Raw genomic sequence first — 71,508 nt, 5'->3', positions numbered from 1 at the left:
TCCAAACTTTTTGAGCATGCTCAAAGTCTTGTTGTGTGATGTGTTCATCGTTGAGTTTTGAATAAAATTTTTCTTTTGGGGGAAGATTTGTTTCTTGAAATTTGTTGATGTTGTCCATGAAGTCATAAGGATAAACTCCTTTTTTTGAAAGAAGATCAAGTTTTTCTCCCAGTTCTTTTTTTTCTTCTTCAGAAAGTTTTTCTTCTTCCAGGGTTTTTCCTCTTTCTTTCAATTTTTCTCTCAAAAGACTTTTTTTTGTTTCAATCTTTTTGTCTCTTTCCAGATTCTTGACCAATGCATCAAGAGAAGATGCCATGAATTTGAAAGAATCAATGAATCTGATGTCATGTCGGATCAAATGTTCTTTTCCTTCTTTGTCAATCCAGCTTCCCACAATAATTTTTTTTGTGAATGAAATGTATTTTTCCTCGTTGTTTGGAATACATCTGATGTCTCCTTCAGTTTTTCCGAGATTCTTGACGAAAAGATGAGCGTCATAATTTTGAAGATTGTGAAAAATCACTGGTGTAAACCATGGCTTTCTGTATTTTAGATTGCATGAGTTGTGAGCTGCTCCTCGGAATTTCCCAGTGAAGTGACAGTGATCTCTGACTTTTTTTTCGTCTTCTTCAAATTCTTCTTGGCAAATCCAACATTTTGTTGATTCGTTGAAATCTTTCCAGTCATTTTGTGTCATAATCAAGGGTTTTGGTGGAATATTTTGAATCCTTGTGATATCATCTTCAATCATTTCAACAAAGATTTGAGAAATGTCTGCGTTTTCACTTTTCATTCGATATGTCACAGTTTTTGAAAGATTTTCGTTAAAAGAGCATTTGATGTGATAACAAAACCCACAAGGTTTGTGTTTTTGAAACTGGTTGGTGAAACAATTTTTTGGATTTGGTTCACATCCGCTGATTGATTCAACAAGACTCTCGAAATCAGCATAAATGACAAATGGCATTTTTTGTGAGCGAATGTGATTTTCGAATTGGATAAAAGTTCCCTCTTCTGGCATTTCGATGAATTCATTGCTTTGACAAATCTCTTTGTGAATTTCAAGTTTTTCATTTGTTTGAAAAGCATTCAAGCATCTTAAACAAATATGAATTGATCCATTGTGTTTTGTGATTTGACTTGACAACAGTTTGCTCATGTCTTTGATGAGACAATAATGCTTTTTTTCACAATCTGCAATCAAAAGAAGATTGATTTGGTGTTGCCTTTCTGGAGCTTTGAATATTTTAAGAGGATAAACAACTTCTTGAAATCCAAAAACATTGATTGAAATGTTTTGATTTGATTTTTCAAAATGTGTTATTTGTTTCACATCAATTGGAAATTTCAGTCCATTCCAATTGAGTCTTTTTGAATTTTCCCTGAGATTTTTGTCAATTCTTTCAGGATGTTTATCTCCAGGAAAAAGTGCTCTGGTGACACACCATTTGAAACATTCATTATCATCATTTTTCATGTTGATAATTGCTTTTTTGTTTGCTAGAATTTTTGGCAGTGGGATGTATGATCTCCCTCTGAGTGGGATGTATTGTGTCATTTGAACGTCAAGTGACAGAACTCTTTCAAGAACCCAGTTTGATCCTCTGTTAGTGAAATTTTGAAATCTTTCTTTGATTGTTTCAATCATAGAGTCAATGATTTCTGATTCATTCGTCCCTTCATGATTTTCAATTGTTTGAGAATGAAAATATGGATAAGCAGTTATAATATTTCCGTTGGTCAAATCAGTTCTTGTCATATAGCAATTGAGAATGAGTCTAATTCTTGTTTGTCGATTTTCTCTCATCAATCGCAAAACATCTGGTTTGACAAATTGCATAAATTCACTTTCATCAAAATTTCCTTCTGATTCAATTCGAAATTGTCTTGCAAAACCACTCAATGCAGTTGCTGTTTCTGTGATTTTTGCTCTTATTCTATTGATTTCTTTCAATTTTGAGATTTTTTTGTCTTTCTCGATTTCTTCGGGTGTTGATATTTTGATTTTTGGAAGATAAGGGCTTGTTGGTTTTCTCAAACCAAGCATTTCCTCAAGTTCTCTGATTTCTTGGCGATTTTTTTCTTCAACTTTTCTTCTTTGAATTTGATCTTGATTTTTTTTCACTGCCCTTGTTGGTTGGATAATTTGTGAATTTATTTCTGGAACTGGTTCATCAAAAATGGGTGAGAGGTTTCGAGCTCTTTCACGTTCTCGTTCAAGAGCTTGATTTATCGCATCAACGAGTTCTGCTTTTCTCAATCGACTGAATCTTCTCAGTCCAAGCCTTTTTGCTTCAGCTTTTAATTCTGGAACTTTCAATCTGTCCATTTTATATATTTTTTTTTTTTAAATTTTTTTTTAAAATTTTTTTTGAATTTTTTTTATTTTTTTAAAAATATATAAAATGGAAAAAGAACAAATTGAATTAAAAATTTTAGTGAGTGGAAAAGATATTTTTGAAATTTTTTTCAATGGTTCATCATTGGATTATTTGAACCAAATTATTTCAAAAAGTGACGAAATCAAAGTTTATCCAACTCATGCAAGTCTTTTGAAAATGGCAAATAAAAAAAAAATTCAGAACAAAATGGCATACACAAACGATGAACTCAGAAAAGCTTTTGGTTTTCCTTCAAAACAAAAAAAATTGAGAAAATTTGTTTTTGAGTCACCAAATGAAAGACTTGAATTTGACACAAGAAAACAAGCATTGGAAAAACTTCAAATATCAGCAAACCGAATTGCTGATGCTGTGAAAAATGGAAAAATTGAGATTGGAAATGTTAAGTATGATTTCAAAAGAGAATAATTTCCAGAGAATTTCTGTGGAAATCAAAATTTCATTTAATTTTTTATCCCATAATTTTCCCGAGATTTTTTTCCCAATAATTTGTTGGTTCTCTTTGAATTTCTTTTTCAATTTGTTCAATCCATTTTTCCCAATATTGTTTGTCTTTTTCAGGATTGTTTTCTCTCCAGCTTTCTGCTAGTTCTTTCTCTTGTTGAATTTTTTCGTTTTCAATGTGCGCCATCCATTGAAGCCAATATTCTCTCGCTTTCTCAGGGTTGTTTTTTCTCCAACGACGTGAACATTCTCTTGCTTTTTCTCGTTGTTCTTCATTGTCTCGATAGTTATTAGTGTAATCTGTTGTTCTTTTTTTAGCTTCTGAGTGGATTATTTTTGAAGGATCTTGATCATTCTGTGAGAGAATTTCAATCTTCTCTTGTTTTCTCATCTTTGCTGCATATTTTATCTGTCGTTCTTTACAAATTTGTGTTAATTGTTTTGAGGAAAGTTGTGAGTAATCCATTTTATTTGAAAATTTTTTTGAATTTTTTTGGAATTTTTTTTGTTTTTTTGGTTTCACCATAATTTTTACGCAAATCAAGGGAGACTTGATTTGGGACACTTTTTTTTGAAAAAGTGGTCGGATTTTTTATTTTTTTCTGATTTTTATATACTACTTAATTGCTTTCTGGTGTTAATTTTGGCTGTTGCTTGATTTTTTTTGGTTTTTATGCTGAAAGGGGGGAGAATTGAGATTGGTTGAAAAATGTCCCAGGTCTCTCCTTTCTGGGCTACTAGGATAAACCATAGAAGTTAATGGTACTGAATGAAGAAGAAAAAAAAAAAAGAAAAAAAGAAAAAGGTGTGTAGCTCAACAAAGAGTCAATTTAACTTAGAAAGAAGGAATTTTCTAAGTCTTTTGCCAAACTGATACTTTCACTGTTTTGAATTTCACGACTAAGCGAGTTGAAAAGCGTAGGACCTTGAAACCGAATTGAGAATTTTCGAAGATTAGTTCGACAATAAGGTATATAGAAGGTATGAGGTATATGTGGGAGCAGGGATGGCGCAGTGGTGAGAGCACTTGCCTCCCACCAATGTGGCCCGGGTTCGATTCCCGGTCTCGGCGTCATGTGTGGGTTGAGTTTGTTGTTGGTTCTTGTCCCTACTCCGAGGGTTTTTCTCCGGGTACTCCGGTTTTCCTCCCTCCACAAAAACCATCATTTCCAAATTCCAATTCGACCTGGAAACAGTGGATGGAAGAGCCACCCCGTGGATTCCACTGAAATTCTTATTCTATCCTATTTATAGAAAAAGTTGGAATTTCTTGTATTATAAGAATGTATCTGGCTTGCAAGAGTAAACATATCGCGAAAATAATTTGGAAGTAAGCTTCTTTTAAAAAGATACATAAATTTACCAATTTGGTATAAATAAATGTCAGAGAATTTTAAAATCTCCTGTTCTTTAGAAAGAACACCAGTATGAGCATCAAAAGAAACTTTAGATATTATTCTGATTATCTTCTTTTGCAGAACAATAATCCGATTTAAATTAGACTGATATGTCGATCCCCACACAGAAACACAATAAATTAAGTTAGGGTAAACTAGACTATAGTACAAGGAGCGTAAGGAAGTTTTGGGAAGGCAAAAACTAAACTTTTAAATAATACCTATTGATTTTGATATTTTTCTAGAAACACTAAGAATGTGAGGCTTCCATGACAGATGCTCATTGAGGATAACACCTAAAAATACTGTCTCTTTCACACGTTCAATTGCATTGTTGTCAATTTGAATAGATATATCAAGTGTTTACCTCCTTTGGGGTGGTCTAAAAACCATAAAATTTGATTTTTTAAAGTTAATGGACAGCTTGTTTGCTCGACACCATTGAGTTAATTTAAGCATTTCTGAATTCAAGATTCCAGGAAGCAAGTTAAAATCTTTGTGGGAGAAAAATATGTTTGTATCATCTGCAAAAAGAATAAAATCCACGACCTTTGACACGTTACACAGATCATTTATATAGAGTAGAAAGAGTAGGGGACCTAGTATAGAACCCTGAGGCACCCCGCACTTAATTTCGCAAGACTCCGAACTGACACCATTAAATTCCACATATTGTTGTCTATTGCTTAGATAGCTCTAAGTGAAGTGCCACGAACACCATAATGCTCTAATTTTGAAATCAAAATGTTATGATCAACGGTGTCAAAGACCTCGGACAAGTCTATAAAAATACCAACTGTGCATTCCTTATTGTCAATGGCGGAAGAGATTTTGTCATATAAACAAGTAAGAGCATAAGCGCTAGCCCTGGAGTGATGCTTGCGAAAACCATACTGATTGTCAGAGAGAATGTTATGATTATTAAGAAACCTTAAAAGACGATTGTACATTACTCTCTCATTGCTTACTACAGTACATTAACAATATTGCTTTTATTTTATTTCTTTTCAGAATGCAATACTTAAACTGCACAGACCGCTGAAGAAACAGCTACTTCAAAGACACCTATGACTCCTTAATTCCACAAAAGACATTGTGTACTCAATTCATACGCATAGAAGCTTACTCTTCAGCAGGGAAACTTGGGATCATAAGGAGCTTTTTTATCATTGACTTGAATTTCATTTTATTTTTACCAAGTGATAACAATTCCACCTGCGTATACAGGAGGTAAACATCTACCTGAGGGAAGTCATGATGTTTATAGCACCATGCAAGTATGTATTATAATAGGGAAGAATTGACTTGAAGAAAGCTTATGAATTTTAAGGGGCTTTTGCACTTCATGCACAAGGCCCTCAAATTTGGAATGACAACCCTCTTGATTTAGGTAATTCGCTTACTATCTCGAATTGTAGGCAAAAACTTAGAGATTACTTCCAATCAAATTGTGAATTCATGTTCTTTTGAACTCTCGTATACACGGCTTAGCTTAATTTAATATTTTATTTGTTATTTATTAAATTTTTTTTCATTTAAGTTATTATTATTATTATTATTATTATTATTATTATTATTATTATTATTATCACCACTATTATTAACATTAATATTTATCTATTTATTTATTTATTTATTTGTAAACTGTAAAGTAATTGCACCATTTTGACCAATCTCCTGTATGAATTGTGCCATATAAGCCCCCGGTTTCGGCATCTCAATATCGATTTACAGGTATTACTTATTACCATGCACTCTCTTGTACTATCATTATGAATAAAGAGCATTATATATTATATTGTCTCAGTTGTTCAATAATTATTGTATTCAAACAGAAGAAAAAAAAAAGAGAAAAGTCCAAATTCTCCAATGCCAAAGGCACAGTGTAAATTCAGTTCAATTTCTCTACCCCAGCCAAATTCAATTCCCTTCTTCCCAGGCATGGTACATGGTCAAATGCCATGTGGGAGCATGGGGGGGGGGGGGGGGGACAAGGCATTTATTTTTTGTTCAAATTTGACTTGTTCTCCAACTCATGACAAAGTTCCACCCATATTTAGAAGCATAGAGCTTACTTGATAACAAATGACATGTCATGAGCTTAAAACATTTAGGGGTGGTCATTTGGATCTTTTGAAAAGCACACTCAAAGGTTCATGGCATGGCTCAATTTCATTTTGACCTTTACTTGAGGTACAGATTTGTTGACTTACAAAATAATAGCTCTTTATGTCATATCTTTTTGACTCAATAGCCATAAAGGTTAGCAACCATACTGTAATTGAATATGGATATTTAAAAGATACATTTCAATGTCAGGTGAAAGATTAAGTAGAAGAAAGACCCTCAGTTATTTTTTTTGGATTTCTTTTCACAACTGCTTAAGGACGGTGCCTACTAATAGCGAAGTATTTTTGCACGGTTTATCACTATGCGGGAAAAGCAGATCTTGGTAGCGGGTATTGAAAGCCAAATTTAAGGAAATTGGGGGTAACCACGCATTTTTTAGAGATAACCAAGCAACAATATTATTCTAAAAAGCAGCAAAATACAAAGCAATGTATGGCACTTTTTTCCAAATTGAAGCTTTATTATCTCTGAAAAATGCATGATTTCCCCCCAATTTTCTTTTTGGATACCAAAATCACTTGCTAAGTTCTGCTTTCTCTGCATAGTTTTAAAGTGCGCAAAGATATCCCTGTAATAGTAGGCACCACCCATAGGAAACCTGAGTATCTCCAGATGCACAGAACGTATGCGCAGTAACAATAGTAGGCACCGTCCTTAAGTTCTAGAAAGGACTAAGAATCTTTCTTCCAATTAAACATTACTTAAAAATGTTGGTCATTTTGTATCTTTGCACTCTAAGTGGTACATATATACCAATCTACACAATTTCCTGCCAGAGAGGAACAAAATTATGACCATTTGCATCCAATCCATCATTATATGGGAGATCCTCCGTCAATAATTATTAACCCTACAAACTTGAATATCAAATTTTACATAATTTTGCCACATGACGAGAGGTCAAGCTTGACAATAACAGTTCAACAACATCTGTTGTACACAATGTCTTTTGAGGAATTGATGAGTCATAGGTGTCTTTGAAGTAGCAGTTTCTTCAGCGGTCTGCACAGTTTAAGTATTGCATTCTGAAAAGAAATAAAATAAAACCAATATTGTTAATGTACTGTAGTAAGCAGTCAAACAGTCAAACCTCTTGTAAGTGATCACAAATTAAATTAAAATAAATTCTGACATATTAAGGGTTATATTTTTAAAAATGATCTATCATTTCAACAGTCATAAACAGTCACTTCTAGCAACATTTAATGTGGAAATTACAGGTTGATGGGCTCAACCAAGAAAAAACAACAACAAGAAAACAATTGCCTTTAATCATCATAACAGCTATTATGCTATTTTAATGCACCTGCATTTTTTCTATTTAAACCCATAACATCTCTCACAGCAAATCTTTATGGCTGTAAAATTGTTTCATTAGATGAATATAAATGGCCCAGTATAGGTCAGTGTGTTACCAAAAAATAATATTGATAATAATATATTATATTCCATGTTATGAGTGTAAATAAAAAAATGAGAAAACTCTCATTAATCTAATTCTAGTGAGATTAAAAGGCTTTTCAAATAATAATAATAATAATAATAATAATAATAATAATAATAATAATAATAATAATAATAATAATAACTCTTTATAAATAAATTTATTCTAAAACGGCATGTACACGAAATGCAAAAGCCCCTTAAGATTCGTAAGCTTTCCTCAAGTCCATCCTTCCTTATTATAATACCATAACCTCCTTTAGGTAGATGTTTACCTCCTATAGGTGGATGTTATGAGTTGGTAAAAATGAAAATATTTATGAAATTCAAGTCAATGATAGAAAAGCTCCTTAGCTTCTATGCCTATGAATTGACTTTTATGATACATAACTTATAAAATATACACTGCAAGCCACTGTACCTCCCTTAGGTAGATGTTAACCTCCTGTAGGTGGATGTTATGAGTTGGTAATAAAATTAATGAAATCACACTCGGGTCAATAATAAGAAAAGCTCCTGCAAGATTGTAAGTTTTAATGCTTGCAAATAAGCTTTCCATGTGTACGATTGTGCCAGTATAACACATACGATACAAACGTGGTGCTATAAAACGTACCTCCCTTAGGTCGATGTTAACCTCCCGGAGGCCGATGTTAACCTCCCTTAGGTCGATGTTAACCTCCCGTAGGCCGATGTTATCTGAGCAAATCTTGACTGTTTTCATAGTTCCACGTTTCTTCCACAAATCGAACGTAAAATCCTTGAGGTCAGTGTTCAGACGCCGAGAAACGAAAGTAGAAAGAACTCTGTATTCTACCATAACGAATCCTAACAAACGTTCGAAGTCTTTATTTCCCCGACGTCGTCCGCCATTAGTACTGAAAGTGAGTGAATGCAGGTCAATTTCCGGTATAATCGGATCTCGGTTCGTGGCTGCTCCGAAGAATAACCCGATGACGTCACCTCCCTTAGGCCGATGTTATCTTTTCTCAACGCTCCAGGGGGCGGGAAGATGAGAGACCCTGGGAACGAGGTTGGCATTTGGTTTTACGTTTTATACAATATTGCTGATCCTGATGCACACAATGGTACGGCTTCACTTTGATACTTTTTGTCCATTATTCAAGAATTAAATGGAATTCTGATACAAGCGTATAGCATCATTATATTCTCTTAGCATATGGATCTTACACATCATGTGTCCTCCTTAGTTAGTTTCCGCATACGACTTAACAGCTTGTGTACGGCCTACTAAGGGACTCTCCACCGAGGACTTGAAGAGGAGAGGCCCTGGGAACGAAGTTAGTCTAGTCATGAAGGGTCCGTACTTACGCTTATAATTTCTTATTACATTTGCCATTCTCGGCTAAACAAACAACGTGAATTCACCAAATTTAGAGTTTCATGAAAAACAGGAGCACACAAGGATGATATTTTTCTTTCTGCAAAGAAGCTGAACTTGAAAAAATGAAAAGGAACGAAAAAGAAAACAAATCATCCTTGAACGAGTCCCTGGGACTTCCCAGGATTCACAAGTCTCTTACCTTCTCCTCCTACCACCCCCCTACCCCCACCCGCAGGATTCACAGGTCATACCACGCTTTCGCCCTTTTCCGAGGATAGCGTTATCGCCGCACAAAGTCTACGCGTGAATTTAAAAATGCCCGAGGCCTTCAGAGGGTGAAAACGACTGTTTTACAGCATTGGGGTGGACTCCAGAAGGACGAGGGGAGAGGGAGACCAAAGACCACTTGTAGAAGGACTATTGAGAGGGAGAGAAACAAGGCGGAGTGGAAGAGTTGGAATGTAGCCAAGGACAGCCGGAGAGTTGGTCAGAGAATGAGTCGGCGGGCCCCGGGGGGGGGGGGGGGGTACTCCCTTATAAGAGGCTAATGGGGATGTGCCGCTGGATGGGGTCGCATTTTCACGACTGGATTGACTAGAATGGGGTTGCATTTTCAGTAGAGTTACTAGAATGGGGTCGCACATTTTCGGATTTTTGGGGTAAGAAAAAAAAATAAATAGAAAGTGACTTAGTTGGGATCGCAACAATTACATTTTCCCAAAAAGTGACTAAGATGGGGTCTATAACTGGCCACAAAAAAGACTATAATGGGGCAGGGGCTCTGAGAGGCCAGCGGCACATACCCAGCAAAACTGAACCCAAGTGCCCCCCCCCCCCCCCCGGGCGGCGGGCCTTATGCACCGACACTGGCGCGCGGAGAATTGATGATGACTAGAGGCCTTCTACGGCCATACTCGTCTGCGTAGGTGGACCGGAAGATTTGACAGAAAGTGAAAACCTTTTGATAAAAATAAGACGTCTTATCTTACTCTTTGTTTTTCACTTTTTATATAACAATAGGCACCCCATTCAAAAAGGAAAATATGACAACAATTTTCGGTGCAGTTTTCAATAACCGCCGATACACAACTGAACTGGGATCAATAGTATAGGAAAACAATTTCAGTGCCGGATCTGGTGGGGGTCCAATCCGGCGCAGTGGGGGTCCAATCGTACAATCCAACCCCACTCTTACAAGAAGTTCTGGCCAGTCCGTCTGAATGAAATGAATTTTAAAGCACTAAAACGACACGCCGTTGCTAATACTATCAATTAATTAAAGGAAACACAAACGATTTTAACTCAGCGTTGATTTCAAAACAGCCCATTATAAAAATAACAAATGACATGCAATGTACACTATACGGTCAGGGGCCTGCAAAGATATTTTGAAACAATAGTGTAAGCGTCGCAATCATACACTGTATGTATTGCATTTGTTATTTTTTAATAATAAAATATTGAAATTACCTTTGTTAGATAACTAGTTTCAGCGACCCTTGAACGATTCTTCAGTTTTTTAATTAAAAATGTCTAAAATTAGTTCTTAAGTCTGCCTTCTATCTATCTGTATTTTTCTATCAGTGTGTCCCTAAGGAGTCATTTTGCATATCACTTGGGTCGGACTAGACGACGACTGCGATTTTGACGGGATTGTATCTACGTCGAACTGAAATGTTTTAAGTTTCGGTTTTGCGTTTTTGCCGTTCAATTCAGCTTAATCTCTAAGTTTTCGCAATTTAGCTTGATTAACTGATCAGCTGAAAATACCGAGCGAGAAAACTTTAACCCTCGGTCCATCTTTTTATTGTGGGCTTAAACATATACAGTCGGTACACAGCACATTTTATTTGGTCATTAAACCCAGTTAAACCACAGGGATTAGCCGTTACATTCGTTTGCGGATTATTCCGTGTTACTAGCGCTGTTTTTCGCCTTGACGAGAAAAATTATTAAGTTTTGTTTGCTCGCCAAATCCTGAGATGTCTAAAATCATTAAAAATAGTAGGTTTTTCCTCTTCAGTTCTTCGTGACCTCCGCTCGCATAATAAAACCACAGGTCACTGATTGGGAAGTCAGACGATCGATAGAGTTTAACGGCTAAAGGAACGTTTTGTTAGTCACTGTCGGGTCAGGGAACAGATTGAATTTATTTCTATTCCTTTCAGAATTTCTCAGCAGTGGATTAAAATAAGGTCTTAATTATTTCGCTCAGTTTCGAGAGAATAATTGAAAATTGTTCGTTAGTACGCTTGTTGCTGGGAACCGATCACGGCTTGCAAGAATTTTAACGGATTCAGAAGAAGGTTGACGTGCAGGTCTTTTAAATTAAAATTTGGTTTTACGGGCTTTGAACTTCAACGCTTCTGGGATGACAACGCGACCCGTATAATCCTAATTCTCTTAAGAAAGCAAAAGAAGCCAGAAAACAAACAATTAACAAAGTGAAAAGGAAATTTTTGTACCAATTGTAATAATTTTACCCATATATGTAACACGATGTAAACAAGTATTATTTCCCGCCATGGCTAACAACCAATCATATTACTCATGTTCCGTACAGTATCACGTGACTTATCTCATTCCTTCACTCAAGACGCTTGCGATTGAGGCTTGCGGCAGTTGTTTGTGAAATTATTTTTGTTGATGGCAGATCGGTGGGGTTGAGGTTCTGTGTTGGTTTGGCTGTGATATGTTTTGAAGTATGACCAAGCCTGTTACAGCAGATTTACGGCGAGAAAGCATTGATATGCTCGGAGTTGGTGGATCATTCAACGAGAAACACGCTGCGGCGAACTTTGTTGACGAGGCTGGAGAAGAAACACTTCCAATGCGAAAACTTGATCAGGATTCGAGGAAGACGGGAGAGTTTATACTACAGAATGGCCACAGAAACAAAGACGATAAACACAGGGAATGGCTTGCGGAGAAAAGATGGGGACTGTGCCCCGAAAATTATCGAAAAATACAGAACTATTGTTTTAGATTCCTGGAAATGCCACGAGGTTTTATGTCGTTCTCTTACCATGCTCTTTTGTAAGTATACAGATCTCTCTTCTGGTATTTGATTCCAGCTAGACTCTAGCAAATTAATATTTTATTATGTGAAAGCGAAGAGATTATAACCTATCGCGTATTTTAACAGGTCTTAAATTCGAGAGTTCTTGCGGGAATTAACACTTTGTGTCGGTATAGCAAAACTTGCATCCTAACTTTTATTTTTACGTACGCAATTATCTTTCTCTTCTGTTTTCATTTTAGAGCCATCAATTTTTCCCCGGGGTATTGCAGTATAATATTTTAATGTTTTGATTTTATCTTTCTTCACCGTACCGAGTTTTACAGATGTTGCACTGACTTAAATAACAGTTTTCGAAATGGATTGGTAATTTATTTTTCATTTGTGACTATTTCGATTCATCTGCTGAGAGCATAGGAGTTGTAAATACGTGCGTGCTGTCAAAATTTTCGAGATAATGTTAGTTAATCAATTTGAAATTAAACAACAATTAGATCACTTCGGACTTTTATTTTCCTCAATACACGTTCTTTCCTTTCTCTTATTGGTATTGCGTGAGAAATGATATAACCCTGAAATTTTAAATTTTATTTTGCGTTGGTCGAAATTATTTATCATAATCGAGAGGCGATATCGTGTTTACTTAGCTTTAGCAATATTCTCGCGAAAAATTTTAAAAGTAGCAAACTAGCCACAACATATCTCGACGTTTATCTGCGGCCAAGAAGTTGTTTCCGTCCTCCTTTTCAAATATTTCAGTTCAAATATTTCAGTTTACAGGTTGTCCTGTCGTATATTTTGCTCTTATGGGAAACCTTGTCAATTCTTGGATCGCTTTGACAAGATTCAATCCCGGGGTTCGATCACTTTACTAAAGATCATTCGAGACGTTTTATTTACGCCGATCTCTGTATTTCTGAGTGTTTCAGTTGATAAACAAATTTCCTGTTTGATTCCTAATTGGCCTCAATACTACGCCATAGTGCTAAGTGAAGGCGATTGAGAAAAATTTCTTCTTTCGATCAAGTTTTTCGTTATGTGAATAAGAGAATGATTTCTGGTCCCCATTTTTTATTAATCTTTTTTGCCAAGCTATCAAAAAGTTGGTTAAACGTGGGTGAGTTATCTATCAATCACTGTCGGATGAAAACCAAGCTAATCATGTTTGTTTTGACATATTTTTGCATATTGTAGCATTGTCATACAAAATGCAAGTTTTTAATGCACTGTTTCACTATTTCATTCCTTCTGTTCTTGGTTTTGCATTGAAAAGAGGTTTGTTAAATGATTAATAGCTGTTTCAGTATCACAGATTAACAGAGTGAAAATTGCTCAAATTTTTTTTCCTGTCCCTTGCTGTGCATGTTTAGCAACTCACAAAATAAACAAGATTGTTTGAAGTTGTAGTCCGATTATTTACAATAAATACAGCAATTTGAAGTTTTAAACAAAGCCAATGTTTACTTCAATCCATAAAACATGTTTAAACCTTCCAGTCTGAATGTTAATGTTTTTGGATTATAAATTTCTTTATCTATAAACTGAAAGGATTCATTCCAAATACTCTATACAATGATGTGTCAAAATATTTTTATAGTCAGCATGGGGGTCTTAATTGACCATAAAATTAAACGTTAGAACTGTTTATTATGATTTCATAAAACGTGCTTGTTTTCTTGAAATCGGAAATGCGTGTAGATGATATTAGCACAGTGTTTGAACAGAAGAGTCGAGAATCTGATAAAAATCCTGAGATCATCAAAGTAGGTCATCTATTCTACTGCCAAAAATACAGTTGATCAACACTTGGTGAACCCTTTGCCATGCACAGTTGCCAAATTTTGTCCAGTTACGTATGGAAAAGATTGGAAAACAGCCAACATCACAAAGAAATTCTGCTCAGTAGGTTTAATCTGTCATGAATGGTATCACTTTAGAATTAAAAGCTTGAGCCATTTTGCATGGCATAATACACAGTACCACAGAAAAGGACTACTCAGTAGCTTTTTTAACCCATTTGAATCGTCACACTTTAGGATTTCATCCACAGACTCAAAAGTTAGGATCACCTTGTACAGCATAATAAACTGCACCTCATGAAAGTACTGCTCAGTAGCTTTCATTTGAATGGTCCTACTTTGGGATTTCATCCACAGACTCAAAAGTTAGAATCACGTTGTACATCATAATAAACTGCACCTCATGAAAGTACTGCCCAGTAGCTTTCATTTGAATGGTCACACTTTAGGATTTTATCCACAGACTCAAACAATGGAATCGCCTTTTACAGCATAATAAACTGCACCTCATGAAAGTACCTCCCAGTAGCTTTCATTTGAATGGTCACACTCTAGGATTTTATCCACAGACTCAAAAGTTAGGATCACCTTGTACAGCATAATAAACTGCACCTCATGAAAGTACTGCTCAGTAGCTTTCATTTGAATGGTCCTACTTTGGGATTTCATCCACAGACTCAAAAGTTAGAATCACGTTGTACAGCATAATAAACTGCACCTCATGAAAGTACTGCCCAGTAGCTTTTATTTGAATGGTCACACTTTAGGATTTCATTCACAGTCTCAAAAGCTAGATCCACCTTGTACAGCATAATAAACAGCACCACAGGAAAGTACTGCTCAGTAGCTTTCATTTGGATTTCACCCACAGACTCAAAAGTTAGAAAAGTAAGCTGTCACTCAAGTCATGTGACCTATTTTTAAGACACTTTGTGGTGCTAAATAAATAGTACCAATGTAAGTCATTTTTGGATGGCACCGGTTAAGGGTTTCATCATCAACAGAGATTAGAATACTGTCGCACCTAAGTGATTCTCTTATTGAATTCAAAATGTCCATTAGTGTCAATTGCGCTGTTCTGTTAATTAGTGGGTTCCTTTAATTTACATTGTATCCCTGCTGGGTCTGTTGTTATACACGCAAATATTGACATAACCATGCTTACAAAATGTATCCAATGTGTCACCCCTCCAATCACTGAAAGCCTGTAATTTCTGAGATTGTAATAGCCCTTGGGGGGGGGGGGGGGAGATTGGGGAAGTGATGGGGGAGGTACTCCCCTATAATAATTATAGGGGAGTAAGCTACATGTATAAAGTAGGTATGTGGAGCACCAAATGGTACGGTTTTTGAGTCGTTTTCAATCTGAAATAGAGTATGAATTTTACCCATTTTGAATTTTATAGAAACAGGCATGGATTCTGGAGACCAGGTCTGAAAATGGGTTTGAATTTTAGAAGCCACTGGTCTCAAAAAAGTTACCAGAAAATTACATATTATGTTGGTCTGAAATAGGGCCTGGGTTTGGAGAGCCAAGCTGCACACTCCCACCAAAATCTCTCAGTAAGGGTGGCTTTCTGTTGTATTGTTTTTCATATACAAGGTGTGATATTATTACACATATTTTGAAGGTCATTATCAGCCTATTATCGCACTAGCATTATGGCAAAAGAATCATATTGTCCCACAAAGCTTTCTAGTTGTATTATACATGTACTTTTGCATGCATGTTCATGCAAAATGTATACTAGACTTGGGTATTCTGGTACATTGAACTTCCTTATGGTTGCAGCTAGTTATGTAGTCAGAGATAATAGTTTGGGTGCTGTAATACACATATACTGGAGGAATACAAAGTGAGTCACTGTTCAAAATGCATAATTTATGCTGCTGTGAAATAGTGTTTGGTCAGCCTATTTATTAAGGCAAACCAGAACTAACATAATCAGAGCACATATAGCTGTACTGTTAGTGATTTGTTTTTTCATGACTGAGTACATCTTATTCTAGCCTTTTGATCAGCAAGTTTAAGAATATTGCATTATTCTTTCAGACTCCTTGAAATACAGTGTATTTACATGTAACAGCTCATCTTGTATTCAAAACATATTACTGGAGATTACTAATTAAGCCAATTTTCATGATAATCATAATTTATGGACTTCTGTGATGGAAAACAGCTTAATTTAATAATTTTTAATAAATATGAAATTGAAGGGACTGACTCCAAATTTTCGCAAATGAGAAGATTTTTGGAAACTTTCTTCCACTTAAAGTTACTTGTAATATGTTTCTTCTTGACATCAAATTTTTTATGATTAAAAAAAATATTTAAAATGTGCAAAAATTTGATGTCCCAAAATTCCCTTCTGCAAAGTACATTGTACTTAATAATTACATTTCTTTTTGTTTGCAGGTTTATACTGGTAATTGGAAGTTTGGTTTTAACTGTTTTAAGCACAGTTCATACAAAAGATAAAAACTTTGAAATTATTTTACGTACACCTATACTAGCTGTGGTAAGTCTGACTCAGGAGTTGTACAAACTTTAATATTTATTGGTTAATAATATACGGTGGCATTAAGCCGTCTCTGTCCAAGCCTTAAATGGAGATGTCTTTTCTGTTTGCCGTCAAGTGCACAGCAGTCAAATGCAAATTAGTGGTACCATTTTGTGGTTATACAGCTGTCATTAAGGTTTTAGACACATTACATTAAACATGTTGCTTCTCACCCATATCAGTCTCTTTGGTTTCTGAGTAAAATGACCCTTCTGCGGTCAATATCACGTCAAAATTCATTCAAAGGCATTCAGCCATAGCAGGTGGTACAGGTTATGGTCCTTAATGATAACTCAGGGTCAAAAGCTACTGTGCTTACACGGGCGATTTTGTGCTTTCCATTAAATAGTTTGTAAGTACAAATAATATTGGTGACATCCCACAAAGTCTGCCAAGAAGCCAAGAAAATGTGATGTTTCCTCAAACTTTCTTCTGGCCAAAGCTGACAAACTTGGTCAAGATAGTATTAGTTTTTGAAATACAGTTTGAAATGTGTAGTTCCAGAAGATATCATTATCTCCACCCCCCCCCCCCCCCTCCTTTCCCCATCCCCAACAGACATAATTGGAAATCCCAAATCCCAAAAGGTGGGGTCTCAAAGGCCCCAAAATTTAAAGTACAAAACTAAAATAGAATTCCAGAGGGATAGGGTAAGGTAGAAAAGATCCCTTTTGTAGGGGGGTGGGGGACATTTTCAGGAAGTAGTGAGAGACTTGTTAAATTAGTAATTAATAAAAGTTAATATTTATTTTTTCTTTGCATCCGCAGGAGGTTATTTTAATTATTATATTTGTAGTAGAGTATATTACACGTATATGGGCAGCAGGTTGCCGCAGTGCTTATGTAGGATTAAGAGGAAGATTACGTTTCGCTGTGAAACTCTATTCTATTATAGGTAGGAGGCAAATTTTTATTGCTATTTATGTTAATAGTAATATTTGCATCTATATGGTTTGTGTATTGAATTTGTAAATAAATATAAAAAGGTAAAGTGAAGTGAAGTAAAGTAAAGTAAAACTTTATTTATCCAGGGCGGCCCATTCAGCAACATGGCTCGTATCCAGAGGGGCCCTGGTAAACAACTGGAGTTTAGTCTTTCATTTGAATATGGAGTAAGGGGATTGCTTAGGGAGACTGTTGCTTGCAATAGTTCCAATCAAAAATACCTGCAGTTTTACTGAACACCATTTCACCCATAATTTCATGAAGTGATAACTTATTTAAAACTAACAGGCACGCCTTTATCATTCAACTGAACATTGTTGATGTTTCAGTGCTCAGTCTTCACTTTTTCATTATCTATTCCTTGGACTAGTATGATGTAAAATTTACTAGGCAAAAGGCATCACCTGGTAGTCAAGCCCTGAATCACGTATGAATAATAATGATGGTTATTTGTTGTAAAGTGCGATAAAACCCGCCTTCTTTCTTTCATTTTGCTTCCTCTTTTGTGATCAATAGAATCTGTTTAATATTTTTTTCTTCACTTATCTTTCCAAAACCTCTTCTTGTGGGACAAGCCCTCCCCAGTGGCTAGTAAACCTCGTCTTTTAGTTTTTTGAGCACTGCTTTTAATCAATAATTCTAGTGAACATTTACAGTGCGAGGCGCCTTACCGTGGCCACCGAACAAACCTTTTTTTACAAGTTAGCCAATCAGGATATGCAAATTTGATTAACGGTCACATCTCCTTGCAAAGTCCAACAGGCAAGTGATGCAACAACGAATTAGTGAAAACGCGTCGTTTTTTATTTTATGGCTTTCTTGTAAAAAAAGTCTGTTGGGTGGCCATGGTAAGGCTCGTCGCATGGTAAAAATGAAAATGAGCCCTAGTACATGTAAACCCACACAATATTTGTTTGGACATTTTCAATGGCATCATAAAGATGTTGATTCATTGTTCATTTTTATCCTCATTCATTTTCATTTTAAATTGTTGGGTTCATGTTTTTTCATTTTTCTCAACAGACATGGTAGTCATTATTTCTTCGATTGTGGCAGTATCGTTGGCAAGCAATGTGTCTACTTCTCCAATTAGGTAAGATAAAATGTAAGCAAACATAGGGAAACAAAAATTTAATGAATTGTATTCTTTTTGTTGACTAAGATGCAGCATTTAATAATTTTATTGCCTTTGTTAAAAAATGTTCACCTCTCTCTTCCAGGTTATTAAGGTTTCTTCCTCTGCTTCGAGTTTTAAGATTTGATCGCCAGGGTGGAACATGGAAACTCCTTGGTTCTGTGATCTTTGTTCACCGTCAGGTGTGAAAATAAGCAAATTATCATAAGACTAATTTGTTAATCATACAATTTCAAAAACAGTGAATGCTGCAACTATATAGAATGTATGAGAATGATGTATTATTCAGTGAGTGACAGGCAAACTTGTAAAAAGGAAATCTGAGCACTTGCTCCTATCAGGAGTGGAATCTAAGACCTTCCGATAACTAGTTGTTGAATTGTGCAGGGGAACAAATTGGATGCAACATAAATAAGCCATAAGCTTGAGGATTGGTCTTTTGCCTTGTTGGATGATGAGCATCAAAAATGCCAAAAGCAAATCACGTTGTTGGTGCTTCTCAGATTCTCACTGCATGCATCCTTATTTTGTAGATATCATCTGCCAGGCAAGCCAGTGTTACGGGTTTTCCATTGATTAAGCAAACATTAAAAAAAAAATATTACAAAATTGCCCTCCATCAGCAAGCAGCCACTACTGTTACAGTCAATCTGCATCATGTATGACCAGTATTTTTGAAATATTTTAAACAGAGTTTTGAAATTGACATGGCAGTCTTGAACATTGCCAGTGAAATTTCGGAGTTTCCTTAGAAATTTCTCTAGTTTATTGATCGTATCAAGCTATGAAGTTTTCTTTACACCACAACATTAAGTATGAAAAAACCCCAATTGTTTCATTCTTTGAATTATTTGTATTTTCAGGAACTTCTCACAACATTTTACCTTGGTTTTATCAGTTTAATATTTGCCTCATTTGTCCTCTATATGGCTGAAAAAGACAGCAATAAAGAGTTTGAAAGCTGGCCAAGCTCCTTCTGGTGGGGAATTGTAAGTAACTAAAGTACTTTCACTCTGAAAATATAAATTTGAAAGCAAATTTGAGCAGGATTTTAATGCTGTATAAGGTGGCTGTATAAATTTGTTTGATCCAGTTTACACTTTATAGAGTGTGACCTGATTCACTTGAGAGCCACAGAGCAATACTTTTTTGTTGTACTGTTTATAATGTTGTACAGGTGCCCATACAGCTGTACATTCTGGTCTGGATGAAATACTCATTACAACCATATAAATATAATGTCAGGCACTTTCCTGTCAACTTAACATTCTGATTTGAAGATTTGAAAAACATTTTAGTGGATGTCAGTTTCTTGTTAACTGCAAACCAACCTGTTCCATTCACAATAACCATACAACTTACGCAAGAGAAACTAAACGCAACTAGAAATGGACAAATTGAGCAAAATTTTCCAGTCATTCTGGAATATTTTAGAACATTAGGACAACTTGGCGAGGTGCACCCAAAATTCCAAACCTTTGTTCCGGAAAATTTTTGTTGTATTTGATTCCATTCTGTATGTCACCATGGTCACATTATAGGTTACCTTGACTACCGTGGGCTATGGCGATGCTGTGCCTGAGACATGGTATGGCAAGATGTGTGCATCTGTTTTTGCACTTTGTGGAATTTCATTCTTTGCCCTGCCTGCGGTAGGTCTTAATTTGTCAATGTTTGTTTTGGATCAGTGATCATGCATAAAATTCCCTTGTTATAAATATATTTTTGTGAAACTAGGAAACATGTGATTAGTCATCAGTTTTTTAGTCCCACTTAGTGATATCCAATTCAAGTTCCATCTGTGTACAGAGGACATGTCTGAAAAGTACTTTCCAGAGTGTTACATTCATGATTGTTTCCTTTTAAAATAATACGTCTCTATTTAATCTCATTAATGAGCTCACAAGGATAGTACAGTTTTAACTGAAATAAACATCTACTGCAAATAGAGTGTTTTCATTCACATGCCTACTGGCCATACTGGTTTACTGAAACAAAAGAAAGTATTACATCAAAGTAGTGTTCAATTCCCAGAGGTTTAGTTTGGGACACAAACATGGCCGTTTGTGACGTCATGTGAAAACAGTCTATAGCAAGCCTCAATCTCGTCTAGCAGTTCCCTGTCCATCCAGCTATTTATATTTTACTGAGCAGAGGAGTTGAACTTAAGACTGTATAAAAATGGGCATAACTTAGAGTTCCAAGTCTGTAGCCATGAGCACTTGATCATGATGCACACACAATGAAGCCCCTTTGGAACTTTGCAACGATAGTTTAGAGTCGATAGATGTGTTTTATCAGTCAGTGACACAGGCGTACTCGAAAAAAGAAATCCGAGTGCCCCTATCAGGAGTTGAACCTAAAACCTTCCGATTACTAGTTTGGTCTGCTCTACCACTGAGCTACAGGAGACTCGTGGGAGCTAAGGCCATTAAACTAGGTTCATGGGACAAACATCCTGCATACTGCTAGGATTGGAATGTCATGTGTGGCATATGTGCAATGGAATATTTTAAGCCTAGTGGATAAGTGAGAATGATGTATCATTCAGGAAGTGACACAGGCATACTTGGAAAAAGGAAATCCGAGTTCTCCTAAGTGGTGTTGAACCGAAGACCTTCGGATGACTAGTTTGGATGCTCTACCACTGAGCTACAGGGGACTTACAAAGTGGGAGCTAAGGCCATTAAACTAGGTTCATGGGACAAATATCCTGCATACTGCTAGGATTTGAAAGTCAATGTAAAAGAAATGTGATGTTTTGGATTAGGTTAGTTCAGAATTGTCAATTAATATTGTCAAGTAACACATTTTTGTGCTGATTTTCCTTTAATCAGGGTATTTTAGGTTCAGGATTTGCGTTGAAGGTGACTCAACAACAGCGTCAGAAACATTTTCACAGGAGAAGAAGACCTGCAGCAATTCTCCTCCAGGTAACAATACCTTCTCTGTTTCAATTCATTTTAGTCTTGTACCAGCATATCCTTACACAATAAAAGTCAAAGTAAGAATACACTGTTTTATAATGCCTTTTAATTAGCACATCATTTCCATTAACTTTCATCAGTTTACAGGATGTTTGTTCAAATGACAGTGAAGAGTACCCAGTTACAACAGCTTTTTGTGGAACACTGTATTAATCTAAGTTTTTCCCGTCTATTTCTCTTAAGTCTTACTGGCGCCTGTTCTGTGCTGATCTTAACTCCAAGTCGGTAGCAACATGGCTTCCGTCAATCTACTATAATCGTCAGCAGCACCTCTTAAGAAGTGTTATGGAGAGAACTGGCACTACAGGTACGACACTTGGAGACAACAGTGACGAACTTGAATCACATAGACGGAAACGTTCCATTTGGAGCAAGCCACAGAAAGGCTTGAGGCGGGGCTCATTTGATGTGCTCTCCAATAGATCAGATTCAAAAATTGTACCCAATATGAACAGACGATCTAGTGCCTCAAGTGTTTTAGACAGTGATTTCTTTGGTGAGGTTTCTTTTACTTTCATCTACACTTGCACGTCGGCACAAAAACATGTTAGAATTTGTTGTGAAAAGTAATATCATTGGCCACCAAGCTTATAAAATGTGATGGCCTTTCAGTCAGATATCTTCATCCAAAAAGTAACTTCACTTGCTTCTTTCTTGATTACTGTCAAAATTGAAGGTTGCTGAATGTGCAATAGCTGGCACATAACTGATTCCTTGTATCAGGAAATCTCCAGCTACAATCTTGGACAGAATAAAAGGAAAATTAACGCCCCTCTCACCAAAATCAATGATGAATTTGTGCGCGAAGCAATACGCTCCATTTTCCATCATTGAAATGGGGGAAGGGGTGGCCTTAATGTTTAATTTGAATTGTCCAAGATTGTGGCACTGCTACTTCAGAAGCTAAAGCTCAGCATTTAAAATTCAGGTTCAAGAAGAATCACACTGTCAAATTTTGAGTTTAGTGGCCATCCATATTCCCTTTGATGTCAAATTTAGCCATGTTCTTGTGTCACACATTTTCAGTGCACTTAACATTAACATTTAATACCTTCTGGCACTATAACCATATATGTTGATCAGGAATAGTATCAGCATTATGCATGTTGAAGAATTATTTTATTTTATTATTTATCTCACTGTTTTGTTTATTTTTCTTCAGTATTGTTGCTTCTCTGTGAATGTCACTTGCACATGTGTGGCACCAGCAAGAAGAGATATTTAAATAAGTTTGTTATACACCTGCAATTGCACAGAAAAAGCTAAATTAATAACGTACAGTAATTGTAAAAAAAACAAGTTAACAAAGCAAATGAACAAGACTGCAGGGGAGAGCTTAAGAGTGGGTTGTCTTGTGCTAATGTTGGTGGCTTGGGCAATCCATTTGTCTCTGCGCGTGTGTTGTCTTAGTTTGCTCCACAATATACAATCTTGTCTTCCTATGCCAAATTGCTGGTAAATTGTTGTTAGTCCTGTTTGTATTAAAATGCTGGATGGTAATCCTGTGATATTCTAGCATCTTAGTTGTGTCGAGTGTATAACTTGGCTTTCGTGTTATAAAATGTGAATGTTTTTCATTTTGTGTGTGTGTTTGCTAGAACAGACAACAGTACAAATTAATACTGCCTAGTATCACTTGAATATCTTTCAATGGTTCTTAGAAACCAGTAATGTGTCAATTCTTTGAAGTTTAGAATTTTGGGCCAGCAGAAAATTTTATATGGAATTACAGTATGTTCCTTCTATGGTATTCAGACTGTATATCAAAATAGATCTGATTAGGAGAAATTTAGATTTCAATACCAAAAATGTATGCCTTTCTTACAGTATTAGTTTGAGAAATAGGCATTCTTTTATATTCTATGTTATATGTACAATGCACATGTTTCATTTTTGGAAGGATTTTTTTTGTTTTCTGACAGTCAACTATTTTAGTTCAGTACGGTGTAGTATTATTAACCAGTATACATAACAAATGCATAGGGACTTGAGACACATGTTGAAATCCTAATAACTTCAATCTACTCCTAACTTAAATACAGCTAACAATTGAAGGGTTAGTCTCAAAATAAACTTAAAACACTTATAACACAACTAACAAACAAATACAATAAAAGTAAACTTAAATCATCGGCAGTGATACAATGAGATGCAAAAGTGTTGCCACTTTAAAATTAATCAATTCTCATACATGTACCATACAATTCCAAATAATTATATTCTAATCCTTGGACTTTTATTTGTGTAAGGGACCTTTTAAAAGGGGGCTTACTTTTGGGGAGGGCTGATTTTCAGAAGGGGGGGGGGGGGGGTAATTATGGGATGGAATTTTGCTTTTCAAGATAAGGAGGTGGGGTTGACTCTAGGTCGAAACACATATTTGGTGTGTTGGTTGGTTTAAGGGGGTGGGGGGTGACTTCTTAACAGAAGGATTTAACATCTAATAATTAGGGTGGCTATGTTTGGAAATGGTACTTTGGTTCAATCGGCCATAATATCAGCATTTTACAATAGTAACGAAAAAAGCCTTCTCAAAGTGGCTACAAGTGAATTCTGATTGAACAAGAAATTAAAACAGAGTATGTGGATTAATTTGTAGTGGTTATACTTTTGTGCATCACATTGTAATAGTGAGATAAAAAATTAAAAGTTTTCCACTGATGGTAAAGAATAAAAGTACATAAATGTAAGTTAAATGAATGTGTAAGATAATCTCTGTTCTCAGCAGATGGAAGGTCTAAGCATGGTTTGTACAATAGTCATGATGCAATTGTGACGATGTTCTCATCCCAAAATATTCCATGTTCAATTGTGCACCCGATAAAGTCGTCTAACCCAGCCTCACTATGGGGTGGTAAGTGCATGAATTTTTTAGCGTTTCTGGATTAAAGTAAGTTAAAGTGAATTATAAACATCATGCCACATGATAAGTGAAAAAGTGACTTTGATAAATGAATAAATGACAGAAGGAGCTTTCCCAAGTCAAAGGAAACTCAGTTTACTTAGGCTTGAGAACGCTTCTTCGTTAAAGGGAAAGTATCACGTAAATTTGATGTCATTTCAAAACCCAAAAATGTTTGTCTGTCATCATAAACTAAAAAATAATTGTCTAGTTTTGTTATAAATTATTGCCCCAGTGCAATAAAACTGTTGATTAATGCCTCTGGACCGAGACAAAGCAAGTTGGAATGGATTGAAACTGGAAAATTAATGTTAGGGTAACGTTTTTCAAGTTCTTGCATTTTTGTTTCCAAAATGTGCTGGAACAGATCACAAGTTGTTCCTTTGAAGCATTGAGTTGATTTGTTTGCTCTTGTTGTTCTAGAATTATTTTGTTGCTTAGTGAAGGTCTTATTTCACCATTTTTAACCAAAAAAAAGTTGAAAACGTCACAGCACTTCCCCTTTAATTCATATGGGTAAATAAGCAGTCCTCTTAAAAACGTCTTGCAGTGAAATTAGTTTGAAGCTTGGTGTCAAGTATTTGGGGCTTACATACTCTGTTGACACACTGACCTCACACTGGACTTGGCCCCCAGCGGGCAAGCCAAGGTGGCCCTTCTTGCCTTCTGTTCCTATTAATTTGCCTACTTCAACAAAGGATTTTGAGAGGGCTGTCTATAAATGAACTTAACTTTTGACTTAAACCATTGGTAAACGATCTTTGTTAATACTTGCACTTGCACATCTACAGTGATCACTCTGCTACTTTGTAAAGGACTTGCTGTTGCCGTGTGAACACGACACCAAAACATGACCTAAGTGGGCACCAAACTTGGTGTAACTGGATGATAAATGTTCAAAATTTGAAGTTCAATCTGATGAAGTTTCCACTACCCAGCAATATAGCACTATAGTTCCTTTAGAATTGACCCCCTTATAAATAGAATTTAAATTGCCAAATTGAAAGATGCTTGTAAAGCAACACGTTTCTCGGTATCTCTTAAAAAAAAAAAAAAACAACACATTTATATTTCAAAATATTGTGTCCGCAGTTGACTTGTGCTCATTAATTTTTTGTCTTGTTAATTAAGTTATGAGCCCAATAGTCCTTGCTTGGTACCAAATTAGGTCATGTTTTCATGCAAGTTTTTCATGCTTAGATGCAACCTGTGGCAGCTTCAAAACGATACCATTTTTCCTTTAATACTTAAACTGTTTGCTATTGTATTTTCTGCCAAAAATGGGATGAGAAATTTTAGAATGAACATTAACGACAATCCTTGTAGAAATCATTAAGTCAACAGAATAATATAACTTGACTAAGTTTTTTTATTTAACTCTAATATTAAATAAAAGCTTACTTGATGTAACCCTGTTAATCAGGTTTGTCTCAGGGATATGAATTCTAAATTCTCTTAATAACTCCATTCTAAAATTACAGCGAGAATGAAATCTTAAGTAAAAACCACTTAAATGAAGGTTATTGACCAATACTTTCCTCTGGTTCTGTTTGTATGTGTTGTGGTTCAAATTTCTTTTTTTGGTTTAAATATTTTCAAATCAGTTTGATTTTTATTTCCCTTTGTCTCAGGTTCTGGTAATAAATACTGCACAAAGGAAAATAGAAATTAGCTGGTTTGAAAAATTGAACCTCCCCCCCCCCCCCCAAAAAAAAAAAAAGTTATAGTAATAAATAAATAAATAAACCATATGCAATACTTTGTAGTAATAGTACATGTACTGAAAATTTGAGATGAATGGTAACAATTGCATTTAATTAAGCAATATTAAAAGTAGACAATTTAAGATTATTAAATAGTATTACAAAAAAACTAATGGTTTATATGTACACCAATGGATCTTTGCAGATGAAAATACACTGTTAGCATTTCAGCAGGAAGGAGAGATGCCTTGTATTGAGTAAGTTTTTATTGTTTAATTCAATGTACAATTAATTTATCTCAGTATTTTTCTTTGCCTTATAGAAGACAAACTTTATGTTTGCAATATTTTACCTCAGGGATTATGTGTTTTTACTAATGGCAGAACCCCCGGGGGGAGACTTATTGAAATTACAGAAAGTGAAATTAGACGTATTTGTCCGCCTTAAACGAGGGGAAGAAAAATCGATAGCGAATTTATTTTTTTGATTTTCATACGAGAACAACACGAAAATTCGATCAAGCAAATAAAAAAAATCTGTCATATACACTTTAAGTGACGGAGGTAATTGTCATACCTTTTAGGGGTTCAAATTAGTGGTTGTTTGATACGCCTTACGGTGCTAAAATCTAATTAAAAATGGTTTCCGTCATTTTACAGTTCCGACAAACACCTCTGGAATCCCCCCCCCCCCCCCCCAGGGGAAGAACAGGTCATGTGATGCATTGACTCAATTTTAAGCATGTGATCTTTTACTGAGTTTCAATTCAAAATTATGTATGCTTTTTTTTTTTCTTATCAAATCTCCCAAGATTACCTGTGGGACCCTTTGATTACTAATCTTGGGCTAGATTCATAAAGCCCTTCTACATACTATTGTTCAGAAACAATCTTCACTTCACTTGTCTCCTGGCGCCAAGATGATGCATAGAGCCTCGTTCAGAAACAATACATAAGTTATATCTCCCGGATTGGGGGAGGGGGGTACTCCCTTATATGGGCTATATAGGTATGTGCGGCGCCAAAGAGTATGGTTTTTCAGCTGCCTTGGTCATAAATAGGGTATCGGTTTTAGCAATTTGCCGCCATTTTGGTAATAAACAGGGTATCGATTTTTTCACTCTATTTTTTTTTTTTTTTTTTTTAAGAAGAAACTACTTCTTCATCATTGTGTTTACGGTAACTGTGTACGTGCTGCAACAGCTTGTCACGCGCTCCGGCCACGCGCTGGACTCCAGGGGTTTTTGAATTGAAGTTGACCAGACACTATCAGGTCATAAATAGGGTATCAAATTTTTGGTCAGGTCATAAATAGGGTAGGGAAAATCGCAGATTTTGGTCATAAATAGGGTAAGGGTTTCGGGAAGCGGGCCGAACACCCCTATCCAATTTTTTTGGTGAGTACCCCCCCCCCCCCCCCCCCCGGATATCTTAACTTAATTCCTCCCAAGTTAACATGTATCCTAAGAATTAGTCTGTTGTTATTCCAACAATACTTAAACAGAAAGTTCCGTTATAAAAGGGGCCTGGCCTGGCCATTCTCACCTTCAGTTGTCAATCAACCATCAGAGCGTAAACAACTGACCAACAACAAGTTGTGTTTTTTTCTATGGCCCTTACCGATAAAATTGGTTTACTTTCTGGAATAAATCCTGTTGAACAAATTAGAACTGGACATCGTACATTACTGTGGCTGGTCATAATTTATTATTACGAAATTTCGAGGCATATTTTTCAGAGGACGCTTGAGTCAACAACTTGCCACGACTGAGCAGCGCCTAAATTTGCATCTCACACTCACAAAGGTGTGAAATGAAGGAGGGGTTTGCCCTTTTATGGTGGAACATATCTTAACGTATGAGGGCTTTGTGACGCGAGTGGAAGTGGAATAAATAATAACTGATCTTAAAAGAGAATGACTAAGGAATATCTGGGGTTTAAAGTTCAGGAGTAAAGGATATTGCAGTCGTGATGCGTCAGTGATGAATGAGGTATCTGTTTCAAAATAATGGCGTACAGATTAAAACTCATCTTTATTCTCGGATGAATATTGGTAGCAGTAGTGATGATTTTTCTCTCTGAGGTGGGATACTAAAAGAGGAAAACATTTGGTGGTTATCATCTCGATGTTGCAGCAAAGCGTAGCAATCCGTTGGAACTTGGAAGAAGTCGTTTTTCAATTCTCAAGGAGCTGAAAAAGTAAAATTGAATTGGTTTGTTTTTCTTGCAGGTTGAATAATGCTCAAAAGCTGGCGATTCGTCTGATTAGAATCCTAAAACTCAGAGTAGCAATTAGGAAATTCAAGGTGAGATAATCTTCCATTAGAAGATATTTGGTCCTTTTCTTTCGGACATGAAACTTTAGACAAAAAATGTTTTTGATGATGGCTGTCACTACTTAAACGAGATTAAATCGATCAGTGTAACACTACAAAATGAGAGATTTTTTAATCGTATCTTTCTCCAAGGGTTTCTGCAAACATCATTGTTACCATTCGTCGACCAAGCTAAGACAGCCTGGACTTGAGTCAGGCTACAGGGCCGAGTTGTTCAAAGCCCGATTAAGCTAATCCTGGTTTAACGTGAACTATGACTCGAGTTTAATTACTAATCCGTAAGAATTAGTCCAAAAGATTTTTGTCCCTTAGTTTTGCCTCAGACTTTTTTATTACCATTAGCTTAAAACCAGCCTTTAAAATCATTTTTAGTAAGTGAGATGAAAACCTCGGTTAACTTTTACCCGTGGATTAGCGTTAATCGACTTTCGAACAACCCGGCCCAGAACACGATCTTGTATGTGGCTGACTAACTCCTTGTTCTCTGCACCTGTGTCCTCGATAAGGGTCCTAAGCTTAGTGATGGTGGGTCAACTAGGGTTTGCCTGCCATGAGATGGCTCCCACACTGTGATCTTGTTGGCCGATAGCTCTGCATGACGAAGGCAGTGCCCAGCAAGGGTCCGACGCCTTGAAATAATAATAATAATAATAATAATAATAATAATAATGATAATGATAATGATAATAATAATAATGATAATGATAATAATAATGATAATCATAATGATAATCATAATCATAATAATAATAATAATAATAATAATAATAATAATAATAATAATAATAATAATAATAATAATAGCAATTAGATTTTTACGATTGTATTGTATTGTATTGTATTGTATATTTTGTCTCAAACCGGATTGAATTTGACCGAGGGTAAATAAAGATTACCGCTACTACTCTCGCTCATTATAGGGGATGTTTTATATACACCCTTGTTAAACTAACTGCAGTGCAGGATCACAGATATACTTAACTATCGCCTGCCTTCAAGCGTTTTATCGTTGACTTTCATTCATTACATCGGTCGTGAATAGTTATTTTCAAGCCTGAAAGGTGTGGATCTGTTTTGCAGTTGTTTTGTCGTTTTCGTGTTAAGAGATCCAGTTATTATGTATGTTTAAATAAACGTGAATGCCCAAATCCTCCGTCAAAAGAGTTTTGATATTTCAATTTTAAGGTAATTCATTGTGTTTGGGCGTTTTAGTTCGTTTGAAAATTTTGACGTCCGAGTTCTTAAACCTTAAGTTAAATCAACTGGTGCAAAGTTCAGCAAAGCGAAGAAAAACACGCAAGCGATGCAAAACGCGGGAAACCGCGTAAGTAAATTCAAGATTGAAGCAGGCTTCAAACTTCTTGTTTGTTCTAATGTTTTTGGCATTTTTGTATGGAAAAGACGTTATACAATCAAGATCTTAACTCGTATATTTTTTCCCCTGTGCTGGTTTTTAGGAAGCAAGAAGGCCTTATGATGTCAAAGATGTGATCGAGCAGTATTCAACAGGACACGTGGAAATGTTAGCAAGGGTGAAAAATCTTCAGGCAAAGTATGTGATATTTTAAAGACGTAAACATCGAAGACCGATATCGTTATCTCAAGAAACTTTCACTAGTTCTGATCCTCCTTTCAAATGTTTGTTAAAATCTACTGTTATTAGAAGTTTTATAGTTACTGTAGTATTTCGATTTTCTTCATTTTAGGATGGACAAATCTTTAGGTTTGAATGGAGGTAAGTTTCTGCACGTTAATTAATTGTGGATTTGTTATAACTGGTGCTTGCCAGTGCTTAGCAAGCAAAATTAAACAGAAGCGTTATGCTCGTAGGGAACTACTATTAGAAATAGGTTTACGTTTGGCCCAGTCCACGATGACTGCGTCATCCAATGAATCCATTGTGATTGGCTGAAATGAACCAATCAGAACTCCAGTTACTACAAGCAACGTGTAACTGGTGCCAAACGCGGCAAAACATGTAAACGAGCTGCAAGGAATGCCAAAGGCGGGAAAGTATGAAACCAAGCGCGGGAAAACGCTCGTAAACAAGTCATTTGGTTTTGACCGTCACGTCACGAATTCCTCCAGTGCGTGACATGACGAGCTAAAGAACGTCTGCGTATATGCGCGCGGGAGGCTATTGTGGATGCGCTCAAAATTGACTTCAGTGTCAAATTTTCCGTTTTCACTTTCCAAGTCACTTGTCTTTGTTAGAAATAACATCATGATAAGTTTTTGCGTGATGCAGTTATGAGTCATATGGGCCTGTATTGGTTTGACTATGTGACTGCGTGATGCAGTTCTAGTCAAAGACCCACATTTCACCCTTGCCCACCATGGAGTCTCCATTAGCTCAGTGGTTAGAACATCCGACTAGATCACGGAGGGTCATGGGTTCAAGCTCGGAATTTTTCCGAGTTTCCCATGATGCAAAAACTTATCATGGTGTCAATTTACTTGTCTCTCATATTTTCAGACGAACAAAGTGCAGGGAAACTTGGAATGAGCAACAGACTCGCTAGAGTGGAACAACAGGTGAAATGTGCAACAAATTTTTGTTCAATAATCTACCAATGGTCATTGGTTGCTGTTTTTGTTGTTGTTTGTTTCTTTCCCGTGATCCACTCCGTAGAAGGTTTTTATCTTTCTTGGGTGCCAAGGTGTAGCACGATGAATTTCGCGATTTTTACAGATGTTTTTATGGTGACAGCGATTTCTTGTGTATCCAGTTTGAAACATGCATTGATTACCACTAACCGTGGAGATAACTCAATCCCCCCCCCCCCCCCCCTTCCTGTACGGCTCCCATATAAAAGTGACGGGGGTGATCGTCGGAATTTTTGAAAAGAACCCCTAAAAAAGGTACCAGAATTCTGTTTTGTGGGCGTGGTCTGAACAATTTCTTTTACCCCTAAGAGGTACCAAATCAGTTGACTGACGTTTACTTCCGGCTTAGGGACCGTTCATTTTTTATGAGCAGGGGGGGGCTGGTGGGATTTGGTTAATTGCCACTACGAAACTGTATGACCCCCCCCCTAGCATGCAATTTTTTTCCACATGGCCCCCCCCCCCCCCGCAGAACTATTTTTTTCTGATGACCCCCCCCCCCCTCCCGCCCAACCAGAAACAAATCATACTCCTAACTTTAACAAAACGCTTATGTACTGTTTATATCAAAGATAAACGTAATTGTTACTGTGATTTCTTTACAGTACTATTAACAAGTAACCGTTCTCTACTTAGGTAAAGATTTCTCTTGTTTAAAAAAACGTTTTATAGATAGCAACACGTTTACGGCAACGACAAACCCTAAATTTCCATTTAGATTCTCAAAGAAACTATAAAAATTAATCAAGCAAATGGTTAACGTGAAATTACTCCCCTTCGAGTAGAAACAATTAATACACGTACAGATCTGACTAACAAAATACGGATCGAAGCATACCAATCAACGATTACGAGTCATATTAAACAGAAAAAAACAGCGGACGCACAGATATCAGTCGCGTAGGTAAGGGTTAGATAGGGGTGTTCGTTGAGCCCCAAATCTTGCTTACTAGGGGGGTCCGGGGGCATGCTCCCCCGGAAATTTTTGAAAATCTAGGTTCCCAGAAACCTCATTTCCTGCATTTTGAGACCCATTTTAGGCAAATCACAAATTTGTTTTACAGCAGCTTTTTGAGCTATATACATCATTCCTACGGCATAATTGTTTCAACTTAAACAAGAAAGTTCAATGTACATTCCGCGCCCTGTCGAGTTCTGATAGCTATTCGATCTACTGATAGTCATACACCAAGCTGGTGAACTGCATCATTCTCGGGTGTAGGCCTTCGAACAAATTGACTATCTCGTCAAAATTGACAGGCATATCATATTTGATATGCATTAGAACCAGGGCAGACATTCTACTCTCTCGCATGGTACACCTCATGTAATTGTTCAACCTCCTCATTAAGTGCTTTTTCTTCCGCCATTACTGATCTGTAAAGGGGGTTCGTTCGAACCCCTCGAACCCCCCCTCCTACGCGCCTGGATATTAAAGTACTGCTATTAAAAATGACAGTTACAAGCTTTTCTGAAGATGGCTTACGGCTCAGATTTACCGTCAACTGAAGTCACCAACAACAGTTCTATTATTAAAACTAATCTGGATGTTCACACTAGGCATACTACTGAGTCTACTGATACTCCTGGGTTCAAATAATTTACTAATCAACAGTCTTTATAAAAGTGAGTACTATTAAAAAGAACATTAAACAATCTATTGATATAGTTCAGAGTACAACCACTTTGTAGAAAACTACTCCCCCAAGGATGATTCAATAGTGAGACTGATACGTTTTTATATTAATTTGAACTTGTACAAACATAGGTGTCTACCTCAGTTTATATTCATTATTGCTTTTCCAACAGATATGCTTCATTTCCTCAGTTGTTGTTAATATAAAATGCAGATTTCGACCTCAGTATGTAAAACAAATTAAAAGTGGTTAGGAAAATCGCATTAAATAAAATTGAAATAATATTCAATTTCTTCATCTGTTTCTGTGTTGAGCCACTTTCAATTTCCCCTACTAGCCAATTATTTCTGGTGACCCCCCCCTCTTTCACTCATTTTTTTTTTGGTAGCCCCCCCCCCCCTTTAGTGCCATTTTTTTTCTCGTGGCCCCCCCCCTAAATCCCACCAGCCCCCCCATGCTCATAAAAAATGAACGGTCCCTTAATACCCTAAAAGGTACCACCATACACCTGTCGGAAGTCATCGAAAACCCTAAAAACGCTCATAAAAAAAGGCGCAGAAAAGTTCTAAAAACGTTAAACTTAGCATACACAATGTTGTTACTACTGGGACGAATTTCGCAACAAAAATATATATATATATATTGGCTGTGTTAGGTTAGCAAGGCATTGTGATACCTTACGGTGGATTGCAACTTCATTTTTGTCAACGTTTGTTTGTTTTCTTTCAGGTGATTTTAATGGATTCTAAGCTAGAGACGGTTCTGCGAATACTTCAAAACATGCAGAACACACGAAACTGTCCTTCTGGCGTCAGCAACTCGTATGACTTGTTTCGCGGAAACGCTGACGGTGTGTCATCAAGGCGTTCCTCGGTGTCACGTGCGCATTCCGATCCATTGGACGTGCGAACCCAAATGGGCCTCGTCACTAGTGACGTGACACCAACTGCGGACATACCTTACGTGACACTCAGTGACCCTGAATCGGATCAAAGTTCGTTGTCGGCTTGTGATCGGCCAGTTTCCCAGAATTCATTGCATGGGAACCTGTCGGGTGGAGATAATCAAAGTTTTAGCCAATTAGATGGCTTGTACGTCAGTGACGTCGGTCCTCTTAACGCGCCTTCGTTGTCACGCATTCTCGTCCCTGATAAGAGGCAGTTGTCGGACGTAACTGAGGAGAGTATCACTGGTTCAAAGGAAACTGTCGGTGGGTTGACACCCCCCGGACCAATATCTCAACAGAACTCTACCGCGTCTGATACTGACCCGGTTCCGGGGGGTGCTGATAGTGAAACCGGTGCAGAAGGGGAAGTTTATACTGAGCCCGGGCCGGGGGATATAGAGGTGATTTGGGAAAAACAAGAACCTGTTTCAAAATCACCGCGGAGGAAGCGAAGTCAGTTGAGCTTAAATGAAGCAGTTGAAACAAAATTAACGGACGATGAAGAAGCGTCTCTTTTGGACAAACAAACGGGGACGCCGGAGCGTAAAAAGCCCGTCAATGGACACAGAAGCACTTCACAGAGGGGCGCTGTGGTGGCTTCTAAAGAGGATCACGCCTCTTGTGATACAGAAGTAAGTAATTTTGATGATGCGGCCAGGACAGCACAGACCAGGATGTCTGCGAAGAGGCGTCCACTCGTCAAATCAAACCCAGTGGAGGTGTAGAACGCTAAGTGATCCAGGAATAGCGATATTTCGCTTGTCCGGTCGTTACTAGATTGGTGCGGACCGAGAAAATGCTAGGGCACGCTATTTTAGGTGATTTGGTCACGCTAGGCCACGCTGTCACGCTAGGTCATGATGCTTTTGGTCCGGCCTTTCTGGTCACGCTATCGTTGGTGATTTTGTGACCTCGCGTATGGTAGAAATATCTACAAGGAATGCTAGGATAGCAACGATGGTATTTTTATTTATGGTTTTGAAATTGAACCTTAATTTAAACAAAAGCATGAGACTTCTTGCTGCTCAACGAAACGCCGTGTTAAAATCTCACAAGGACTCGTGGGTGAACTTGAAGAATTCCCTCAGCACGTGGCAGCAAATGTTACTAAACAACGCCTATTGTTAGGTTTGTTTTAGGATAAGAAGCACTGAAGCACCACAAGAAGTCTTTTCGATTAAAGACTTCTATGAAGCTGGACTTCGTAAGTGGTGCTGTTCTTTGACTAAGTTTGCGTGTGAATAGCAATGGCTGTGTAGGGTCTTGCTGACAAAAGACTATCAGTTTTGAAATGTTTCTCTCTTAAAAGAAATAATGACATCTAAAAAAAAAAACAATCCAACCAAAGTAATTACATCTGACCAATCACAGCGAACGCAAATATCAGATGGACCAATAAGAATATGCTTAAATCAACAAAGCGTAGCCGGCGAAAAGGGCGGGAAAACGTGAAACAGATGCCAATCGCGGGAAAATATGAAACCGGTGATAAGCGCGGGAAAACGCGGATAAGAAGCCGTCTGGCCAAATAACCAAACGTGTTTGCCGTGATTGGTCTGAGGCTGTCGCAGACGCACTTTGATGTGATCAAAGAGCAGCTACTCGTCGTATTTGCGATAATGATTTGAAAATTGCTTCGTCAAGGCCCCTACGAGTGAGGAGACGTTGGAGAAAAATTGTTGCGGAAACACAGTTTCCTCGATATTTCACTTTTTGCGCACAAAACGAAACATTTTTCCTTCCGAGAAAGGAAAAAATTTAGCCTTCACTGATAAAAAAAATGTTGTCCGAAACATGTTTCACAGTTTGCGCGTACAGGAAACATCGTTCCGCTCTGTTCTTTCGATTGTGGGGCCTTTAGGTTTTATTTTGGCTTGCATGGACAACGACGATTTTTAAAAAATATAAAATGTCACTTCAACAGACGACACATCAATCCTCTACAGTTTACGAGGTCGACATAATTTTAACCGCGCGCTGGCGACACCGTTGGTAGGCTTTCATATTAGTCTTATCAACCTAAGATAAAATAGTTTCTATTTATGTAGCTAAAACTTTTTTAACTTAAGTTTTACGACAAATGTGTGCTCGGTGGCTTAAAAATTCGCCGACGTAAACACATTTCTCTACAAACGGGAAAACTTAATTTTCCGCGCTTTACTGCCATAAAAAAAAACATGGAAAAGCAGGGCTAATGGCTACTTAACAGTAAATGGCGTTTCACTACACTATTTTTTCCACCGTCATTAAGGGTTGGAACCTTGGTTGTATTTTGTCCTTGCTGTGAAACATGGATTATGAACGTTATTTAAATTCAAGATGAAGTGGTGTGCCATTTTATGAATATTTCCGAGATTTATCTTGATTAAGGTGTATTTTTATATCTTTAAGAAACTGATCTGAAAAACAGTCAATACATAATGTACAGTTAATATAATAAAAGTAAATGTTTATAGAAACTTGTGAAACAGAAGTTAATTTCTCGCGAAATGAACGTGTTTGTAAAAGAATTAAAAAGTTGTTGACACTGGCTAAAAAATATATATATATTGGACGTTTCGGCCACTACTGTTGCCTTCTTCAGCAAAGATAAAAAATGCAAATATAACGGCGTCTTGCTAGAAATATATACAACGATGTGTGATAAATAAATAAATCACACCTCGACGGAATTTAAAAGTGTAACAGTGGTGTAAGGGTATTGTGAAGACTAAAAAAGATTAAAAAGGGCTAAAAACTCTTAATGTTATTGTATATGTTCGGAAGCGCTATATGTTCATTTATGGAGTTCTTATCGCGCACGGAATGCCAAGCCTCAAGAATCAGTCTTTGTCGCCACGCCGATGACCTGTCAATGATTTCAACATTCTCCAAATCTATTTGGTGACCGTGAAACACATGGTGTTTGGCTAACAAAGATTCTTGAGGCTTGGCATTCCGTGCGCGATAAGAACTCCATAAATGAACATATAGCGCTTCCGAACATATACAATAACATTAAGAGTTTTTAGCCTTTTTAATCTTTTTTAGTCTTCACAATACCCTTACACCACTGTTACACTTTTAAATTCCGTCGAGGTGTGATTTATTTATTTATCACACATCGTTGTATATATTTCTAGCAAGACGCCGTTATATTTGCATTTTTTATCTTTGCTGAAGAAGGCAACAGTAGTGGCCGAAACGTCCAATATATATATATTTTTTAGCCAGTATCAACAACTTTTTAATTCTTTTTAACATGCCTGGCTACACACCCAACATTTTTTGAACGTGTTTGTGTCATCGTGTTACTGAAAAAACACGGGTTTCTGTACAAACTAAATACATTGCTTGAAAAGGAACAAGATGCCTGCTACACTGGCATTACGCGTGATGCTGGGGCTGATTCATTTATTCCAACTGTATGCTTTGCCGATTGATAAGACTATCCTTGCTAGTGGAATAGTTTAAGTCACGACGATCGCGTTACGTTGTTTCCTTTGTGTTACGCGACTCAGAGTATCACCGGAAATTTTAGCCTCCCACGCAGACGTTCTTAGGGCAGGAACGCGTGACGAACTGCGTGGGAGGCTACGGAAAATTTGTGAAATTCCATTACGATAACGTAAGCTTCTCAATGACCTCTTTTCAGTCTCGCGTCGTGGTCTAAGACTGTCAAACAAAGCACGATTCCTTCGCCAGGAACTCACCAATTTCCACCGTTTTACGTGTCGGGTGCTTCTTAGAAGTTATTCTTTCGATTTACCGCTTCAAAATGGTGAAATTTCCCTTTTTGAAAACGGCACACTTGAGTCCAGAACATGTTAAAACAATATGGCGCGACTATTTAATCCGTCATTAATAAATATATCAAATGATGCATTGACGTCACACAGGTAGGGGTGAGTGGGTCCCCTCCCTCACGATATAAGCGACAAGAATGGATTTTGATTGGCCTGCCTTTGTTGAAGACAATCAGAACAATACATCCCGAGTAGGAGAGGGGAGAGTTTAATGAACAAGATGCCTGCTATACTGGCACTGGGGCTGATTCATTTATTCCAACTGTATGCTTCGCCGATTGATAAAACTATCCTTGCTCATGGAATAGTTTGAGTCACGACGATCGCGTTACGTTGTTTTCCGTGTGTTACGCGACTAAGACTATCAGCGGAAATTTGTCAAATTCCATTACGATAACGTAAGGTTCTCAATGACCTCTTTTCTGTCTCGCGTCGTGGCCTAAGACTGTCAAACAAAGCACGATTCCTTCACTAAGAACTCACCAATTTCCACCGTTTTACGTGTCGGGTGCTTCTTAGAAGTTATTCTTTCGATTTATCGCTTCAAAATGGTGAAATTTCCCTTTGAAAACGGCACACTTGAGTCCAGAACATGTTAAAACAAGATGCCTGCTATACTGGCATTACGCGAGATGCTGGGGCTGATTCATTTATTCCAACTGTATGCTTCGCCGATTGATAAAACTATCCTTGCTAAAGGAATAGTTTGAGTCACGACGATCGCGTTACGTTGTTTTCCGTGTGTTACGCGACTCAGACTATCAGCGGAAATTTGTCAAATTCCATTACGATAACGTAAGCTTCTCAATGACCTCTTTTCAGTCTCGCGTCGTGGTCTAAGACTAGGGAGTTTAAGAAACGAGGACGGCAACGGTAACGAGAACGTCATTTAAAAATATAACTTCTCGTTTTTGTAACTCTTTCGCAATCATTTAAATTTGTTTAGCTTGGAAAATGGTGGCGAACTCTCCAGGAACTAAATTAGTATGAACGACGTCAAAGTAGGGAAAAATAAAGAAGATTTTGCGTCATACGCTCCCGTTCTCGAGAAAACCTAAAATTTGGTCATTTCACGTTGTTGTTTTGCAGAGGACGGTAAAGAAATGTACCAAAATGTAAAACGCACGTGCAAAGCGATTGTTTTTGCTCATTAAGCCCATTGTTTTGTGGCGTTCTCGTTACCGTTGCCGTCCTCGTTTCTTAAACTCCCTACTGTCAAACAAAGCACGATTCCTTCGCCAGGAACTCTCGAAGATGCTGGGGCTGATTCATTTATTCCAACTGTTTGCCTTGCCGATTGATAAAACTATCATTGCTAATGGAATATTTTGAGTCACGAAGATCGCGTTATGTTGTCTCCCTTGTGTTACGCTACTGAGGATCTCACTGGAAATTTCGGGAATTCCATAACGATAACGTAAGCTTCTCGATGACCTCTTTTCTGTCTCCTATCGCATTACGCGAGATGCTGGGGCTGATTCATTTATTTCAACGGTATGTTTCGCCGATTGATAAAACTATCCTTGCTAATGGAATAGTTTGAGTCACGACGATCACGTTACGTTGCTTCCCTTGTGTTACGCGACTTAGACTTTCACCGGAAATTTTTGAAATTCTATTATGATAACGTAAGCTTCTCAATGACCTCTTTTCAGTCTCGCGTCGTGGTCTAAGACTGTCAAACAAAGCACGATTCCTTCGCCATGAACTCACCAATTTCCACCGTTTTTAATGTCGAGTGCTTCTTAGAAGTTATTCTTTCGATTTGCTGCTTCAAAATGGTGAAATTGCTGTTTGAAAACGGCACACTTGAGTCCAGAATATGTTATAAACAACATGGTGCAACAATTTAATGCAGTTTTAATGAAGAAATCAAATGATGCGTTGACGTCACACAGGTAAGGGTGAGTGGGTCCCCTCCCTAGCGATATAAGCGACAAGAATGGATTTTGATTGGCCTGCTGTTGTTGAAGACAATCAGAACAATACATCCCGAGTAGGAGAGGGGAGAGTTTAATGAACAAGATGCCTGCTATACTGACATTACGCGAGATGCTGGGGCTGATTCATTTATTCCAACTGTATGCTTCGCCGATTGATAAAACTATCCTTGCTAATGGAATAGTTTGAGTCACGACGATCGCGTTACGTTGTTTTCCGTGTGTTACGCGACTCAGACTATCAGCGGAAATTTGTCAAATTCCATTACGATAACGTAAGCTTCTCAATGACCTCTTTTCAGTCTCGCGTCGTGGTCTAAGACTGTCAAACAAAGCACGATTCCTTCACTAAGAACTCACCAATTTCCACCGTTTTACGTGTCGGGTGCTTCTTAGAAGTTATTCTTTCGATTTGCCGCTTCAAAATGGTGAAATTTCCCTTTGAAAACGGCACACTTGAGTCCAGAACATGTTAAAACAATATGGCGCGACTTAATCCGTCTTTAATAAATATATCAAATGATGCATTGACGTCACACAGGTAGGGGTGAGTGGGTCCCCTCCCTCGCAATATAAGCGACAAGAATGGATTTTGATTGGCCTGCTTTTGTTGAAGACAATCAAAACAATACATCCCGAGTAGGAGAGGGGAGAGTTTAATGAATAAATTAATGTACCGATTTGTGTATACGACGAAGAAAAAAAAAAAAAAGAAATCGACCCGTTTTTAGACACGGTATGCCCCTTCAGGGCATCCCGCGTAACAATATGGCGCGACTTAATCCGTCTTTAATAAATATATCAAATGATGCATTGACGTCACACAGGTAGGGGTGAGTGGGTCCCCTCCCTCGCGATATAAGCGGCAAGAATGGATTTTGATTGGCCTGCTGTTGTTGAAGACAATCAGAACAATACATCCCGAGTAGGAGATGGGAGAGTTTAATGAATAAATTAATGTACCGATTTGTAGCTACGAGGAAGAAAAAAAAAAAAAAAAAAAGAAATCGACCCGTTTTTAGACACGGTATGCCCCCTAAGGGCATCCCGCGTAATGACAAAAACAAGGTTGAAGAAAGGGAAAATCAGTCAACACTGGAAGGGTGGATTACAACTGTCGTGTAATTTTAGGCACGTTATCGGACGTGAATTTACGTGCGTAAAATCAAAATAAAGAAAACGGTACGAGCAGCTTTCGTTTGTGTACGAACCTGTTTTTTCTGTTTTCTCAGACGCAACCTGTCCTTTTGGTTTCTCTATTTTGATTTGCGCACGTAAATTCACGTTAACGGACGTAAACTTATGCAACAGTGGAAATCCACGTAAAGGATTGGGCTTTAATAGTTGAAAAACACCAGGTTCTTTTGCAAAGAAATTTATTTTGACTTGCGGCAGAAGATGCCCTTTGGGAAGATATTTTGCGATGGTGCAATCTCTTCCAAAGAAACAAGATTTTGAATTTCCACAGTGACCGCTGACTTAACTCTTGTCGGGATATGATAGAAACAAAGCTCCAGTCAAACTAGAGCAAAGGGCTTTTTATTGGGGCATGTCGCATCCAAAACGCCCTGGCCAAACAATGATACGACTTGTGAACTAAGGCAAGTCTTGGAGAAGCGAGTTTGCATGAAACAGTAGATGCAAGTTAGCCAAGCCATTTGAGTAAACGACATCTAGCGGGCGCCAACACTTAAACAAAGCATTGAGGCTCATTTGGTCCTGGGTTGAGTGGTCAAACGGTCAAAATTTCTCCGGCTTGATGGTGAATAGCAACTTGATAAAAAACGACGCAAGGCATGGCCTAGCGGGGTTGCAAATCGTTTCATCTTAAACCCGCTTTCTGCCGCTTTCGCGGGTTCAGTGCTGCGTGTCTGCCTGACAAGGAATTTTTTTTTTTAATGTCACCTCGTAGCAAATATTAGGTACCCAAGTCCAGACGGTCAAGCATGTTCCCAGGGTCTCACCTTTTCTCGTCTCAAGTAGAGGAGAGACCCTGGGAACGAGGTTGAGAGACAGTGTGCAAGGAAAAGTAAGATCAATTACAGATTTCAAAATGGAATAGTTTTATTTTGTAAGAATTGGAAAATGCCGTGAATGACCGCAGAACTGTTTGGAAAACAGCTGAATATGTTCTTCTGTAAAACTGAGACTCACTTGATTAAATTATTTTTCTAAAACCATTGCCTTAATTTAAAATGTGCACCAGAAGGCATTTTATACCAATGAATGTTAATTTTGATTAGTGTCACACAATATCTTTAGCCTGCGTGACACGCGCTAAAACGGGGAGGGAAGAGCGGAGTGGAGCGCGCGCGCGAAGCGAGGGAACTTTGCGCCCTGCGCGCTCCACACACTCCGCGCGTGGCCACGGATTCCTTTCTTTCTAGCACCTGCCATGCAAGCTACAATCCAGTCAAGTGTCCATAGTCGCAATCATCACGTGATATCCACGTGGTGTCACGCAATGTAATTGGTCCAGAGTGTGTCAGGTGGCTTTTCCCAAGTCTATTTTCTTCTGCAGCGCTCGAGAAGAATGGTAAATCATGGAATCTATGAGCCCAGCAACTGAAAATAGGAAAACGGACAAATGTGAATAGGGAAGAATAGGAACAATAAAACGAAATGGAAAAGATAAGAGGTTGATACGCCTTACCTGTAAAAATACCGCCGACAATAGCACAAACGCCAGTGAGGAAATGCATAAATGATCTGAAATTCAAAGTAGTAACACGCATTAGCTTTGCGAAAGACACAGATGTCACATGAACCTAGTTTAATGGCCTTTGCTCCCACGAGTCTCCTGTAGCTCAGTGGTAGAGCATCCGAACTAGTAATCGGAAGGTCTTAGGTTCGACTCCTGTTGGGAGAATAGAACTCGGATTTTCTTTTTTTCCGAGTGTGCCTGTGTCACTGGACTGAAAATAGACTGATTCAAGTAGGCGATTCATAGGAGAATTTTTTCAGTCAGTGACACAGGCATACTTGGAAAAGGAAATCCGATAGCTCCTATCAGGAGTCGAACCTAAGACTTTCCCATAACTAGTTCGGATGCTCTACCACTGAGCTACAGGAGACTCGTGGGAGCTAAAGCCATTGACAGTTAAAAGATTGTCGTTTGGTTAAGTGATCAGGAAGAGGGATCCAAAATTGAACCAAGAGGAAACGGCATACTGAAACAAGCAACAACACAAAACCTCGAGGCTCACCTTCGGCTTTCTGTGTACTGGACAACCATTGGAGAGAATTCATATAAGACAAAAACACCTACAAAAAAGATACAACAATTAAAGGACATAGTATTAGGACTGGGCAAGTTTCTGATGGAACTGTCGAGTGACTGTTTAGGAGAGTAGATGAGAGCACTCGCCTCTCACCAATATGGCCCTGGTTCGATTCCTGGACTCGCACGTCACTTGCGGGTTCAAGTCCTTGCTCCGAGAGGTTTTTCTCCGGGTTCTCCGGTTTCCCCTCTCCTCAAAGACCAATATTTCCAAATTGTAATTCGACTGAAGCGTGTTCGCAACTAGTGCTCTGCACTAAATACATTGTCAGATCGTTTACTGAATTTCTTTAAATAAGAGAGAAAAATACCTGGGAGGCCATGTTCACCAGACACTTGTCGGACAACTTTCTTGTGCTTTGTTACTGAGAACTGATTGGTTTTTACCACCTGCAGGCACAGTATTGAGAACGGAGAGATAAGCACAGTAAATGAGGTGAAATCACCATCTAAACTGTTCAGTTCATACCTTTAGGACCATGATTATAACATATCTTGCCCCTGTGAAGCTAACCTGAGTATCAGGCCTTCCTAAGGGGAGGGGGGAGGGGGCAGAAGGGGACCCCTACCCCCTTCCGAAAAGCCTGATACTCGGGTTACTGCGTAGTAAGCGTTTCAGTGGGGTTTTGTGTTTTTGAGTTTCGCTTTTTGACCATGCGAAAATTGGGACGAGAGCGAAAGAGAAAAAACCGGGGAAGGGAGAGTGGGAGATTCAACACGGTCACGCAGCGAAAAATGCCCAAAGCCTGACAGGCCACATAACCACATAAATGCAAGAAGCAAGGGTGCAATGGGCAGCCAAGAGATTTGTGGAGGAAACTCATTGAACAAGAAAGGCTGTAATTAGATTTGGTAAACAACTGGAAGAAGAAGCTGAAGGTACTGTAAGAGGAAGGAAAGAAGATTGTTGAGGCCCTATTCTTAACGTCAAGAAAAAATAATGATGACCATTGCACTGAGTCACATTTACTACTATATTCTGGAAATATAACTAAACGAGAAGAAATTTAGTACCCACCTCGCCGTTTAACTTGCGGTAAATTGTTGGGACTATCTTTACAAAGTACTGGTACATACTTCCAGCTGACAGAACAACAACAATAACAACAAAACAGATAAGCAAAAAAGTGTTCCTTCAACATTTGACATTTACACGAAAAAATTATAGAGGGATGACAATAATTTTTTAAACATTCCCTGCTAATAGATAGAAAAACGTCGCCTGCAGTCCCGGTTCTAATTTTGGTAAAAACCTGTCAACCATCCTAAAGAAATGACACATGTTACTCCACAAGAGGTATTACCCGCCAAGCACAGGAACGTTTTTCTCAAAATTTACTCCCTAGCAGAAATAATCACCGAATTGTCACATAAAAAGATACGTTAAGATATCAGAAAGGAGAAATACAGTACTATTATATTTGGGCTTTGTTACTTACAATCTTCGGCAGCAATGAAGGTGTCATCAAGAGGGTGTTTAATGCCGGGATATTCATGGCCAAACGAGAGATGGCGAATATGATGAGTTAGGTTAAACTGCAAGGAGATAAACAACATCGAGGAGGTAAATAACTAACTAATGCTGGCCCCAGTTGTTCAAAGGCCAGATAACTTTATCCACTGGATAAGGCACTATTCAGGGTCTAAAATATACTACACGAAAAACGTTGTCCTAGGTTTTCGTACACTCCCAAACTTAACTGTGGTTAGAGTGTGCATATTCGCTTGTACAAGAGGAAATACTGAAATCTTTGCACAGATTGAAACTGACGGATGGCGACTTATCCACTGGATAAAGTTATCCGGCCTTTGAACAACTGGATCCTGGTCATTAAGTGTCAAGTCAATGGCTGTCAAGGGAAATAATAAGCTTTTTTGACTTGGAAAATCAGGATAAAGTCAAACTCCTCTCAGCCAATTAAAACCCACTTAAAATCCAACTTGTTACAAAGTGGATGACTAGGTAGTAACTGTTAATATTGTTGACTGGAACAGTTGCTTGTATGGGATTAAAATTATACAATCATTATAATTATTGTGCAAAAATTAAGGCAACTTACCTGAGTGGAACCGAACGGCTGCAAATCGTGCACTGTTAAATAAATAAATAAACAAACGCTTTGTTACGACAGACTTAGACAATCCTGTCTGCACTGATTTTTTTCTTTTAGTTCTGGTAAACGCAAAGAGAATTAATTCCAAAGAGACATAACCAATTTCCGGGTGAATTTAGCCAAAATTCTGGTCAAATTTGACTCCTATATACTCTGTGGTTTACACTTACAAATACAGTAAACACCCACATTTAAGAACCTACTTTTTTCAAGGTCAACCTGAATAAGTCTTGATATATTTATTGTAAGTTTCTTATATAACTACCCTGCTAGCAGAGGTTTCTTTCTTGCAAGTCTTTTAGCATGTATGAAGTCGTTTGCATCTCTAGGTATTTTGCGTGGTCTTCTTGTTTCTCTCAGGAAGTAAACAAGGTGACTACGTGAAATGACTACGCGAATGACCTCATACATGCTAACAGACTTGCCAGAAAGAAACCTCTGCTGGCAGGGTATATAACAGGCCCCAGTTGTTCAAAGAGCGGATAACTTTATCCACTGGGTAGGTCGCTACCTGGCAGATAAAATGTGTGCAAGATTTTCCTAATAGCCCTATAATTTGTGGATAGAGTAGAAGTATATATCAAATTTAAGTATGGGATTGTGTGGAAAACTTGCCTAAAGCGCTAGGTGGAGTATATTTGCTCCGCTGGATAGTGACTTATCCAGTGGATAAAGTTATCCGCTCTTCGAACAACTGGGGCCAGGTGTCTAAAATGAGGAATTTCAGCCTGGAGGTTCTTAATCCACTTGTTATTTTATGTGAGTGTTTACTGTATTTCTTTTCTTCATTTTTTCAAGAGTAGCCCACTTTAGACAAGAGTGGCAGTCTGGAGTGGAAGTGTGCATGTGTTCAATGATGGGATAATTGAGGAACACCCTAAAAGCACGCACTGAGCCAGGCAAAACGGTGTACAAACAAGTTCATCTCTAAAACAAAGCTCACTCAATCTCATGAACAGAAATACATCCATTTCTATTCAAGTAAATACTTTAGAAAAAAAATAATTTTGTGTCATAATTTGGCTGACCTAGAGCTGTAACATCAGTAAAAAATGTTTCGGCAAAAGCTTCAAGATTATGGTTCGCCTATGTGCAAATTTAGCTTAATTCACCTGTGACTCAGCATGCATCACTGAAGGTACCCTCTCCTCAATTGAGAGGCTGATTGTATAACTGTCTTCTGTCAAATTTTGGTCAATTTTCCATTTCCTTCAAAAGTGTCTGAATTTTTGTGTGTGGCCTTCAATTCAATCAAAGAACATTGTGTTGTGTGTGTGCGTTTTCTTTTCTTTCTTTCTTTTCTTCTTTCTCCAAAGTATCTGTGTTTCCACTAATCTGCCTTTCTTCAATGACTCGATAGCTTGGCCTTGTTTTCTCTACAACTTAGCGTAAGCCAGCGAGAAAGAACACAGAGTGACGCTGATACTCTCTGGACTAAACTGAAGACCACATGCAATACTTCAGGCACACCTTTGCGCAAAACGAAGAATAAGCCTAAAATCCGACTTAAGACAGTTATACACTCAGACGGTCTTCAATTACATGTATCCTGCAGGTGACTGTACACCCACTCTCACCACAGACAGTCACTCCTTTTCATAGTGGACTAGTCAGTTTGTATTAATTTTGCATCACGATAAGACTTGTAACCCAGTCTGAGCAGAACACTATATTATCATTATTATTAAGTATCACTATTGTGCATTTGTTCAGTTTAAATAAGAAAATGAAATTACTTTATACATGTTTAAAAAAATGTCTTCTTAACTTAAAGTTTATGTTATTGAACTTATTATATGTCAAATAGTTGACATAATAAGTTGTTCTTAATAGTTGACAGTTGGTATTTTTATTACTTTCCCATTATTATTTATTTTTAAGTCCCTGTTTCTGTTTGTTTAATTTTAAGGTTTAAACATTTGAAACATACCATATTTATAGCCATTTACTTACTATTGAGCCTTATAATATTTCCCCCGGAGCTTAACTTCAGAATGGCAACTGAAAATGGCAAAACCGTTTCATATTAGAGTTATTTACTCCAAAGAAAAATGCATGTAGGTTTTTTAAAATTTAAGAGCTTTTCAGACCAGTTCTTTAACGCCCAAGCAAGATGGGTTATGTTTAGTACTTTAACATAAAAAAAATCATTCATTCAACAAAGTTTATGCAGTACATTCATTAAATTTTATTATTATATTTATCTCTCGATTTAATAGTACACGTGGTGTGATTGGTCAATTTTGAGGGCCATATTTCACTGTATGGCCCAGTTGCTAAATTTGAAAGGTCAACCTCAGAGATATAATAAATATCTTACTAACCTAATTTTCTCGGTCTGTATACTGTGAGTCACAGATCCTCGTTTTTTCCCTTTGATTTATGGCCCAAGCGTGAAAGCGCTTGGGCCATAAACCAAAGGGAAAAAACTTGGTCCATAACTTACAGAGGTAAGAGGTATATAATATCAAAATTTTCTTGTTAATGACAAAAAAATGCCACCAGTGAGCTACTGCCATTTATGCATATTGTACAGAAGGACTTTATATTCAAATAATTCATCCTTTGAGTGAATACTGTTTTACATGTAATGGAATCAGGATTATTTATGAACGGTTAAAATGGTTTTCCTCAGCTTTAAAATATTCATAGTGTCAATCACAAAACTTTACAATTTTTATTTGTAAATATTAATCAGAATGTGCTGAAGGACATTTTTAGCAATGAGAATACCACCGGAATTAAATATTTTAATTGTTAGTGCAATTTACATAAATATTGCAAACATTTGTGTAAATTATCATTGACATTTGCAAAAAAAAAACATTCACAGAAACACAAAAACAAAGACAGAAAAAGGGGGAACAATTGGAAAAAATGTCCCTAGTTACAAAATAATCATGATTATTGGTGCTGTGCAAAAAACACAAGAGTGCATTGAAGCATTTTACTTAGTTCTGCTCAGACTGAGCCAGTCATGTAAGCAGTATTTAACTGTCACACCATTCTTTACGATTTAAATTTACCTGCTTTTGTTTGTGAACGAAATGAGTCAAATATTACCACTGATCAAATTATGTCAAAAGATACTCAAGATTATCAGGGTATACACGTTTAGTTTTAAAAATCCAGCATGTCTTTTTAATATTCATTTAATATTTATTTTTGTTTGTTATACATTCGTTCATCTAAATGTTTATTAATTTATTTATATTAAAATTATTTCATTTATAAATTAAATGAATTTTTCATTCATTTGTTCATTCAGTTGTTCATTCATTTGTTTTTTTATTTAATATAATATAATATTGATTTATTTATTTAAATTTTAAAACAGTCATTCATTCATTTTATTTTTATGCCTGGGTACAATTGAATTAATGTACCCAAAATCAAATGCTAGTACCAATGGTGTATATGTTGTAGGTTAAAATGAATCCCAGGTTAAAATGATTTCAACCTGGGTTAATTTGTATTTTCCTTTGTTTCAGATGTAAATTACCCAACCTTAACAAAGGAAAATACAAATCAACCTAGGTTGAAATCATTTTAACCTGGATTCATTTTAACCTACAACATATATTTGTGAATCAATTGATACAAACAATATACAAATTTAGAAAAAGCTAAATATAAATATAAATTCTCACCATGGACATGATGTTGCTGAAAACTTTTTCCTGGAGCAAAGTGGAAATTTCCTGCGACCTTGTTAACTTCCAAGTGTCCAGTAACCAGACATCCTTCATCCTTTTGTTCATTCAGTTTGTCCTTCCAACCTTCCCTCACACACTGTTCACAAAGTTACGAAATGACCATTAAGAGTACTAGACATGGCTTTTTTAGTTACAGTCATTTTGCCAGTATTCAACACAATTTGATATAAAATAATTTTAAAAAGGGGTATTTCAGTGGCTTCCAAGAAGTGGCTTTTTCATTCAGTGTTTCCAGGTTGAATGTGAGAAATTATATTGGTTTTTGTGGAGAAAGGAAAACTGGAGTACATGGGGAAAAAACCCTTGGAGCAGGGACGAGAACCAACAACAAACTCAACCCACATTATTTTGGCATCAACACTGGAAATCAAACCCCGGCCACAATGGTTATGGATGCAAATGTTGTGGAATCAGTGTTTCAAAAAATAAAACCAAGCATGCCTCTAAATCTAAGGTTAAAAGACGATTGAAATTGACAAAAAAATATTGCTATTTATCATCACAACTGTTATTTGTATCGTATCGAGAGACGAGAATCTCGTCTCGAGAGACGCGACTCTCGTCTCGCGAGAAACGAGACGAGACTGGTAACTTACTTTTGAGCGGTACTGTAATGTTTTTTCTCATACAAATTTCAAATTTATTCGTCAACATTCTACTCTACATGTATCATTCTGCATGGACCACGCAATGTTCACAACTCCACGTCTGCAATGAAATGACTGATAACTTGTCCACGCCAAGATTCCTTTTATAGTACAGCTCCCTGTTTAAATGCCTGGGAAAATTTCACACTTATGGTGGTGAACAGCCTACATAATTATATACATGTAGTCATGTAACTTGGGTTGCTCAAACAAATGACAGGGTTACTCTATGAATTTCCAAGCCACTTAGCTGAGATGGTCCCTGCACATGTTTTTTGATGATCTTAGACTATCTTTTGAGATGCAAGATGCTGCAAAATAACACTAGTGCTGGTGAGCCCAGCCTTCAGAAGTCACACAATCAGTTGGTAGCAAGCTTCTTATTTCTTTTACCAAAAGGTCTATATTTTCTGTTATGATACCTGTTTGATATTGCCAACTTCAGATAATGCCCAGCCTTTCCTTCTATATGCTTCCCTCACATCCTCACATGTGTTACAGCATTCTTTACCGGGTGTCTCAGCTCCATAACAAGACTCACACCTTTTAGGATCAAGCTATTAAAGATACACAAAACACTGTCAGATACTGTAACTTTTATAAACACCTCTCCACTCAAGTTAATACCCTAAGGCATGATTCATCAGCATACACAATGCAATAAAAGGTCCACAATTATTATAGGTTTCAAATCAAGTGATTTCAAATTCCATTTCCAACTCCACTAACGTCAAGAGAGATTCAGAATTAAATAGAACAAAAGAAGGGATGGATCCATGCAACTTCTTACATTGAATATAAATCAAAAGAAAATTTGAGTCACTTCCGTGAATGGACACAGAGTACAATACAAAATAATATAAGTTAGTCAAGACATACAGTGATTACAAAATATTTCATTTGAAGGGGTTGGGACATAACCGACTTATAGAAATTTTTAGAATACTTGATGACGCGCCCTTCATTTGGTAGACTTTCTATCAACCATCACTAACCACTACTGCATGGCATTTGTATTCATAGGTAAAAAGGAAGGGAACATTGTTCAATCAAACAATTCTGTTTAGGGGGGGGGGGGGGGGGGATCTCAGTTTATCCAAGAAGGGCAAATACTGTCTTATTTAATGAAAAAACAAACCTCAAGTAACTCTTTAGCCTCATGACTCTTATCACCTAAATCTGTTTGAAAATAATGACAACAAAATAATCATTAATAAATGAATTGAAATCCAGAAGAGTGTGATGATAAAACAAGGTAAATCGCTACCACAAAGGAGGTTTGGATAGGTGATCTTAATATATTTATCACATCATTGAATTGGTGAACTTTTGGTTTGGGTTCCTCCAAGAATTATTAATTTTATGGTTTGAAAAGCTATATCAAACACTCACCCAAGAATGTTTCATCCAACTTCTAACCACCTCAAAGTTGATTTTTAAAAACATTAGCCGTGCCTCATTTTTTCAACCCACTTCTTATCGTTTGGAAATCAGATGAAACACCCTTTGTCATGTTTGATATATAAATTCTCAAAACATTTAATACTTCATGGAGAGAAAACAATTAACAAATCGACGGCAGTTTTCTATGGTCTATACTCTTATAGGCCATAAAATGACGTCATAAAATGTTCAAAACTCAAGTGAAACCACGAGCTGCAGGCGAGTGGTTTCACTGCCAAGTTTTGAGCATTTTATGGCGTCATTTTATGGTCTGTAAGAGTATAGACCATAGAAAACTGCCGTCAATTTGTTTTTTACAATAACATGGAAAATAGGAGCGGAATTGGATTTATATTTCGTAGAGCGCAGGTTACAGAACGATAGCAGAAGCCGTCACGTCAGTCAGTGAACTACAAATCTTGTAAAGTTGCGAATGGTTTTATTTTTGACATCAATCAACTACAAAGCTGTCAACTATAAATTTGTGATTGGTTTTATTTTTGACATCATTGATCATCGTCACACGTGATTGGTGATAAAAACTGACACAAATGGGTTTCCGAAAAACTGTCATCAGCAAAGAATACTAAATCAGATGAACAATTTCTTTACAGTAGCCTCGAAAGTCAGCGAGTTTTAATTAAAAACAAGAATTGCTCTGAGGGAGAACATAAATATTGACATTTCCAATACTGCAGCTGTTGAAAATTGTGTTTGGCAAGGAGTTAAAAGACATCGCTGCGCTTGATAACTCCACTGAAGTGGTTGGAGTTGCTGCGGTATTCAAGGAGGTGGTGGACGTCATGGTCTCGGTCATCACTCCATGAGCCTCCGAACTTCGTTCTGTGGTTATCAGTGTACTTGATAGAATGCCAGAGCACCTCTCAAGCTGTTGAACTGATGGTCTTGTATCATAGCTTGCGATGCTCTGCTCGCTAGCATGCCCGGAGATATTCATGATGTGACGAGCGGGAATTTCGGTACCTGACCAGATCGTAACGGCGGTCGCACGATCGCAGTGATTTGTATAGGTTTTGGACAAACCAGCACCTAAGGAGATCTCTTTCATCATGGTGGATAGCTTGTTAAGACCAAGCAGCTTGTTTTCGTACCATATGGTATCATCACTGCTGATTGTGGGCTACGGTTTTTGGAAGAACGCCTCTTGTTTCGGGTTGAGGAGCGATATGTACTTTTTCAAGCACCAGAAAGAATCACCGAACTGGCCTGTGGAATAAAGCCTTGTCTGCTTTTCATTGCTTGGCTTGTCCGAGATTCCACCTTGATGGTTTTTCGTTGCTTCTTCATGGGACATAAAGGCAAAGCTGTCGCTGCGGAGTTCACGTTGACCTTCAGATCCCCAGCGGAACCAGGAGAGAGCAATGATAAACCACACTCAGTGAAGGAGCCAGGCAGGATTGTTATGGCTCAGAAACGGACTTTTGCTCATCTTCCTGATGTCTGCTGGCTCAATTACTGGTTTGTGTTGGACATTCTCTTTGCCTTCACATCTGTTGACCTTGGGTTTGCACTCGAACATTTTGTTGGATGTCTGGAAACTGGGATTGTTTGTTAGTTATTTGCAGCAAAATGCCATTCCACGGCATTCCTCTCCCGTTTTTTGTTGACCTTCCATTCCATGGACTTGTTGAAGTAAACCTAAAATTTGGAAGTATTTCGGACTCCATTTCATGGGAAAAATGGAAACAATTTCTGCGTACGGTAAGAAATTGCAAACTTTTCCTGACATTGCTTTACATCTGATGTCATTTTTATTGTCTGTACTCTTATAGACAATAGCTATGAGCCAATCAGCGCGTAGGAATTTGGACAGTTATTGTAAAAAGGAAATTATTCACACGAAGGAGGTTTGTAAATGTGAAAATGAAATTAAATTTTGATGAACTTTTATTTTGAATTTCTCCAAGAACTAAAAATGGTTTGAGAAGTTATATCAAACACTCAAAGGAGTATTTCATCTGACTTCCAACCACCTCAAAGTAGGTCGATAAAACTTAGCAGTGCCTTGTTTCTTCAATCCATTTCTTGGTGTTAGACATATTGTTTCTAAAATATTAAATTAGTCTATCCCTTCAAAATGGGACTCACTGACCTCCTTTTTCTCCATTTTCTTCAATTGGCTTTCCATCTAAATCCATTCTTTTTTTAATTATACTATGCATAACATCAATCTAAAAAATAATGTCACAGAAATTATTAATAATCAACTGTTTGAGCACTGTGGATACCTGCCATACTATCATCTTTATCAAAACATCGATTTACAATTTGTATTAGGAAAGGGGCCTGCTAATACCGAGGTATTATTTTTTGTACGGCTTACATGTATGACTTTTGGGAAAAAGCAGATCTTAGCAACGGCTATTCGGATTCAAAAAAATGGGAGTAACACGTATTATTCAGAGATACAAGAAATTGAAAAACAGTAATAAAAAATAGAACTCTACCCCTTTTTCTCCAAGTTTTTACGTGGGCTGTGACGATTTTTAGAATACATCTGATCACATTCAAACATTTCACCAATAAAGTGCCACAAAACACTGCAAAACAGCATATCACAAAATACAGTCCCTAAAAATCCCCTAGCCACAACTCTTACTTTGTAGTTAAGTAAGTCACCCCCCTTAAGTAGACTACGAGTAGTCCCCCATTTTTCCTCAGGGATAGTAGGGCGAGCAAAACGCGAGCGCGCGTGAAAATCACCCCACGCGAGAAAAGGCGACACGCGGCGGGGAGAGAGAAAAATGAGGGACTACAGACAAAGCCCAAGCTTTTGACCCTTCACGGCCGCCTGATTTTGGAGTGTGAAGATCGTATCACGTTCTAACTCAATTAAGTGCACCCAATGGGATTCCTTCTCTCATTGAGCTGTCATTGCCCTTGTCAACGGGAAACTGCAGGGGATATTTATTGCAAGTGAAAGAAAACCCAGACAGAAATTCTTCGCGGCTGTTTCTTTTGGTAGTTCCACAGGCTAGCTTGCGGTTGAAAATCTATTTCTGACGCGACGTAATGTACAACGGGCGTGCAGCACTGTTGTGTTCGATGAATTTATTTCCCACGGAAAATTATTTTACCCCGGCCACAAAACGTGTAATTTCTTCAATTCAATCTTTCACAAAAAAGATTTCTAAAAGAAAGGGAAAAGATTCTGGAGAGATAGTAAGTTCTGTATCCAGTGAATATTGATGAACATTGCAGTTGAAATTTGATCATGCACGCATATTTTTTCCGATATATGCAAATTTTTTTCAGACGAAGCCAGACAGTCTGACGTCATTCATACTTTGTTTGACAGATGTTGACAGATTGCCATGGAAGAGCCAATCAGAGTTTTGCGTTGTGAGAGCAACGCATTAGTTCAAAAGCTTGGGCTTTGTCTGTAGTCCCTCATTTTTCTCTCTCCCCGCCGCGTGTCGCCTTTTCTCGCGTGGGGTGATTTTCACGCGCGCTCACGTTTCACTCGCCCTTCTATCCCTGAGAAAAAATGGGGGACTACTCGTAGTCTACCCTTAAGCTTCTCTGAAAAACTGACTTTGTTTGAGAAATGCTTGTTAAAAATGTATGATGTGTAGGAAGTCTTTCTTGTGCACCAAGAGGTCCATTATTGAAACTACTGGGTAATAATAATAATAATAATAATAATAATAATAATAATAATAATAATAATAACAACTTTATTTAAGTCTCAAATCTGGATAGCCAAGCACAAGTGCCCTACTAATTGGGGAGACTAACAAAAAAAAAGAATTGTTACCCTCGTTATATAAAGCTTCATTGATTAGTTCACGAGCCATTCATTTGTTTGTGACAGTACTAATTTCAAAACAGTAATTTTGCCCAAGTGTTTTATTCACTTTTTATCTGTTTGAACAATCAGTAAGATGTCGGTTTATATTTTGTGAGGTAAGAATGTATAGTCATTCCTTCTGAAGACTTACAGACTTTTTCAAAAATGTTTTCTCTGAAATTTAAAAGTGCTTATATCTGTGAATGAGGTTTTTAATTAACGATACACAAGATTGAATACGAGTACGATTTTCAAATTTCAAATCAGTTGCATCCCCAGCTCACTCCTTCCCGTTGTTTACCAGCAGATAAAAAGACCCTAGAAACAACCTTAGTTGGTGTGACAAACAGCTATCTAAACCACGCAAACTAGTTCTCTTGTACTTGTAGCCTAATCTGAAGGTTTCTAATACTAGAAGTAGCACAACAAGTTGCTTGATAAAGCAAGGACCTTGTAGTTATAAGACCATGTGTAATGTGACGCAAACAGTAAACAAATATATTTACATGTAATCAATATTACTAATTTTTAACACCTGTTGTTCACCAGATACATCCATTGCATCAATACTTAAATCTAAAAACAAAAACAAAAAAACAATAAAATATCAGTTACAGTCAAAATAGTTTTCACGCATAGGAGATCACAAAAAAGACTCAGACATTTACAGTAAATTAAAATTAGAAATTATTTTAATTACAATAAATATACTTACAAACACAGGGCAATTTTGGAAAAAGAACATCTACATTAATTCTAAGCTTTTGACCTCTTGCTGTATCTACATAAAGTTCAGGCGTCACCTAAAGAGAAAAAGATGCTGTTACTAAATAGGGTTAATTATCATCAAGCAGTTTTGTTTAATGTTTTGAGGGAATTAATAATATTTCACTCATTTATAATAACTACTGTACTAATTAACTCTCTCTTTAAGTAATATTGCAGTGACTAAATTCCTAATTGCAATGGCAGCTCTCCCACTCACTTTTGACTCACCTTTGACTTACGTTCAAGAACGTGCCAAAGGTCACCTTTGCCACAGTGTCAAAGTGGTCAAGGGTTAATCAAAGGTAATATGCTTTTAATCGAGATTAAAGGCAGGGTATGATGTAAAAGTGTTGTCAAATGTTTGTTTGGCTTCTGCAAAGATTTTAAAAGCATTTCAAAGGTTTAACACCTTTGATGCATGTTAAAGGACACGACCGTGCGGAGATACGAAATTCCTCTTCTCGTGTTGAAAAATATTTCACTCGTTCACTGCACTTACTCATGAAATATTTTTCAACACTCCAAGAGAAATTTCGTATCCCCGCGCGGTCATTTAATATCCTCTATTTATTACATAAACACCAATGAAATACCAGGTGAGTTTTTGCACGAAAACATGATATCTTCACACCTGAAAAGACCACCGTTGCTATGCAGTATGGTCTCTTCTTGTGTTGAAAAATATTTTACGAGGGAGCGCATTTTTCAACACTCGAAGAGAAATTTCGTATCTCCACCCAGTCATGCAATGTCCTCCATTTAAACAAATAAAAAATTATTTCATGAGCGTGGAATGGATATGAGATGATAGATGACCAACAAGGCACGTAGTGCCAAGTTGGCTATATTATTCATTTCATATCCAACAAGTGGAATATTATTGTTTTATTTAAAACAACTAAGAAATGTTGCTAGTTCTTGCTGATTTCGCTTGATAAAAACAACCAGAAAATAATTTAATGGCAGCTTTTTCTCAGGCATGGTATAATGGCTGAAATACCATGGCTGCTAAGCCAATCAAAACTGTGGAATTGAATTATACAATGATCCAGATTTTTTTTATATATATTATCTTCAAACACCAAATGTACTTTCCAAGTCTTGCAAGGCCTTGAATGTTCCCTTTCAAGGTGCATGCAAATCTTTTAAACTGTACTTCAACACATAATAATTTAACTATACCACCACTCACCTCTGTTGATAAATAGAAACTCAATTCTGATATAAAGAGTAGAAACATCAACAATCCACTAACAAGAGTAACTGAAACAAATGAATTAAAGAGAACCCTTTCAAATATTAGCATTACATGTATTTCAAACATGGACAATATCTCAAAGTTTAAGCACATTATTAAGGTGCACATCCAGGAAAAATGTGACCGTTTTCCAATAATGCGAGCGCAAAAGGCACAAGGTTCTAAGGGGTTCAGGGGGGGGGATATTTTACTCCTGAAATTGCCATTTCCTAGATTTTTAAGACCCTCTGAGAGGCATTTTCCATACGTAAACCTGGAAATTTTCTTTTATTCTAAAAAATATCTATTGTTGTAAAAAATCTGACCATTTTCCATAAAACAGTGGAAAACAGTCTGGATTCTCGCCTGTTAGCTATTACGGGAATGTTTCAGAGTTTTCAACTACTGTCTCACTCCAATATCCTGAGTTTACATAGTACTGTCTATAAACTGCTGTCATTTCTGAGTAGGGGTGTCACAAAAATGACCTGCCTTTATTTCAGTTCATAAATTAAATTAAATTAAATTATTGTCCCTAAAATTTAAACCATCACATTAGAAATTACATTTAAATCGTCATTTAAATGTGCATTCAGAAAGCTGCAAAAATTAGAGAAAGATTTAAGGCTCGACGTTTCGGAGTCATCTTGACTCCATTATCAAGAAAAAAAATCAGTTTGTGAACGCGGATATTTAAATAGGCTAGAGCTGAAAATTAACATATTAATAGATGGTTAAACAAATACTTTAGCGCGAATTGAATCAGTTTGCACGTTCAGTTCTGGTTTCAGTTTGCGTATGAATAGCATCTCATGAATGAGGCAATCAAATTTGCTGGTGCATTTCGCAAGAACGTGAAACCGTTCTAAAAAACGCTGTGGTATCTGGTCATTATGTTGAAGATGGTAGTGTTTGTAAATTGAAGACGACTTTCTTTTGTGTCCGTCTACGCACTCATGCAGGTGCCCACGCGTATACCCTACATATCCTGCATCACACAGGTTACATTTAAATTCGTATACTACACATTGTTGGTTGACAATGGAGGGCTTGGCTTCTTGCACCTTAAGATCTTCATTGAGTTTTCGACTCACAAACACAGGTTGGATGGCAGTTCCTACTTTTAAACTTAATTTACTTAGTTGCTGTTTCACAATGTTCGCTGAACTCTGATCTTTAAACGGTAGGATGACTCTAACGGTGTTTGCTTTCTCTTGTGACGATGGATAGGGCTGTGGATCAGATACCTTAGTGTCGATAACCTTTTTGATGGCCGTGTCAATTAAGTGTTGTGGGTATTTAAGCTTACTGAACTCTTCTCTGAGCCGGTCGCATTCTTCGTGGAAAAGTGACCAATCAGAAGATAATCGGTAGGCCCGGTCTAGCATGGTGTTAATTAGGCTCCGTTTATAACGATCATCTATGTGGCTCCGGTAATGAAGTAGAAGGCCTGTATTGGTGGGCTTGATGTAAACCTTGGTTTCGATCTTGGGAGCTCGATTAAGTAATTCCACGCCAAGAAAGGGAAGCGACCCGTCATGTTCGGTCTCCATAGTGAATTTCACGGAAGAATGGCAATGGTTGAGCGTGTGTAAGAAGTGGTCAGCGGTTACTCTATCGGGCATTATGGTAAGAGTGTCATCCACATACCTCCGGTAGAACGGGGGTAGCAAGCCATCCTGTTGCAGTAACTCTTTATGCAGATGATACCGTTCTCTTCATTTCTGACAAATCTCTACACAAGATCAAGTCCTACATGAACTCAGACTTGGAAAAACTGAACAATTGGCTGAACCAAAATCACTTGACGCTTAGTATAAGTAAATCTAAATTCATGATCATTGGTAGTAGTCAAAGACTGAATAAGATTGATTCTATTTCATTTAAGGTTAATAACATGGATCTTGATGAAGTAAGTTCGTTTAAGTACTTAGGTATTGTTATCAATAATCGTTTAACTTGGCAAGAACATGTTGACCAAATGTTTACTAAGATAAATAAGAAGCTGGGTCTACTTAAACGTATTCGTTATTGCCTACCTTTAGATGCTAGATTGCTGTTTTTCAACAGCTATGTTCTGCCATTGTTTGACTATGCTGATATCGTATGGGGGGATAGGGGTAATTCCACTCTAATGTTGCAACTTCAATCTTTACACAATAAAGCTGCAAAAGTAATTTTAGATTTGCCCATTGGATCATCTGCTAGTGAGGCCTTGAATAAACTGAAATGGAAAACTCTCGCAAGACGTAGGGCCGAGCATAGGGCAACTTTTATTTATAAATGTTTGAATAACTTATTTTCTCATCGTTTTAATATTGAATTCAATAAGGATAAACACGATTATAATACTAGATGTAAAAATAATATCAGTAAGAGTGCATCTAGTAGGAACTGGGGGCATTGGACATCGACAAATTTTGCCTCAAACGATTGGAATAAATTAGACCTTTCAATCAGACAAAGCCCATCATTAGCTAGTTTTAAAAGAGTGGTAAGAAATGTAAATAGTCTTTAGTCTAATTTTTATATATTCATATATTAGTCTTTATTTTTCTTTCTTTTTTTTTTTTTTTATTCTTTTTAATTTTCGAGGACTCTTTTGTAAATCACTTATTAGTGACATTGATTTCCTCAATAAAGATTATTATTATTAGAGTTTCCTCGATGGAGCACTGGAAAACATTTGCAAGCAATGGGCCAAGAGGAGAACCCATTGCTACTCCGTCAATCTGCTCATACAACGACCCGACCCCAGATACCACAGCGTTTTTTAGAACGGTTTCACGTTCTTGCGAAATGCACCAGCAAATTTGATTGCCTCATTCATGAGATGCTATTCATACGCAAACTGAAACCAGAACTGAACGTGCAAACTGATTCAATTCGCGCTAAAGTATTTGTTTAACCATCTATTAATATGTTAATTTTCAGCTCTAGCCTATTTAAATATCTGCGTTCACAAACTGATTTTTTCTCTTGATAATGGAGTCAAGATGACTCCGAAACGTCGAGCCTTAAATCTCTCTGTAATTTTTGCATGTCTTTGCTTCAGCAAATCCCTTTTAATTAAAAGCTTAAAACGAGATAATCAGCTACACTTGTTCCGAAGACTCGAGCGGTGTAGCAAGAAACAAATTAACTGCGATGGATCCATCGAATTCCTGCGATTGTGTCAGAGTTTTGATCTCACGCCAACGTTCGCAGAGATCAGCAAAGAAAGGCGCTCCAAATGGAAAAAGTCATCTGCTGCTTTCACGAGGAACGTTATCGCCGAGGAACTCAAGTCAAGAACGAAAGAGAGCGCGGCTCTTCGAGCTGAAATCAACAACATCTATGCTGAAATTCGTCAGAATTGCTCTTACTTCTGTTATATGTGCATCCTACGAACAATGACCAACCTTCGCAGGAAGTACAAAGATGAAGTCATGAACACGCACACTTGCAAGATCACGAGGTTGCTTTATAGAGAGCTCTCTTTCTTTCAGAAGTTGATTCTCTGTCATGGTTTGAAGTTTGCGATCCCTCAGCGGATTTCTCCCGTTGAGGTTAAGGCGGGTTTTGAAAAGGCTTACTGGAATCTTGAACCTTATCTGCCGAATGACGATTTGAAAGAACTGGCCGCTGCGACTTTACGATCTGTCGCTCTAGAGTACACCAGCAGACGCGGTCCAAAACCTCCTGAAGCACTCGTTAAGGCCATCGAAGAGCTAAAGAGGCGCGATGACATCGTAATTACAAAACCCGACAAAGGATCTGGAGTCATTGTTATGGACAAATCTCAATACCTTCGCTTGCTATCTGAAGCCTCCATAAACGATACCAGCAAGTTCAGACCCGCTAGTCTAGAGAGGCCCAAAACTAAGGGTAGACTGCCAACCTACTACCACCCCCTCTTAGAAAAGGAAAAACAGATTGACAGCCTCTTATGTAGGATACTACCTAAGCTGATCGCCGACTCTCTTCGTCCTTAAGGTTCTAGACTAGCCCACCTGTACGGACTGCCAAAGACTCACAAAGAATGTCTAGCCATGCGCCCAATACTATCGGCTACACAGACATATAATTATGCACTGGCCAAGTGGCTTGAGGATAAACTGAAGCCCTTATCGTATAATCAATATACGGTATCTGATACCTTTCAGTTTGTTGACGAAATACAAGGCTTGAAGATCAACAACGGTGAGCTTTTGGTCTCTTATGACGTAACCTCGCTGTTTACAAATGTGCCTCTTGACGAGACGATTCAGATACTGGCTGACAAAGCCTTTGCTGATGACTGGTTTAATCAAACCACCAAACTAAACCTCACTAAAGCAGATTTGGTCGACCTCCTTAAAGCAGCTACTAAGAACCAGCTCTTTCAGTTTGACGGGTCGTTGTATGAGCAGATTGACGGAGTAGCAATGGGTTCTCCTCTTAGCCCATTGCTTGCAAATGTTTTCTTGTGCTCCATCGAGGAAACTCTGCAACAGGATGGCTTGCTACCCCCGTTCTACCGGAGGTATGTGGATGACACTCTTACCATAATGCCCGATAGAGTTACCGCTGACCACTTCTTACGCACGCTCAACCATTGCCATTCTTCCGTGAAATTCACTATGGAGACCGAACATGACGGGTCGCTTCCCTTTCTTGGCGTGGAATTACTTAATCGAGCTCCCAAGATCGAAACCAAGGTTTACATCAAGCCCACCAATACAGGCCTTCTACTTCATTACCAGAGCCATGTAGATGATCGTTATACAGTGTAAACGGAGCCTAATTAACACCATGCTAGACCGGGCCTACCGATTATCTTCTGATTGGTCACATTTCCACGAAGAATGCGACCGGCTCAGAGAAGTGTTCAGTAAGCTTAAATACCCACAACACTTAATTGACACGGCCATCAAAAAGGTTATCGACACTAAGGTATCTGATCCACAGCCCTATCCATCGTCACAAGAGAAAGCAAACACCGTTAGAGTCATCCTACCGTTTAAAGATCAGAGTTCAGCGAACATTGTGAAACAGCAACTACGTAAATTAAGTTTAAAAGTAGGAACTGCCATCCAACCTGTGTTTGTGAGTCGAAAACTCAATGAAGATCTTAAGGTGCAAGAAGCCAAGCCCTCCATTGTCAACCAACAATGTGTAGTATACGAATTTAAATGTAACCTGTGCGATGCAGGATATGTGGGGTATACGCGTGGGCACCTGCATGAGTGCGTAGACGGACACAAAAGAAAGTCGTCTTCAATTTACAAACACTACCATCTTCAACATAATGACCAGATACCACAGCGTTTTTTAGAACAGTTTCACGTTCTTGCGAAATGCACCAGCAAATTTGATTGCCTCATTCATGAGATGCTATTCATACGCAAACTGAAACCAGAACTGAACGTGCAAACTGATTCAATTCGCGCTAAAGTATTTGTTTAACCATCTATTAATATGTTAATTTTCAGCTCTAGCCTATTTAAATATCTGCGTTCACAAACTGATTTTTTCTCTTGATAATGGAGTCAAGATGACTCCGAAATGTCGAGCCTTAAATCTCTCTGTAATTTTTGCATGTCTTTGCTTCAGCAAATCCCTTTTAATTATTCAGAAAGCTGTCTAAGCATTTATGATTGCAAACAATTGCACGATTGTTGAAACTGTTCACAAGCTCAATTGCGCATGATAAATGTTGCAGGAAACTGTAGTTACTAAATATGGGACTAACCAAAACGACCTTAAGGTGGCTTACTACAGTTTTAATGGAGTATAAGGGCACAACTTTTAACTCTTTTTTAAAAAGGTTCCAAGCTGTTTTTCCCTTCACTATTTACTGTTTGCTTAAGTCTTTCACGATTCTATGTGAAATTTAAACAATTAAAGGTCAGCAAATAGCCAAAATGAGCGACTGAGTACCCAATGAGAGACTGGGCACTAGTAGGTTAACTCACGTTTTTCTCAAATTCTACCCGTATGACCCCACCTGAAAATTTCAGGAATAAGAAATTGGGTCTGATTTAACATTCATGCAAAGTAAAATAAAAATCTGTAAGACAGTTTTTGTGCAAACTAAGAGAATGTGAAATCAAAAATAGCTCAAAATCTGTCTTACAGATATTTCAAAAATTTTGGCTCCAAATGTGATTCACCCAAACAAATCAACCGTGAAAATTTCATCATAAGTTGTACAGTAAGTTTTCGAGCAATCCTCAATCAAAGACAGGTTTTTACAACCTCGGACGAGAATTGAATTGCGCATGCCCTTTATTTAAGCGCGCACTCATGTAACGCCATGTATCGCGTGCGAGAAAGGTACAGTAAATTAGAGCTCTTTTACCGAATGTTTATCAAACTTTTTTGCCATATTTTTTTGGCCCTAGGCTTGATTACATGTTTGAACGGAGTTTTGAAACTATCGCTACATACAGTACCGCCTAGAACTATAGACCCATTTGCCGCGTCGTTGCCGCGGGACCTACTCGCGGGTTTCCCTCGGTATTCCCGCAGTAGGACGTTTTTTTTCCTCGGTTCGGTTGCGGTATGCCTCCAAAGTTGCCGCGGGAAAGTTCACCGAGGTAAAACCTCGGTAAAGGAAAGACACGGTAGAGTTTGAATACGCTTTTGTCTCCTTTGCTTTGTGTTTTGGTTCGTCAGCTTTTACTGGCAAAATCGCACCGAAGGACGTTAACTAGGGATGACGATCATATGTGATACACATACGATTCTCGGTCCTTGAAGGCTTGAACCATTTGAAGAAAATGAGAATCCGTTTTCGAGTATCCGACCACATTTGAAGAATCCTTTGAGGAAGATTCTGTGCCGCTCAGCGCCCGAATAATTCCAATTCCAACACATTGTCGGCCATTGTCACTCGGACTCCTGACGTGACAAGCTGTTTGATGCAACACGGCAGTGTTCCAGAATGTTAGTCCGCTGTTTACTTTGTATTTTTTGCCAAGTTATTTCAATTTTAAGTTAGGAGAAGCAAAAGAAAACAAACTGACCCACGAAATTTACGGATTATTAAACATATGTTCGCGCGTGACGATGTTATTGTAACTTGAAACCCTTGTGTCGACTTTGCAAATTTTGTCGCTTGTGTCTACAGTCTATTTCTTTTAACATGAACTTGGCACTGCGACAAGAATAATATTCCCTTTCAATATCCGATTTTTTAGAGCACAAGCTTGCTCTAAAATTCAGGAGATATTTTTAGCAGCTGTCTGGTCGGACACGTACAAAAAAAGCTGACGAATCAGAAGCAGCGGTTCCCACGAGTGCAAAACAAACGTCAAACTTGCTCCTATGCAAATTACGGTTAATTTACAAGACATTTGCCCCGTCGCTTGTATCGAAATGAGCAAATTAAGAACACTTAATTTTAAAAAGGGGATTTTTTATGACAATTCAGCGAACTCTCTTTCGTAAACTTACACTGAGTGTTTTGAAAAGCAGGTAAATCAACGTACACGTATTTCACTGCGTATTTAACATACCCTTGGAGATACATGTAACCAGCTTCTTTCAAGTGTTGGATTGTTAGTTACTTTAATTTATTATCTCTGAAAAGACGGAATACAAACATTTGCCGAGGCAAAGATTCAGGATTTCAATATTTGAATTATTATGCGAACTACCCAACGCCATTTTGACTTCAAATTATTCCTTCGATTAAGCACCGATTCTTCGCACCTCGAACACGTGCAGTATAAATTTCTTCACTCACGTTAACGCTTATTTTAGAAATGCAACCGGTCCCCATTGTTCTTTCCCGCGGCACGCCTCGTCTTTACGCCCGCGGCAAATTTACCGCAGCACACTGTACCTCGTCTTCACCGCGGAACGACCGTGTTTTCACCTAGGTGGACGCGCGGCCACTACCCGCGGTAAAGACGAGGTATGCCCTAGTCCCGATGGGTCAATAGTTCCAGGCGGTACTGTATACCAAAGAGATTTGATGCCTTTCAAGTACTGAAGTGGTTTTTCTTACTTCTTGAGGTTACTTGCGTCATTTTTGCACGCGCGACAAATACTGACGTGTGGCTGGCTATCATAGCGCGCGCTACTAAGTCTCAAAACCACCAACAAAATGCAAGACAATCCAAAACTACTGACAATGACCAAACACTTGCAAACATAAATTACATGCACTGTGTTTAACTATTATGAGTCAGTAACACCATATTTCTGGGTATTTTTGTTTAGCTTAACCTTACTGTAAACTTTTTTATACTGCATGTTAAAGTGCCCCTGGGACGAAAATTTCATTTTCCATTTTTTTCCTTTTTCGTGTAGAATATGACCCTCTTACTCATGTTACCAAATTTCAATCCTTTACGGCGATTGGAAGTATTTCTTTTTTTAGCTTTTTATTCGAGATTTCACGGCCGCCATTACTCGGCCTTGTTCCGGAAGTTAAGGCTCAAATTACAGGAAATGACGTCATTGGCTCAACACGAAAAATTCCACACGGCTAATTTTCATATGGATTCTACTTCATAAACTGTATTCTTCTGTTGCGAACTAAATAACAGCAGAATACAGTTTATGAAGTAGAATCCATATGAAAATTAGCCGTGTGGAATTTTTCATGTCGAAGATGGAAAATGAAATTGTCGTCCCAGGGGCACTTTAAGTGTATAAAAAAAATTAATTAAAAAATTTCCTTTATGATTTCCTTTACGATTCTGTAAATAACATTTGGTGGAAAACAATAAAAAAATTGTTACTGGTCATAATCACAGGGATTTGTTTCTAAATTATCGATACAGAATTCTTGGCAGCTGATTATGCAACTCTCAATGATCATCTACAATCACAAGGGTTTCAATAAGTCCTGGAGCAGACATGTACCAAAAACTGCAAACATGTAAGCAGCTAAAAGCAGTTCAATTCTAACAAGAATGCTATCAGTTTCAGAGAACATAGGCAGCATTGAATTTAGGCGAAATTGCTTAACACAGACAGCAAATTTTACCAGTTTTCGGCTCATAACATTGAAATCTCTACAATCATATGCAACTGGAAAATGACTGTAGAGGCCACAGAAATTCAGGTGAATTCAATCACTTGATTACTTGTAAGCTTGTACGTTAAACTATGTTTATGTTATGAACAGGAAGTAGCAGGAAGTTGCAGAAAACTGAAGCGAAAAACAACTCTCAAGATGCAAGGTGTTTTACACATGGGCACATCTGATTGGTTATTACGTACACATACTGTCAGAGGGATCAAATCGCTCAGTTCAATTCAAAACTAGAATCGTTAACCATAACAAACCAATATTTTCGCCCGGTAACTGAGGTAAAATTAAAATACAGTCACTAAAAAATTATCTAGAACTTATTAAACGTTGCTACTTAGCATTTGCATAGTTACAAAACCACCGGGAATTTTGCCACGTTGACCCAACAAAAACGCTGGCCAGCGTTCCCCGCAAATAAAACACAGTTTACATTTTACAACCGGTTCGTTTGGAAGAGTTTCTCTAACAAGATTATTGACCACAACCTTTGCATCTAACTAATACGGCTGATGCTAGAGCAAGCTTTACGAGAGCCGCTAAAAATCCTATTAGATTTCATTACACAACTGCAAATTGAGCTAACAAACTTACCGGCAGCGCCGCCGAATGTTTTCACTCGAAAATCTTCAAGCGTTTTTGGATAAGCATCAAATCTCTTCAGAGTACTCACTAAATCTTTAGTTTCCATGTTTCTGCTTCAGCTTATGCAGAGTATTCTAGCTTTTAAAGGTGTTTTAGCCCTCCATACGAACAACAAGTGATAAAATGAAATAATTTACTGTAGTGAACGCATGCGCATTTTGTCTCGTTTCCGTTTGGAAAGGTACTTAGTGTAAAACCAATTATAATGTCCTATAGAGTCGTAGTAGAGCCTACTCCGGCCCATAGTGATATTGCAAAGGAGAAACTAGACGCTAGTCACTCGTTAATCAAACTTTACGCTGTTCATAAAAAAAAAAATAAAGAAAATAGTCCCCAAAGCGACGAATGGTAATTCTTCCTTGTTAAGTATCTTCTACGACAAAGCCATAAAGTGTGACTGCAAACTGATTGCATCAGGTAAGGTAAGGCGGGCAATTTTATTTGGGCCAATATATCATCTAGTACCCGACTTATCTCCTTCATATCAGTTTTGTGACCATCACTCATTTACTCAGTTCTCTTTCTGATTCATTTTATTTTATTTTCAAAATTCTTTTTGCACATTTTAATCAAACGAAAACAGCCCTCATATAACATCTTTGTATTTTCTTTTGTTGTTGTTTAGTACTAACTGGAAACTGAGTAATTCCTATTTAACATTATTTTATGTTCTTAAAACGCCACTTCCGATTGTTTTTTTGTGATGTCGACAAAGATAGAAAACTCCCGCGCTTTTAGCAGCCAATCATGTTCGCATATTGTCACTCTAGCACAAGTGAGCGAACAGTTCGCAAGACTTAGGTTTTAATTGATGAAGTCGTAAAGTTAGCTGAGACCCGTATCACACTTTTGGACTAAAATTGATTTGTCTGCAACGTTGTACACAGAAAATGGCGCAAAAACTGAACTGTCAGACACAACTTGTCAATTTCTGTGCTAACAAATTTGCAAAACAAATTGGGTGACTTCAAACAAGATGCTAAGTAAACTTGAGGAAAGGTCAAGTCAAGTAACTTCCTTAGCCAATTAGAAAAAGGCATGCACTGAAATTGATGTGACAAAGTAACATGAATAACCACTCGGTGAAAGCTCGGCAAAACATTACTTCACATATTATTAACGTCGGTGGCTTGAAACGATTCAAGCAGGAATTAAGCATCCACCCACTGAAAAGTTTCGTACATGTCCACTCCGTCCTTGCCAGCAACGTTCAACAAACAACGTTCATCCGCCTTCCTATGAATGCTAGCTACTAATTCATAGAATTTCCATTCTCGGCTAAACAATTACCAGTTTTCTTCTTGGTGCAAACGGTCGGATAAATTTAGCGGCGAGGGAGCTCGGCAGTTGTGGTGACCATCGTTTGTAATATAAATGTTTATTGTTTTTTATGTATTGTTTTGAATCTCGTTGTACGTGTGAAAAATAAAATTGAATTGAATTGAATTGACCATGTTGTAAAAGAACTGAACGCAGACTAAAACCTCTCTGTCAGCTATTAACTTCGAACAAATCGTTGAGAACTATCAGGAAACGTAACAGCCACGGTCGACTCTGAAAGTGGGACAGAATCCCACTTTTGACACCGTGTTGTGATTGCGAGCACACAGTAAAAGAACGTCTCAGACTTAAATTGAAAAACGACAACAAGTTTAATAGTCCATGAACCAGCCGGTCGAGGGCCGAGCACGAGGTTGCGACAGAAAACTTGACTGTATGACGTAAACAACGAAACAATATCATTATAACAGTGGCGATTAAGTCATAGGAATGTTGAAGTGAACGGCTTTGCCCGAGAAGATGATAACACATAATTTATACATCCGGATGCAAAACGAACTGTGAAAGTAAAATGGCTTCTCCAAGAAAACCAGACATAGAGTCAAGGCAAAGTTTTTAAGCTCTTTATGAATCTAACACGAATTTGTATCTTTTGGATCCAGTTCGTGATCATTTGTTTGGCAGTGCTTAAGGTGGGGCTCTACCTGAATTTGAGTGAAATTTGAAGAGTTTTAAGAATGGATAGAAGAAAGAAAATGATTTTTGGAACACTAACAGACAGTCGATAACCACGCAAGAGCCCCCCAGGTTGCTAGTGGACTAACTTGGTATCCGTCTATTAATTATTAACTACAAATTCTAATTTTAAAACTTTACTAAATCTTCAACATTCCTTATTTCTTTTAATTTTACCAATCCTTCAAGAAAAATTATTTCCTTCCAAATATACCTAAAAATCACCCAAAAATTCATAAAACACCCCAAATCATTAATTTGTGCTATGAATGGAGGGTTTTTGTATTGCTTGAAATGCAAACAAGATATTTTCATTTGACCGATTTTAAGCGGCGTGAAAATGGCTTTTAGGTGAACCCCCACCTTAAGTGTAGGATGAAAACAACACATTTAAATCGTGCTGACCTACCACCACGGGTTTCTCCTTCTGTTTCTCCATCCGCCGCATTAAATGAGTCAAACTCTGACTCGCGATCTTTGTTCAGTTTTAGAAAAGAATATTAGAGATGACCTAAATGGGTACAAAAACTGACGCAATGTTCAGTCGGGTGATGGAACCTTTAATAAGCTGGCCTATGGAACAAAAGAAAGAAATGTGGTTTACATATCCTTTTTACATATGTTTCTTTTATTGCCACAAAACGGTACCAGCGTCACTTAAATTTTTGGGACGTTTTCGGAAGGAAAATAGCTGCAATTACCTTTCATGATTAAATCCTCTACTATTTGAAATGATTTATCTGTAACAGTTAAACTTTATAAATAGCTTCCTTTAATTGTAGGGCAGCTTTCATCTGACCAACGCAAGCAAACAGAATCACTGCTATGACAAGAGAAAAGAATCCCTGTAACAAGAAAAGAAAGGAAATAACTGCTAAAAAGGAAAACTATTTGTAATGGTGTTTAACTCTTTCTTCGTATTTTGTCAGAATTTATTAATTCACTGTACATAAATAAACTGTCCTTGACAACTGAGGGACTCACTCTATTTATTTGCTTGGTCGGTCTGGGTCACACAAAAACAACTGCAAAGAAGAAATTTTGAACTACATTTTGCTCTATAATCCAATTATGTTTCCCATCTAGGCTCTGGTGTTCATAAAGTGGTCTCTTGGCCAAAAGTGTTATACTTTTTTAGCCTTAACAATAATTTAACAATCATTCAATTAGTTTTACTAAGCGAGACAAGACTAGGTACCATATACTAACGCCGTTGGACATCCGGTATATACATGGGGTGGTGTTATCGACCAATTAACTTACCATTCTTACACTGAATTGATATGTAACCTTATTTCTTCTTCAGACGAGACCTTCAGCTTCTAGAAATTGCAACCAGAACGTATCAATTTCATTCAGAAAGCAAACGTTTCCCTAATTGCAGTCCAAACAAGGAAGTAAAACAACGCAGGAGTTATTTTCAGTTGAAAACGGTTTCTGAAATACGTTTACAGTACTACCTTTTACATGTCTGTTCTATCAAGTCATATGACTTGATAGAACAGTCATATGCATCAAGTCATATGACGAAAGAGAAGCGCGAATTTCCAGGAATTTGAAGAGCCTGAAAACGTTGCCCTAGGAGACGGTCGTGTTGTGAAAGCATTGGGATCTGGACGCGTTCAAATGAATATGCTGTTTCCAGTTCCAGGAACTGAGGCTAAGAAAGCTGTATTGTATGATGTGCTGTACGTACCAAAACTCACCTGCAACTTGTTTTCTGTACGAGCTGCAGTTGCTAAGGGTAACGCTGTCGAATTTGGCCCTGATCATTGCCGTATCTGGGATGAGAATGGAAAGCTTCGTGGAAAGGGGTCACTGTCTGATAAACTCTATCAACTAGATTGTCAAGTTGTCTCTACTGGGTATGCCTCAGTTGCACAATCTCGTAGTGACCTTTGCATCAACGTCTCGGACATGTGCACGTGTCACGCCTCAAGAAATGTGTTCAAAATAAATTTGTGCAAGGGATTGACGTCGACGAAATTACTGAACTGTCATTTTGCGAAGGATGTTTGGCAGGAAAGATGTGTCGAAAACCGTTTCCCATAGTGGGAGAGATTCGGTCGACGCGTAAACTACAGCTGGTGCATAGTGACATATGTGGTCCAATGCAAACACAGTCGATTGGAGGAGCAAAGTATTTTGTCACCTTTATTGATGATTACACTCGGTGCTGCGCTGTATACTTCATGAAATGTAAATCAGAAGTGCTTGACAAATTTAAGGAATTTGAAGACACAACTACCAACGATGCTGGCCGAGCGATAGGAACATTTTTTGGGCCGAAGCTATCTCTGCAGCTGCATATGTGAGAAATCGCCTTCCCACCACGGCCCTAAAAGAAGGAGAAACTCCTTATGAGCGGTGGTATGGTAGGAAACCGGATGTGAGCCACTTTCGAGTATTTGGGTATATGGCCTACGCCCACTTGCCAGACTGCGAACGGCGAAAGCTAGACGCGAAGTCAAAGAAGATGCGTTTCGTGTGTTACAGCTTGACGTCAAAGGGATATCGGCTTTTTGATGAGACGGACCGAAAGCTCAATATCCGGAGAGATGTTGAGTTTAACGAGAGTGATCTCGGACAGAAGTCAGTCATGACTACAGAGCCAGACCCAAAACGCATGGAGGTGAAACAAAATGCTGACACCACAGCAAAAGATGAAGAAGAAGTAGCAGAAATTAGGAGATTAGAGAAGGAGGAAGAACAGCAAGAACTCCGAAGATCAGAGAGAACACGTAAAACACCTGTCAGATATGGTTGCGACGAATATGCAGACACTGCGACTTACCGCGTGCATCTAAGTGAGCCTTCAACCATAAATGAGCCTTCAACCATACAAGAAGCAAAGTCGGGTATCATGCTACAGAGTGGAAAGTGGCTACGGATGCAGAGTACAATTCTCTGATTAAGAACAAGACATGGAAGTTGGTTGAATTACCCCCAGGTCGGAAAGCTATAGGATACAAATGGGTGTTTAAGCTGAAGCATAATGTGGACGGCAGAGTGGAACGTTTAAAAGCACGCATAGTAGCCAAGGGTTACGCCCAGAAATATGGCATTGATTATGATGAAATTTCTTCGCCTGTAGTTCGTTTCTATTCAATCCGTTTATTGCTAACGTTTGCAGTCCAGCATGATTTCCTGATTCATCAGATGGACGTTGAGACAGCTTTTCTTAATGGCAAACTTGATGAAGAAATTTACATGCAGCAACCGGAAGGATACTTAAAACCCAGAAAAGAGCATCTGGTATGCAAGCTAAAGAAGTCGCTGTATGGATTAAAGCAGTCGTCCCGATGTTGGAATAAAGCTTTCAGGGAAGGTTTTGAGAAGATTAGTTTCACACAAGCCTCAGC

At 37.8% G+C, this 71,508-nt stretch overlaps 5 protein-coding genes and 2 long non-coding RNA genes across 11 annotated transcripts; 4 read left to right on the top strand and 3 right to left on the bottom strand.

Moving 5' to 3' along the window:
* Nucleotides 1-6,256: 6,256 nt before the first annotated feature.
* Nucleotides 6,257-8,680, bottom strand: LOC146451768 (uncharacterized). Its single transcript, XR_014859949.1, has 2 exons — nt 8,433-8,680; nt 6,257-7,398 (listed from the first exon to the last, which is right to left on the bottom strand). It is a non-coding gene; the product is annotated as an uncharacterized LOC146451768 (long non-coding RNA).
* A 3,079-nt stretch (nt 8,681-11,759) lies between these two features.
* Nucleotides 11,760-36,196, top strand: LOC146451766 (potassium voltage-gated channel subfamily KQT member 1-like). Of its 4 annotated transcripts, none has more exons than XM_085098686.1 (16): nt 11,760-12,197; nt 16,396-16,498; nt 17,309-17,435; nt 18,509-18,578; nt 18,706-18,802; nt 19,484-19,609; nt 20,162-20,272; nt 21,458-21,553; nt 21,791-21,914; nt 24,336-24,461; nt 26,418-26,469; nt 28,442-28,517; nt 30,005-30,099; nt 30,254-30,282; nt 31,024-31,082; nt 33,521-36,196. In XM_085098686.1, the coding sequence occupies exons 1-16, from the start codon at nt 11,866-11,868 to the stop codon at nt 34,460-34,462; spliced, it is 2,565 nt and encodes an 854-aa protein (XP_084954812.1). In that variant the 5' UTR covers nt 11,760-11,865; the 3' UTR covers nt 34,463-36,196. The 4 variants fall into 4 exon arrangements, with proteins under 4 accessions (XP_084954812.1, XP_084954809.1, XP_084954813.1 ...); XM_085098683.1 differs by having other exon boundaries at nt 21,791-22,103; XM_085098687.1 differs by lacking the exon at nt 24,336-24,461 and having other exon boundaries at nt 11,761-12,197.
* Nucleotides 26,480-28,308, top strand: LOC146451767 (uncharacterized). The gene is made up of 2 exons (XR_014859952.1): nt 26,480-27,316; nt 28,163-28,308. It is a non-coding gene; the product is annotated as an uncharacterized LOC146451767 (long non-coding RNA).
* A 5,312-nt stretch (nt 36,197-41,508) lies between the features above and the next one.
* LOC146451762 (endoplasmic reticulum-Golgi intermediate compartment protein 3-like) lies at nt 41,509-66,278 on the bottom strand. 2 transcript variants are annotated; one of them, XM_085098656.1, is made up of 16 exons: nt 66,080-66,278; nt 56,434-56,504; nt 55,189-55,276; nt 55,009-55,049; nt 52,776-52,854; nt 50,358-50,398; nt 49,642-49,776; nt 48,507-48,648; nt 46,810-46,857; nt 44,803-44,834; nt 44,182-44,278; nt 43,761-43,825; nt 43,054-43,132; nt 42,669-42,726; nt 42,116-42,171; nt 41,509-42,027 (listed from the first exon to the last, which is right to left on the bottom strand). In XM_085098656.1, the coding sequence occupies exons 1-16, from the start codon at nt 66,174-66,176 to the stop codon at nt 41,948-41,950; spliced, it is 1,209 nt and encodes a 402-aa protein (XP_084954782.1). In that variant the 5' UTR covers nt 66,177-66,278; the 3' UTR covers nt 41,509-41,947. The 2 variants fall into 2 exon arrangements, with proteins under 2 accessions (XP_084954782.1, XP_084954783.1); XM_085098657.1 differs by lacking the exon at nt 46,810-46,857 and having other exon boundaries at nt 66,080-66,277.
* Nucleotides 57,104-60,903, bottom strand: LOC146451764 (uncharacterized). The gene is made up of 2 exons (XM_085098648.1): nt 60,776-60,903; nt 57,104-58,169 (listed from the first exon to the last, which is right to left on the bottom strand). Exon 2 carries the CDS (start codon nt 58,101-58,103, stop codon nt 57,213-57,215), a length of 891 nt encoding a protein of 296 aa, XP_084954774.1. The 5' UTR covers nt 58,104-58,169; nt 60,776-60,903; the 3' UTR covers nt 57,104-57,212.
* LOC146451765 (uncharacterized) lies at nt 59,240-60,452 on the top strand. The gene has a single exon (XM_085098647.1). It carries the CDS (start codon nt 59,475-59,477, stop codon nt 60,450-60,452), a length of 978 nt encoding a protein of 325 aa, XP_084954773.1. The 5' UTR covers nt 59,240-59,474.
* Nucleotides 61,219-62,063, top strand: LOC146451763 (uncharacterized). Its single transcript, XM_085098646.1, has one exon. The coding sequence runs from the start codon at nt 61,252-61,254 to the stop codon at nt 61,903-61,905; it is 654 nt and encodes a 217-aa protein (XP_084954772.1). The 5' UTR covers nt 61,219-61,251; the 3' UTR covers nt 61,906-62,063.
* Nucleotides 66,279-71,508: the final 5,230 nt, after the last annotated feature.

The sequence above is a fragment of the Pavona decussata genome, unplaced genomic scaffold (genome assembly GCF_977016875.1).
Source record: "Pavona decussata unplaced genomic scaffold, jaPavDecu1.1 SCAFFOLD_384, whole genome shotgun sequence".
Classification (NCBI taxonomy): domain Eukaryota; kingdom Metazoa; phylum Cnidaria; class Anthozoa; order Scleractinia; family Agariciidae; genus Pavona; species Pavona decussata.
This window is presented reverse-complemented; position numbering and strand designations above follow the sequence as displayed.

Bases quoted from the DNA above. Each gene is read 5' to 3' on its own strand.
- LOC146451762 (XM_085098656.1), bottom strand. From the start codon at position 66,176: ATGGAAACTAAAGATTTAGTGAGTACTCTGAAGAGATTTGATGCTTAT. The intron at 46,858-48,506 runs GTGAGAATTTAT...TGCCATTTTCAG, and splicing joins TCAGCAACATCATGTCCATG to TTGCCATTCTGAAGTTAAGC. The intron at 42,727-43,053 runs GTATTTTTCTCT...TCTTTTTTGTAG, and splicing joins TGGTGAACATGGCCTCCCAG to GTGTTTTTGTCTTATATGAA.
- LOC146451766 (XM_085098683.1), top strand. From the start codon at position 11,866: ATGACCAAGCCTGTTACAGCAGATTTACGGCGAGAAAGCATTGATATG. The intron at 20,273-21,457 runs GTAGGTCTTAAT...TCCTTTAATCAG, and splicing joins CATTCTTTGCCCTGCCTGCG to GGTATTTTAGGTTCAGGATT. The intron at 24,462-26,417 runs GTAAGTGCATGA...GGATCTTTGCAG, and splicing joins CCCAGCCTCACTATGGGGTG to ATGAAAATACACTGTTAGCA.
- LOC146451765 (XM_085098647.1), top strand. From the start codon at position 59,475: ATGACTCCGAAACGTCGAGCCTTAAATCTCTCTGTAATTTTTGCATGT.
- LOC146451764 (XM_085098648.1), bottom strand. From the start codon at position 58,103: ATGCCCGATAGAGTAACCGCTGACCACTTCTTACACACGCTCAACCAT.
- LOC146451763 (XM_085098646.1), top strand. From the start codon at position 61,252: ATGCTAGACCGGGCCTACCGATTATCTTCTGATTGGTCACATTTCCAC.